Below are 72,089 nucleotides of genomic sequence, written 5' to 3'. Positions count from 1 at the left end.
AATAAGAGGTAGCGGGAAAAGATGGTTTTTCAGAAGAAATTTGAAAATGGGTTATGAGAAGAATACCAGCTGCTGAAAAGGGTTGTTTCCAGTTAGCAACTGAAGAAAGCTCATTTAGTTTTAATGTGAAAAACAGATATTGTATGTAATTATAGAACATAATTCTAGGCTGACTGTTGCATTAATATCTTGCCTAATTGGGTTAATTTGACTGACTTTAGGCTCATGACCAAGATTTGACTCAACCAGTTTGTTTAGCAAGCTTGTTTAATTTAATTCCCCCTCTTTTCTCTGCAAAGAACATGGATGGGAAAGTCATGGTAATTATTTGTAGAAGAGGGTTAATGAATGGGAGACGTGAGCACCATAAATACTTGTGTTATAACATTCAATACTATAGCCCTTTCACTTCATTTAAAGACTTCTCAGCGCTTTCAGGCCTTTGCCAGTTTTTTCTCTTAAGAGTTCATTTTCAGTAGGCTTATGCAAAAAATCTAGTATTAACATCCCACTGAGCATAGCCATGAGATTGAGTACTAAGAGACTCAATTTAGGAGTCTTTGAAAAGCTGCAGATCTTCTGGAGGAATGAACCTCCTCAGCAGGTTTGTGTGCGTGACATTACAGAATGCAACCATTGCACATTGTTTGATTGTTATGCCAAATGAAGGATATAGCTACATGCAGCTCTTAAGCAGTGGTTATCAACCCCTTCCATGCTGGGACTCATCTTCCACTTAGCAATATGGGAAGGGCAGGGTGGTTGTGATCCTTCCCCAATACCTGTTTGACTCCTGGGGAGTGGGTCATACAAACTTCAATTGCTATTCAGTTAATTTCTGGCCTACATTAATGTTTAAATATACTTGAGTGGATAACCAAGAAAGGTATGATGCTGTCAGCTTTTGCTCATAACCTTTTTCTTTAAGTTTTTGTTGCTTTGCAGGTAGGAGCTACTGACTGCTTTGTGAGCAAGTCTCCTTTGCTACACAAGACAGATGCCAATACTGTTTCCCCAGGGCTCCTGCCCTGGAGCCTCCTTGGCTAGCAAGAGTCAATCTCTGGATACTGCTTAGAAATAGGCCCTTTAAGAGGGCATGCTGGGTAGAGAGATTCTTTAGCACCCATGTTTATGAACCAGGAACATTGGCTCAACTAAGGTACCTGAACCTGAGCCAAGGAAACGTGAGAGGGGTACTAGAAGAGCCGGCTTCTTCTCCCCAGTGGTAAGGAACCATTAATGGGGCTCAGAGTTTAGTAAAATAGCAGGCAGCTTACTATAGCCTTGTCAGTCCCAGTCTCCAAATCCTAGTATCCTGGGAAGAGAGAAGAGTGACCAGAAGGATTTGCCAAAATAATTTGACTGTTAAAATTATTCCAGATTGTATCTGGAAAGATCCTGCAATCCTGTAGCCCCCATACTCCTACTCTTAGGGTTCAAAACCTTCAGCAAATTCACCTACCTCCCCAGGTGTATTTCTGATCATTCACAGTAGTTCTGAGCCTCTCACACAACCCTTATTCATGTGAGTAGTTCCACTGAAGCCAATGGAACTGTTGACACAAATGTTCCAAAAGTGGGCGTTCTAATTGCTCTCCCCTAGTCTAGGGCAGTGGTTTTCAAACTTTTTTTCTGCAACCCAGTTGAAGAAAATTGTTGATACCCGTGGAGTGTGGGAGGGGCTCAGGCTGGGGGTGAGGGCTGTGGGGTGGGACTGAGAATGAGGGGTTCAGGGTGTGGGAGGGGGCTCTGGGCTGGGGCAGGAGGTTGGGGTGTGGGAGGGGGTCAGGGGGTGCAGGCTCTGGGGTGGGGTTTGCTGGGGATGAGGGTTTTGGGTGCAGGAAGGGGCTCTGGGTTTGGGGGGCTGCTTAGGGCTGGGGCAGGGGATTGGGATGTGAGGTTGAGGTGTGGGCTTACCTTGGGTGGCTCCCGGTTAGGAACGCAGCGGGGGTTCAGAGGCAGGCTTCCCACCTGTCCTGGCACTGCAGACTGCACTGAGCCCCGGAAGTGGCCAGCAGCAGGTTTGGCTCCTAGGCGGAGGTGCGCAAGCAGCTCCATGTGGTGCTCTCTCGCAGGCACCGCCCCTCTTCCCCCCCAGCCAATGGGAGTGTGGAGCTGGTGCTCGGGGTGGGGGCAACACACGGCGCCCTATGGCCCCCCACCTAGGAGCCAGACCTGCTGCTGGCCGCTTCCGGGGCATACCGCGGTGTCAGAACAGGTAGGCACTAGCCTGCTTTAGCTGGGTAGCACCACCGCCAGGACTTTTAACGGCCTGGTTGGCGGTGCTGACCAGAGCTGCCGCAACCCAGTGACTTACATTCCGCAACCCAGTACTGGGTCATGACCCGCATTTTGAAAAGCACTGGTCTAGGGCACTTTCTAGTTATGCCTTTGATCACGAAAGCCTGCAGATAGTCTGGTCCTAGCCTTGTGTCCTATAATTATTGTACTGCACACATGGGGCATGACTTCCCTTAAGGCATCTGCTGACTTCTTAATTAGATACAATTACATTAGTGTTGGTCAGTCATGCTACCACGTGGCTGTATCTCACATGATAAAGCATAAAATTAAAACTCAGGCCTGTCCCATTTTTTGTTGAACAAAAAATTACCATAACATTTTCCTTTCTGAAATGCAGATACAGGAGATGAAGGACATTCTGAGAGACCCTACTGTCTTGCACACTTACTATTTGTCCTCCTTAGCTACTCAGATTCTTTTGCCTGTTCGTGTATGTATAATACCTTAAACTCTATATCTCATCTTAACTCAGTTCCACTTTGACAACTTAAAATTGTTCTCATATTTTTTTGCTTCCTTCTTTCTAGATACTGTGCTTTGCAAATTTATTTAGCATACTTTTGGGTCTCCGCTAAGAAGCTTTATCTTTGACCTTCTCTTGTCTTCATTACTATATCAAAGGATGAGAGAGCTAGAAGTCCATAATAGGATTACTCTACCATGGTTGGTTTGTTCCTGTTCTGCTTGCCAGCTGGGTACCGGTGTGACATCCTTTATCTGCATTAACACTTTCCTTCCATCAGTTAGCAGTATGACCATATTAATCTTATCCTGACTACTCCATTTCTGTTTGATATCATTAGTCTTATGACCTGAGCTATTGTACATTTTTCAGTTTAAAACCACAAATACCCTTTTAGTGCCACTCACTCCAGCTTTCTCCTTTTGACTCTGCCATAACCTCTACCTAGGAATGCTGTGGAGTGCTTTGCAATATGGCTGCAGGCCATAGTATAGAGCAGGCCTGCACAACATGCGGCCCGAGGGCCGCATGCGGCCCACGTGGGCTCACTGTGCGGCCCACGGGGGAGTGAGTAGGCAAGCGGCAGGTGAGGGAGGGGCGCTGAGGAGGTGAGCGGGAAGTGGCTGGGGGTGAGTAGGTGAGCTGAGGAGTGTGGGGGGCTGAGGAGGCGAGCGGGCGGCCAGTGGCCGGGGGGCAGGTGAGCCAGCAGCAGGGGAGGAGGCGGCTGAGGAGGCAAGCGGGTGGGCAGTGGCAGGGGGTGAGTAGGCAAGCTGGGGGAGGGGGGCTGAGGAGGCGAGCAGCGAGTCGGTGGCTGACCTGTTCTACTGATCTGGACTGAATTCTAAAACTGAGACTGGATAATTTTATACCCAATATTTTGTGGATATGCCAAGCTAAGATAGGGGTAATGAAACAGCATATGTAAGGTGTCAAGAGAGTCTCCTACATATGTATACCATTGCACAATTAGATTGTGCACTATATAAGAGGTTTGCCTATTTTTGGAGAATCCAGCAAAGGCCACTACTGGAGCAGGGACCCCAATTTTAATGGACCATTGTTATGATCTGGTATGGCAAATCTTATGGATCATAGAATCATAGGGTTGTAAGGGACCTCAAAGCAGGACCTAATCCTCAACTAAATCATCCCAGCCAGGGCTTTGTCAAGCCTGACCTTAAAAACCTCTAAGGAAGGAGATTCCACCACTTCCCTAGGTAACCCATTCCAGTGCTTCACCACCCTCCTAGTGAATTTTTTTTTCTAATATCCAACCTAAAGCTCCCCCACTGCAACTTGAGACCATTACTCCTTGTTCTATCATGTGGTACCGCTGAGAACAGTCTAGATCCATCCTCTTTGGAACTCCCTTTCGGGTAGTTGAAAACAGCTATCAAATCTCCCCTCATTCTTCTCTTCTGCAGACTAAACAATCCAGTTCCCTCAGCCTCTCCTCATGAGTCATGTGCTCCAGTCCCCTAATAATTTTTGTTGCCCTCCGCTGGACTCTTTCCAATTTTTCCACATCCTTCTTGTAGAGTGGGGCCCAAAACTGGACACAGTACTCCAGATGAGGCCTCACCAATGCCAAATAGAGGGGAATGATCACGTCCCTAGATCTGCTGGCAATGCTCCTACTTATACAGCCCAAAATGCCGTTAGCCTTCTTGGCAACAAGGGCTAGGGTGACCAGACGTCCCGATTTTATCGGGACTGTCCCGATATTTCCTTGTTTGTCCCGCGTCCCGACCGACGTGCGGTCGGGACACTGGACAAACAAGGAAATGCGCCGGAGCCTGGAGCCTGGAAGTGCTCGCGCCTCCCCCCCCCCTGCCCCGACCCCGCCCCCTCCTCCCCCGATTGGCTCCCTCCCCGAATCCCCGCCTCTTCCCCAGGCTCACCATTCCTCCTCCCTCCGCAAGCGCTGGAGGGAGGCCCGGGAGACTCAGGGGAAGCGAGACTCAGGGGAAGCGCGGGGCCGGGGTGAGTAAGAGTCCGGCCTGGTCCCCAGCAGGCAGGACCCAGTTGGGTGGTTGGGAGAGGAGGGGGGTGGCCCGCGGGGCCAGGCGGTGGCTGTTCTCACCCCCGGGCAGCGGGACTCGAGAGCAGCCGCTGCTGCAGCTCCCACTGCCGCGGGGGGAGGAAGCGGCCATGGCGCTTGGCGGCTGCGGCTCTGGCACCCCCGAACCCCCCGGGCCTGCTGCAGGGACCCAGCAGCGCGCACGCTGTGCCCAGCCCCTGGCCAGCGTCTGGGCTGCTGCCCAGCTGGTGATATCCCGCGGCGGCCCCGGGGTGGAGGCATCGGCAGCCCAGCCCCGTTCGTTCCCCTGCGGGACGGGGGGGCTGGGGCCTGCTGCCCCCACTCCAGGGCCGCCGCACGATAGCACCAGCTGGGCAGCAGCCCAGACGCGACTGGCCAGGGGCTGGGCTGGGCGCAGCGTGCGCGCTACTGGGTCCCCGCAGCAGGCTCCCGAGTCCCGCTGCCCGGGGGTGAGAACAGCCACCGCCTGGCCCCGCGGGCCGCCCCCCTCCTCTCCCTACCACCCAACTGAGTCCTGCCTGCTCAGGACCAGGCTGGACTCTTACTCACCCCGGCCCCGCGCTTCCCCTGAGTCTTGCTTCCCCTGAGTCTCCCGGGCCTCCCTCCAGCGCTTGCGGAGGAAGGTTTGTTTGTTTGTTTTTTTGGCCCCCCCCCCCCGCCCTGCCCCCCCCCCGCGTCACCCCTCCCCCCCCCCCGCCCGCGTCACCCCCCCGCCCCCCCCCCCCCCCCCCCCCGCGTCCTGATATTTGACTTTGGTGATCTGGTCACCCTAACAAGGGCACACTGTTGACTCATATCCAGCTTCTCGTCCACTGTAACCCCTAGGTCCTTTTCTGCAGAACTGCTGTCTAGCCACTTGGTCCCTAGTCTGTAGCAGTGCATGGGATTCTTCCTTCCTAAGTGCAGGACTCTGCACTTGTCCTTGTTGAACCTCATCAGATTTCTTTTGGCCCAATCCTCTAATTTGTCTAGGTCCCTCTGTATCCTATCCCTACCCTCCAGCATATCTACCACTCCTCCCAGTTTAGTGTCATCTGCAGACTTGCTGAGGGTGCAATCCACGCCATCCTCCAGATCATTAATAAAGATATTGAACAAAACCAGCCCCAGGACCGACCCTTGGGGCACTCCACTTGATACCGGCTGCCAACTAGACATGGAGCCATTGATCACTACCCGTAGAGACTGACGATCTAGCCAGCTTTCTATCCAGCTTATAGTCCAGTGGTTCTCAAACTTTTGTATTAGTGACCCCTTTCACATACCAAGCTTCTGATTGCGACCCCCTTTATAAATTAAAAACACTTGTTTATATATTTAACATCATTATAAATGCTGGAGGCGAAGCGGGGTTTGGGGTGGAGGCTGGCAGCTCGCGACCCCCCCCATGTAATAACCTCACAACCCCCTGAGGGGTCCTGACCCTCAGTTTGAGAACCCCTGTTATGGTCCATTCATTAAGCCCATACCTCTTTAACTTGCTGGCAAGAATACTACGGGAGTCAGAAAGAATTGGCAGAAGGGTTTTACAGAGAATTGTGATTTAGAAAAGGAGACGACCAAGAATTGCTTACTTTAAAATGGATTTTTGTAAGTAAGCTGATTGGGAAGTGAATGCATTTTCTATAGAAACACTTAACTGCTGCAGAGATTGAAGTGTTGAAAGGGACAGCTATAGCCAGCTGCAAGGGACTAAGTTCTACAGCATCAGTTGTTCGATCCTCCCACAATGCCTGTAGTTGTACCAATGGTTTGTGGGATATTCTGGGTACGTACTGCTTCAGGTGTTACTGAAGCTGTTGAGGGAACTCATGAGGGTGTAGAGAGACAGCGTCTATTTTGTAGCTACAAGCACATTGCTGGAAGAACTCTGCAATGCCTGCCCCTTTGTTCTTGAGTGTAATTCATGGAACTGCACAAATTGACTTACTGAAGGTAAGAGTCTTAAACTGTTAGCTTATACATGACTTTGTTAATGCTTAACCTCCTGTGATGGAATATAAAATTCTGTCTAGATTCTGTGTTTAGCCCTTAGCACAGGGGCGGGCAAACTTTTTGGCCTGAGGGCCACATCGGGTTTCCAAAATTGTATGGAGGACCGGTTAGGGGAGGCTGTGCTCCCTATCCAACCCCCCTGCTTCTCAGCTCCGACGGCCCCTCTGGGACTCCTGCCTCATCCACCACCCCGCTCCCTGTCCCTTGACCGCCCCCCTCTGCCCCATCCAACCCCTCCTCCCATTCCTGACTGCCCCCACAGGACCCCTGCCACCATTCAACCCCCCTATTCCCTGCCCTCTGACTGCCCCGACCCCTATCCACACCCTTGCCCCCCTGACCACCACCCCGAACACCCCTGCCCTCTATCCAACCTACCTCCCCCCCTGCTCGCTCGCTCGCTCCCTGCCTCCTTACCGCGCTGCCTGGAGCACTGGTGGCTGGCGGCACTACAGCCGCACTGCCCAGAGCACCAGGACAGGCAGCCATGCCGCCCGGCTGGAGCCAGCCACGCCACTGCGCAGCACAGAGCACCGCGTCAGGCCGCGGCTCTATAGCTGCGCTGCCTGGCAAGAGCTCGCATCCCCGCTGTCGGTGGCGCAATGAGCTGAGGCAGTGGGGGAGGGGGAACAGGAGGGAAGGGGCCAGGGGCGCTCAGGGGCTGCGCAAGAGGGTCCTGCGGGCCAGATGTGGCCTGTGGGCTGTAGTTTGCCCACCTCTGCCTTAGCGCCTCTTGTGGTTTAATGAATGCAGGTTACAATGATCAAGGTGCACGTACCCCTGCTGTGTAAGTCACAGCTGGGGTTCATTGTGCAAACACACAGGTAGATATGGTCCCTGTCCCTAAGAGCTTACATTCTAATTTAAATCAAGATGCATCAAGTGAGCATGACAGAGGAGGAAGAATGACAAAGGTAACAGAGAAGATAGTGATTCCATGGATTAAGTGTGGCACAATGTGATGGTTCCTCATTTTACTGATGGGGAAACGAGGCATGCCCAAAGTGATACAACAAATCAATAGCTGAGTTGGGAATAGAACTTAGGTCTCCCAATTCCCAGACAAGTGCCTTATCCACTGGATCACATTATTTCCTGTAATTTAAGTAAATAGTAAAAAGTAAGGGTAGTACATTTGGAAACCCTGTCTCTCTGCTGAGTTGTTACCTAGATGACTGTTTGTTAAACTCTGACATCAGCCAGTTTTGAGGAACTGCCAAACTCTTACCAGGTGGCACATGGACATCCAGGGAAAAGAGACTGGATTGTTGATTTTTTTTGTTTTTTTTCATGGATCACTTTCACGTGGATTGTTCCATTTTTGTGCAGTTCTGTTTGGTAATGAGTACTAAGTTCTGCTTTGGCTGACTCCTACATTTAGAAATAATCCAGAATGAAAAATTCCATCGCCATCCAGACACACATTCTCCAAAGTCACCATTTTCTTTCCAAATTTGTTTGTAGAGGAATCCTCCCTTGCAACTGTTTCCTTCTCCATATGTTTTGTTCAGAATGCTTGTAAATGCACCATTCTCCTTTCCCCAGAGAAGGCTCTCTCCAGTTCTTAGAAATGCTATAACTATTCTTCTTACTTACATAACTCCTATATGTTTTCAAAGTGTAAGCAAGCCATACAACACCCTTAACATGGGGATCATAACTAGCTTACCTTTTTTGTATTGTGAAATGGGAAGGGAGTCCTGAGAACCATTGCCCTATTACAGGGGGAGAGGCTTACTTTCTAGCACCATAGAAAGGGAATATTCTAGTTCTAGCATGCCCTAGAGCAGAGTTTCCCAAGCTCTGTCATAAGAAGAGTCATCTACCCCACCGGCCTCCCCCCAGAAAGAAAGGATATTGATAATGGGGAGAGAGAGTGTCTTCATTTGAGGGACAATGATGATACTGGGCAATAGCTATACTGTGGTTAGGGCATCCTATTTCTTTCTTGCTGGGTTATTTTCAGCTTGGGGCAGGTGTACAGTATCACATCTTGATTTTAGTAAGGGTTTTGACATAGACCCACATGATATTTGCATAAGCAAACTAGGGAAATGTGGTCTAGATGAAATTGCTATAAGGTGGGTGCACAACTGGCTGAAAGGCCGTACTAAAGAGTAGTTACCGATGATTTGCTGTCAAACTGGGAGGGTGTATCTATTGGGGTCCCACATGGGTCAGTCCTGGGTCTGCTACTAGTCAATATTTTCATTAATTACTTAGATAAGGGAGTGAAGAGTATGCTTATAAAATTTGCAGGTGATACCAAGCTGGAATGGGTTGCAAGCATTTTGGAGAACAGGATTAGAATTCAAAACGACCTTAACAAATTGGAGAATTGGTCTGAATTCCACAAGATGAAATTGAATAAAGACAAGTTCCAGGTACTTCACTTAGGAAGGAAAAATCAAATGGATTAACTACAAAATGGGGAATAGCTGGCTAGGTGGTATTACTTCTGAAAAGGATCTGGAAGTTACAGTGAATCACAATCCAGTGGACATAGTGTACTTAGATTTCCAGAAAGCCTTTGACAAGGCCCCTCACCAAAGGCTCTTACGTAAATTAAGTTGTCATGGGATAAAAGGGAAGATCCTTTCATGGATTGAGAACTGGTTAAAAGACAGGTAACAAAGGATAGGAATAAATGGTAAATTTTCAGAATGGAGAGGGGTAACTAGTGGTGTTCCCCAAGGGTCAGTCCTAGGACCAATCCTATTCAACTTATTCATAAATGATCTGGAGAAAGGGGTAAAAAGTGAGGGCAAAGTTTGCAGGTGATACTAAACTGCTTAAGATAGTTAAGACCAAAGCAGACTCTGAAGAACTTCAAAAAGATCTCACAAAACTAAGTGATTGGGCAACAAAATGTCAAATGAAATTTAATGTGGCTAAATGTAAAGTAATGCACATTGGAAAAAATAACCCCAACTATACATACAATATCATGGGGGCTAATTTAGCTACAACTAATCAGGAAAGAGATCTTGGAGTCATCGTGGATAGTTCTCTGAAGACGTCCATGCAGTGTGCAGCAGCAGTCAAAAAAGCAAACAGGATGTTAGGAATCATTAAAAAAGGGATAGAGAATAAGACAGAGAATATCCTATTGCCTTTATATAAATCCATGATACGCCCACAACTTGAATACTGCGTACGGATGTGGTCTCCTCATCTCAAAAAAGTTATACTGGCATTAGAAAAGGTTCAGAGAAGGGCAACTAAAATGATTAGGGATTTGGAACGGGTCCCATATGAAGAGAGATTAGAGGCTAGGACTTTTCAGCTTGGAAAAGAGGAGACTAAGGGGGGATATGATAGATAAAATCATGAGTGGTGTGGAGAAAGTGAATAAGGAAAAGTTATTTACTTGTTCCCATAATATAAGAACTAGGGGCCACCAAATGAAATTAATGGGCAGCAGATTTAAAACAAAAGGAAGTTCTTCACACAGCGCACAGTCAATCTGTGGAACTCCTTGCCTGAGGAGGTTGTGAAGGCTAGGACTATAACAGGGTTTAAAAGAGAACTAGATAAATTCATGGAGGTTAAGTCCATTAATGGCTATTAGGCAGGATGGGTAAGGAATGGTGTCCCTAGCCTCTGTTTGTCAGAGTGTGGAGATGGATGGCAGGAGAGAGATCACTTGATCATTACCTGTTAGGTTCACTCTCTCTGGGGCACCTGGCATTGGCCACTGTCGGTAGACAGGATACTGGGCTGGATGGACCTTTGGTCTGACCCAGTATGGCCATTCTTATGTTCTTACAAATTGAATGAGTCGTCAATATGCAGCTGCAAAAAAAGGCCAATACCATTTTGGAGTGCATTAACAGGAGTGTCCTATATGAGATGCAGGAGGAAATTATCCTGTTCTACTTGTCACAGGTGAGGCCTCAGATGGAGTTAATGTGTCCATGTGTGAGCATCACAGTTTAGGAAAGATGTGGACAAATTGGAGACTGTCCAAAGGAGACGGGGGGTGGAAAAAAGGATTTAGAAAAGTCTGACCCTTGAGGAAAGGTTTAAAAAAAAAAAAGGGTGGGGGGACACGTTTAGTTTTGAGAAAAGAAGGCTGAGGGAGGACCTGATAGCAATTGTCAACTATGTTAAGGACTGCTATAAAGAGGATGGTGATCAGGGCCGGCTCCAGGCACCAGCCCACCAAGCATGTGCTTGGGGTGGTGCCTGGAGGGGGGCGGCGCGGCGGGGTGCTCTGGCCTAAGAGGGGGCCGCAACTGGGCTCCCCCCTCCCTGCGGTGCTCCGGTCGCGGTGGAGAGCGGAGCCGCAGCGGGCTCGCCGCCCTTCCCCGGCGCTCCGGTCGGGGTGAGCGGAGCCGCAGCGGGCTCGCCCCTCCCCCGGCGCTCCGGCCAGTCGGGGAGAGCGGGGCCCCGCCCAGGCTCGCCGCCCTCCTCCCGGCGCTCCAGCCAGTCGGGGATTGCGGGCCCGCGGCCGGGCTCGGCGCCCTCCCCTGCCGTGCTGGAGGGGAGGGGGGGGGGGGGCAGCGGGTGGCTTTTTTGCCTAGGGCGGCAAAAAAGCCAGAGCCGGCCCTGATGGTGGTCAGGGCCGGCTTTAGCAAGAGCGGGGCCCGATTCCTGGGGGCGTGGGTTGCCGCAAGCCCCGCCCCCAGGAATCGGGCCCCGCTCCGGCCGGAGCTCCAGCCGGGGTTGTGGGGCTTGGGTCTGGCCTGGAGCCGCTCAGCCAGGGCCGGCCTGGAGCTGAGCCGGGGGGGGGGGGCCGGGCCGCGGGGGCCGGGCCGGGCCGACCCGACCCGGAGCCGAACCGCGGGGGCCGGGCTCGAGCCGCTCAGCCGGGGCGGACCCAGAGCCGCTCAGCCGGGGCCGGGCTCGAGCCGCGGGGCCCGGGCCGGACCCGGAGCCGAGCCGCGGGGGCCAGGCCCGAGCCGCTCAACCGGGGCCGGGCCGGAGCCGAGCCGAGGGGGCCGGAGCGGCGCCCCGGGGCCGGAGCGGCTTGGACGGGGCTGGACTGGGCCGCGCCGCGCCTCCCCGGAGCCCTTCTCACACCCCCCCACCGCCCCCAGCTTACCTGTTGCTGCCGCCGCCTGCCCCTGCTTCTTTTCAGACTTCCCGCGAACCTCTGATTCGCGGGAAGCAGGGGCGGGGGAGGAGCAGGGGGCGGAGCGAGTAGGGGAGGGGAGGAGGGGGAAGTGAGCTGGGGGCGGGGTGGACAGCTGCGGCACGGGGCCCCCTTGGCGCGGGGCCCAATTCAGCCGAATCGGCTGAATCGGCCTAAAGCCGGCCCTGATGGTGGTCAAATGTTCTCCATAGCCACTGAAGGTGGGACAAGAAGTAAGGAGCTTAATCTGCAGCAAGGGAAATCTAGGTTAAATATTAGGAAAACCTTTCTAACTATAAGGGTAGTTAAGGTCTGGAATAGACTCCATTGGATAGTTGTGGAATCCCCATCACTGGAAGCTTTGAAAAACAGGTGTACAAATACCTGTCAGGGATGGTCTAGGTTTACTTGCTCCTGCCATAGTGTAGGGGGTTGACTTGATGACTTCTTGAGGCTCTCTTCAGCCATACATTTCTGATTCTATTAGTTAGTTAGGTGTTAGTTCTAATTTTAGATATAAAGCAAAAATAAGTTCTCTAGAAGTTCTGATAGACTTCTGGGTTATCTTGACCTGGTTCCTGGGTTGCCAAATGTTTTATATAAAACTCAGTAAACGTCAAAATAACTGAGAACTCTTTTCTGGCCTGGTATTTCCAGATGTACGGAGCACCTATAGCTAATGCAGCGAAGTCAATGGGAGTCATTGGTGCTCAGCATGTCTGAATATTGGGCAATACTACTTGGAATATTGGGCAACACTTCTTGGAATATTGTGTGATTTGGACTTATGTGTGCTTGTTTATTGGATGAGTTAACTAGCAGACTCTGTGTTTATGGCATGTAAATGTAGACAACCGTTATTTCAGACTTTTTTTTAACCTGTGCTCTGCTTTCTTTTGCCTCTGGATTTACTGGAGTTTTCTTATGAATTATATATGACAAAATGTGAATATGCAGAGTCTAGTGAGGGAGAGGACATTGGCACTTCTGCATGTTGTTGTTTTTTATTGGAAGTAGGGACGTATCTTGACATCCCTGGCCCAATACTAAGGTGGGAGAAATTCAAGGGCACTAAACCTACCCCTACACTCCAGTCGTCAGCTGGCCTGCCCAAACTGGTGCAACAAAAAGCTTAAGGAATTCTACAATTTATGTAGAACTCTATGGAAATTATCAATGAACTATGCATAAATTGTAAACTTTAGATATACTGGAACCCAACCACCCCCATTTTCACTCCTGCACCTGTCTTAGTCCACTGCCTCCTCCCAGTCCTTCAAGTCCCCATTTCATCCCATGTCCTCTGTTCTTCTTCCATATATGACTCCTGTCTCAGCCTCTCTGTACCTGTCCAGTCAGTACCTCTTACAGCAGTCAGACTGTTCTCCTGTGCTGCTTCCCCCTGCCAGCAATTCACCACTCCTTTCCCTGGCCTCCTTTCCGCAGCTCCCTCTGTCTCCCCCACTGAAAGAGAACCTCTGTCATGCTCTCACACACATGAGAGATGAGTTTGCATCATGCATCTTGCTCTCGCATACAAAATGCTATGGCCCTTGAGATGATGGCCTCGGGCGGAGCATGTGTGCCACGGATAGTGTGATATCTGTGTATCAGAGAGACAAAGTGGGTGAGGTAATATCCTTTACTGGACTATCTTCTGTTGATGAGAGAGAGAACTTTCAAGCCACGAAGAGCTCTTCTTCAGGTCCGGGAAAGGCACTCATAGCATCACAGCAAAATGCAAGGGAACAGATTGTTTAGTTTAAATGTATTGTTTGATCCAGTGTCTCACTCCCAGGCGCAGTGTTGTGTAGCTTTTCTTTCAGGATGAGGACTGATAGGTCAGATATAGTGATCACTTTGTGAAAAGCATTCTCCCACGGGTGGTGGGGTGTTTGTCTTTTATCACTTTCCTGTCTGAGTTCATTCAAGTGATTAGTGATTGTCTTGTTACACCCACATAGTTGTTGTCGGTGCACTTAGTGCACTGGTACACCACATGTTGTGATAGGCATATGTAGATCTTGAAAGGTGTGTTGTGTAGAGTGTTGATCAACAGTAGCAGTGGCGATGTCTGTAGGTTTTGCATCTGGTGCTGCTTTGAGTTGGGTTTTTCCTCACAAAGTATTTTTTTTAAATTTCACTAGGAGTTTAAATTCATTACTCCAATAGACACTAAAAATCATGGACTGAAGAGAGAGAGACTGGATTTATGGCTTATTACAACACTCTGTAACCAGCTAAGGCCAGGTTTACAGTACAGACTTACATTGGTGTAACTATGTTGCTCAGGGGTGTGAAACATCCAACCCAATCCCCAGTGTAAACAGTGCTATGTTGGCAGGAGAGCTTCTCCCATTGTCATAGCTACTCCCTCTCCTGGAGGTAGGTTAACTATGCTGATAAAATGTTGCATAGCAGCTTCTCCTAAATTTAGTCGAGGCCTAACCTCTTCTTTTTGTCCTATGACTGCAGGGGTGGAAGCAGGCTAGTCTTCCTTGACTGGTCCCTTACAATATGTGCTTGCATGTTGCTGTGATGCTGGGAGTCCCTTTCCCTGAAGGCAGCTCCTCAGCTGCTCCACCCACTTTGTCTGGCTAATATCCTGGAACCCCCAAGGCTGCACATCCATGTGTGTCACACGGAGGGGGACCCAACCTGAGCTAGGTGCATGAAGGGACTGAGCCCCCTGGTAGCACAGCTCCCACTACCCATCAGCTCTGGGGATGGGGCGTCTCCTAACAGGATCCGCGGTGGAGCCCCCGCCCCTGTGGGCGGGGCTGCGAGCGGCGTCGAGTGAGGGAGCGGGCTAACGCAGGGGGCGGGATACAGGCCCCGCCCCTTGGCGGTGGCGTGTGCGAGGGGCGGGGCTAGGGGACCAAGCTCGTTGTGCCGGCCGCCGCCGCGGCTCTTTGGCAGGGACTGGCGGGCTGCGGGCCCGCGCGCGCTCGCGGCCATGCGTCGGGTGCTGCCGCCGCTCCGCCGCTGGCTCGGGGGGCGGCCGGCCGGGCCCACAGGACTCCGCGGGCTCTGCAGCGCCGCCGCCGGCCTCGCCGCGCCGCCCCCCGGGGAGAGCGGAGGCGGCACCAAGGTAACCGGCGAGCCGGGTGCGGGGCTCCGGGACGCCCTTGGTGCGGAGCCGGGTGAGGCGCGGGGAGCAGCCGCCTCCGCAACCCGGGGCAGAGGGCTCGTGGCGCGGGGACAGCCTGTAGCATCCCCCGGGGGAGTCGGCGTCGGCGGCGGGAGCTCTTCTAGCTCCCACCGGCTGAACGTATGGAGCCGGGCGATCCCCGCGCAGCTGTGGGGCGGCAGGGAGGGTGCATGGGCCAGCTCTGCCCCATCCCACCCCCCCCCAGCTGCGCTTTAACGTGGCTCGGAGGCGAACCGGAGTGAAACCGAAGCAGCTCGAATCCGAGCTGGGCGTGGCTTGTGTGCTTGTCCCCGCTGAGGTTCGACACCGTCCCGAGAACAAGGATGCTCGTGGGGGTGAGCAATCGTCTGGAGGGTTTCTTCTCTTTTGGCACACTGTCATGTGGATGTACAGTTCAGTCCTGTGGCTATCAGACCCTGTAATAATACATAATGGTGTTGTCAGTCATTATGTATGTTCATAAAGCTTTGGGATAGTGCCTCACCGGTATATATTGCTGGACGGTGTAATTATGTGCATAGATAGTCGACTGAAGTTAATACAAGTAGCTGTTATGCAAGAATAACGGAAATCCTATTTGCTAGTGTCTTCTTGATAGTGATGGCATCAGTTATGGATTTGCAAAGCTATTAAGCATCTATTGTCAAGTGCTGCTAAAGAAAGAATGTAATTTTCAAGCAATAGGAATATTCTAATAATCTTTGTAAACCATGAAATTGATGGATAATAACGAAATGTTTATATAGTCATTACACTAATGAAAACATTTTCTGTTGTAGTTCTCTCATGTTTTGTTGAGGTCCATAAACATCCAGGGAGTAAGAATTGCAAAGCAAAATAGTTCTGGTACTCAAAGATTCATGGAAACACTTGTAAAACTGAGAGATGTACTCCTGTTCAAACATAGATATGTGGAAGTGAAACATAAGTACTTGAGAGAGTCTTGTTTGCAAACTTTCACAGGCTGGTCTTCAAATAGATGCCAAACAATAATGTTATACTAGAGGTGATAAATAATTATATATAAACATGCTTACATGGTGGAAATCATAATTGTTCTGACAGCACAACAGTGGTCTTGGCTCTTCTCCCCCCCCCCCCCCCCGTAACTATTAGCATGGTGGTAGGTAAGTGAATAGTGTCAGATTTTGTACAAATTCATTGTGGCTGAAATGTAGTAATAAATGGAAGTTAAGTCTGGAAAAACCTACTGTGAGCTGCAGCTGAACTTTTTTTGAGTACTGAACAAAACATGTTCTTGTTCAAAATCTGAGGTAGAATACATGCTGTCTGGCTATAGTCTTCAATACATATGTTACATAATCACAGTTTCAGTAATGCAGACGTAGTTGTTACCAGTACAAATAGGCATTTAAAAAAAAACCAGACATGTTTCTTGAGCACTGGTCCAAAATTGTCCTGTTTCAAAATATTTGAAAGCTCGCTAATTAGTGCCATCTTGCAAAACTGTATACACCAAGGGTAAGAAATGGTGTGTATGGCTTTTTATTTTTGGCCAGAAGAGTAAAGTATTGGGGTTTTATTTTTTATTGTAAGAGGTAATAGGCAGGTGAGTAGACTTCTGCCTTTCATCATCTCTGGACTGTATTGTTAGTTTTTTCTGTCTCTCCTTGATGTTGATCTTGCATCTGAATGCATCTGGCGCTGTATAGGTATGTGCATGTCACTGTACCACAATACAATGCTTAGAGAATGTAAATAGTTAAAATTTTAAAAAAGCAGATGGAAAAAGAGAGAGACAAAACTGAAAAAAATGTTTTCACTCAAGATTTGAAAGTAGATGGAAAGGTGATAGGACAGAGCTACAGAAAGGTTGAAGCAACTCGGGTGTTTTGTAAAGTGTGGTTTTGAACTGACTGACAGGAAAGATTAAGGGTAGGCTGACTTTGTATTTCCACATGTACCAAGGAAACAAGGTAGGTGACAGTGGTCTGCCCAACTAAGACCCTTGCAGGTCATGAAGAAGAGACGGTCATCAAGGGAAGAGGAGATGATGTGGATGAGCACCTCAGCAGAATTTTTTTGTTTTAACATTTCCTTCAGCTTCTGGTACCTAAGCTAGAAATGTGTCCTTCCAGTGGATTTCTGTTTGTAATTATTTAATTTTTAAATTATGCCATAAGAGTATGTGTTCCTTGATAAACATTTATAGGCATTGCTTTATCACTTCCAGGGGGAAACACTGGGGAATTAAGGGGATTGGGGGCGGGGGGAGTAAGCTGTGTGCAGGAGACCCAGGGAATGAAGAGCACCTCCTCCTGCTGTCACCTTTTTCCTGATCTGGTCTCTGGTGCTGACTAGCAAAAGTAGCTCACCAGAGCCTGATGGACCACACTGAAGCTCCTATTTAAAATATTGACTTTAGACTTTAGATCAGATAACTTTTATTGTGTGTGCTAGATCTCAACAAGATTAATACAATGAACTTAGTCATCACACTCCTTTTTTCTGTCATGCTGAAAATTGGTTTAAAAAAGTCATTTTTGAATTCAAACATCTCTATTTCTGACGTATTATGATTTGGAAGTCTCCTGTTCTAATCACTTCAGATATCTCAGAGGTGGGCAAACTATGGCCCGCAGGCCACATCCGGCCTGCAGGACCGTACTGCCTGGCTCTTGAGCTCCTGGTCGGGAGGCTAGCCCCTGGCCCCTCCCCCGCAGCCTCAGCTCGCTGTGCTGCCAGTGCTCTGGGCGGTGGGGCTGCGAACTCCTGCCGGGCAGCACGGCTGCAAGAGAGCAGCCGATGTGCTACTTACAGTGTACTACTTACGGCTGCCAGTCCTGGTGCTCTGAGTGGCATGGTAAGGGGGCGGGGAGTGGGGGGGCAGGTTGGATAAGGGGCAGGGAGTCCCGGGGGACAGACAGGGAACAGGGGCAGTTGGATAGGCGTGGGGGGCCTGTCAGGGAGTGGGAGTGTGAATAGGGTTCGGGGCAGTCGGGACAGGGAGAAGGGGGGGTTGGACAGGGAGTGGGGTCCCGGGGGGGGGCGGTTGGTGTGGGGGGTCCTGGGAGAGGGCAGTCAGGGGACAAGGAACGGGGGGGGGGGGTTGGATGGGTCAGGGATTCTGAGGGGGACAGTCGGGGGCAGAAAGTGGAAGGGGTGGGGGCCAGGCTGTTTATGGAGAGACAGCCTTCCCTACTTGGGTGTAGTGTATTAAATTGCTCCCCATAGCAATGTGTAGTCCTGGTGCTCCGGAAGTAGCACATTCCTACAGGGAGCAATTTAATACACTACACCCAGCCCTCCATAAACTTTCAGAACCCCGATGTGACTCTCAGGCCAAAAAGTTTGCCCACTTCTGAGATATCTGAAGAAGAAAATCTACCTTGATCCAGCTCTCAGTTTTGATGCTGCTGTTCTTTTTTTAGTTGGTGATGGAGGGCAGCAAAATCAGGCTTATAATGGAAACTTAATTGCAACTTGTAACTGTGGAATGCTGATCTACAAGGCATCGATGTTCTGTATAATACAAGGGGTTTTCAAAATTTGACCCTACAAGTTGCCATACGTTTCAAGGCAATATCTCTGCTCTGCCTTCCAAAACATTAATTTAAATCGTTTAATATTTTTTTCCTAATTTTTCCTTCTATTTGCTTACATAAATCTTACTTTTATATCCTGTGCTTGACACAGTCACTCTTTAGCTAAAGAGAGATTGAAAGTCTTGAAGCAGTAGTGAGAGGAAATGATTCAGTGACTTACAGATAGGTGAGATGGGGAAATACAAAGTAAGTGGTTATTTCCTTTTTCAACATATTGGAGAGGAGACAGAGCAGGTCAGTCAATATGAGAAGTGGGTAGTGAGTGGTCAGGACTGCTGAGTAGTTGGATGGGGCAGAGAAATAGGGAAGAAGTAGTCTATATAGTTTAGTAAAGCTAGTAGATAGTTTTGCTATCACGGCTGTGTCTGCATGGGCATTTTTCCTGAACTCTCCCATTATTGCACTGTCAGTGCAACAGTGGGAGGTTGGGGCACTAGTGTAGTTCAGCCATTGGCATTTCTGCCACTGTCCACTGCTTCAGCTCAAAAAAGGTTTAGATAACAGCCATTTGGTGCTGTCTTTACATTAGCACTCCTGCTATTGCTTTCACTGGTGGAACTGTACTAATGTTAGCCTCATCTACCCACCACTGCACTAAGGGATCTAGAAAACGGTTAGACACAGAGGTGAAAATTGAATTGCTGTCTACTTTGCATTCACTAACTCTGTCTTTAGAGCAGTGTTTCTCAAATGCAGCCACATGTGGCCACCAGGGGCTTTTCTTGCAGCCACAGCCTCCTGGACTGTGATGGGGTGTGTGTGTGTGTGGGGGAAACAGTGACCCCTCTTCCAAAGCCACAGTGGGGGTTTGGCCCTGCCCCGCTTTGGAGACAGAAACACTGGAGGTGTAGGCAGCTGGTGAATTCCCCACTTTCCCTGGGGTGGGGGTCAGGCTTTGGCCACGGGGCTTCAGGCTCTATCCATGTGATAGGCTCTTGTTCCAGGCTCTGGTCCCAGGATCACCACCCATGCCATCATCCCTGGGCCCTGTGGCCTCCCTGCCCACCTCCCATCCAGGGCTTAATTTGTCCCAGAGCTTGCTGGGGCTGAGTAAGTCTGCTGTGAAAAGTGATATTAACAAACATACAAATCTCTCTTTTCACAGCAGCAGACTTACTATCTAGCAAGATTAAAAAACAAACAAAAACAAAAAAACAAGGGCAACCAAGAAAGCAAAAGAAACAACAACAAAAAGACAAGAACATGCAAAGCACCCTATTTGTGTTTCTATTCTGTTTAGGTCCAGTAAAGAATAGAGACCACTGTGCATTATTTTTCTTACTGAGTCTGAAAAAACCCTACATAAATAAATTACAATGATTTGGACATGTATATGTGCATATTTATTTGTTTTTCCTAAAGTTAATTAAGTATTTTAGGGGAAATTGTCAGCACGGCCACCAGCAAGAGTTGGTGGCCGCACTCTGAGGCCACCAAAAAAATTTGTTGTGCGAATCCCTGCTTTAGAGGCCCCTCAAAACAAAGCAAAAGAAACTGATGCCTCTTTGAAATTACTATCTTTAAATGAGTTCTCAGGACCATACTGCACATTTGTTGGAACTTATTAGTTGACAAGCTGAAGAAGGCATGAAGAGAAGCTATATTTGGGTGTGTAGCCAGAAGCAGCCTTCAGCCAAAAAACTATTCAGATGTCTAATCTTCAATGTTTTGGAGCAGGATTGAGATTGAGAAAGAAGTGTGTTACAGATTGAACCATTGGTGTTACCAACTCTAGCAGCTAATTTGAGTCTTCAGAGGAAACACTGGTTTTTAAATGCTGTATAAAATGGCTCAAATCAACTCCTCCGGTAACCATAACATTCAGTAGGTTGTGTTTAGTCAACTGTGCTCCTGTTGTCATCAGCTTACTCAGAGGCTGGGTCTACACTACCCGCCTGAATCGGCGGGTAGAAATCGACCTCTCGGGGATCGATTTATCGCGTCCCGACGGGACGCGACAATCGATCCCCGAATCGACGCTCTTACTCCACCAGCAGAGGTGGGAGTAAGCGCCGTCGACGGGAAGCCGCAGAGGTCGATTTTGCCGCCGTCCTCACAGCGGGGTAAGTTGGCTGCGATACGTCGAATTCAGCTACGCTATTCACGTAGCTGAATTTGCGTATCTTAAATCTACTCCCCCCTGTAGTGTAGATGTAGCCAGAGAATATCAGTGCTTCAGCTGCAATATAATTCACTTTTTAAGTATGTTCCTTAAGTCGAAAATGTAATTTGCTTTTCCCTTGCCAATTTCTGTCACATTTGGTGAGTCTTCCCAACTGAAGGAATAGCCTGAAGGAACAGCCTTTTTCATCCACGATGAGCTGCTATAGTTCTACCTGTCATAAGCCAGTGATTATCTAAAGCTTTCTAAAAAATCTATCATGAGGTTTGGCAACCAATCTAATAAATAGATTAAGGATTTGCTAATAAAGCAGGCTTCCGTGTGCCAGTCTTCTGACAATGCAGTCTATTTTTGCATAGTTCACTTGATCTTGCAAACAAAAGGAAGAAATTAAGAACTGTACTTACATTTTCTCATGTGCTGTTTGAGTATCATAGTATGCATTTCCCCTCGTTCTCATAGCACTGTTTGATGAAGTGGGCATTGTCGGGAGAGAGTTCTTGTGTTTTGTAATGAAAAATTAAACTCAAGACTGTAAAACTATAAAATGTATGAATATTCAGTACTTTTATATATGCTCTGTGTATTTAGCAGCAGGCAACTTATACAGCAAAATCTAACTTTGAATAAACTAAAATTCTTTGCTTTAAAACTGATCTTCCCCATTCTTGCCTTTCCCTTTTTAATCTTGTTCTGTAAGCGCACTTCTCAATTATTTCACTTGTGAAATGTTTGACATGTTGATGTATTAAAGATTGCAACATTACTATCTTTATCTCACACCAACACTTGTATGGTGATTGGCAAAAAAACCGTGCAAGTTAAGGCATGTTAAAGTACTTTGAGGAAGTCTACGTGTAGGATCCTGGAGAATATGCACTTTTGAAGAACACTTAGATTGTAAATTAGTACCATTTCTTGTAATTAAGGAAATAATTACTTAAGCAGGGTGCTTTTGCCAAACCAGTTTTTAAATCAAATGTTGGTATTTGCTCTGTGAAATGTTGCAGTTCTCAGTATACTGAAATTAAAGTTGGCATTTTTTCCCTCTAAGGCTGTTAGTTTTTGATAGCAGGGAATCAATTTGTGCAAACCCAGAGGACTGTACTTCATTTTCTTAGAGTCTGGTAATTACAGCAAAATCTGCACAGAGAACCTAAATCCACAAAATCTCCAGAATTCCATTGCTAGCTGTTTGCAGCTCTTGTGAAAGTTAATCCAGTTCTAGGTCTGAATTAACTTTCAATTTAATACAACAAAGTAGGTTTTGAAGTTATGGAGAGTGGATCTTTAGATCATGCAAAAAGAGAGGTGCTCATTGTTTCAGGAACTTTTTTTTTTTTTTTTTTTTTTTTTTACATAAACTCTATGCTGGCACTTAGCTTAACAATGCTTGCTTGTGCTGTGACAAGGAATTCCTTCACTTACTTGCATTTCAGTATGTAGGATAGTCTGGGAGTAGGCCTGTTGTATAATCATTCAGACTAACTGTGGGATGAAATTTAGGTGCAGTTTAGGACCATCAGGATGAGGTGTGGGGCAAGAGGTCTCCGTTCCCTGCAGAAGCAACTGCTTCAGCTTCCATTATTTCAAAATAATTTAGAAAAATAAAGAATCCCCACACCTGGTATCATTTTGGGGAAATAGTATGCCTTGGGAGAAAATTCAAGAGGAAGAGAAGGCAACACTTCAGAGATGCCAATATATTAAGACAGCCTAATCCTCCCCCACACTCTTCTGCCTTCCTGTACAAATATAGGATTATTATTACAAGATGATACAGTGTTTTGAGCCTTGTGGAGAGTGTAAGTGGCGTGACTTAGCTTCAGCCTGCAACTTTCTTTTTCCTGATTATTGAAAAAAATTTATGCTTGAGACTCTGGAAATCTTGTAATTTCATCCAGCCAATCTGAATGGTTTTTTATCTTTGCTGATGAAAGAATAATCTACTTGACAAGCAGAGTACATCTTCCAGTATGTATGGATCTGTTCTCTTGTTGTGCAGGAGCTTTAAAGTATATATCTGGCTTGCACATCAATGAAAGAATAAGCATATTCCCCATGCAAAACAGTGTGTTAAGGTTAAGAATTTAAATACAAACATGTCAAGAAATTCTCCTACACAAACCTTACTGCTTAGAGCAGTGAGGAATATCCCAATCTTCATTTAATTTCACAATGTTGACAATGTTTATCCTCAGCTTCTCATCCTTCCCCATCTCCTTTTGCCTGCATTGACATCCTTTGTCCTCTACTTTACCTGCTTTCCTAAATCCTGATGTCCTCTTTCCTGTTGCCAGTTTCAAATTGATTGTGAGAGTTAGTAATTGGTAGCAAAGGGAGGGTAAGTAGCATCGAGATTGAGAGAGATTCCTGGTAGCTGTGAGGTGGAGCAGGATAGGACTTCACTCTGTGCAAGTGTCCTGAATCCTGATCTACCTTGTAGCTCAGCTGCTTAAGGTTCTTCCTTGCTTTCTGGATTATTACCCTAAATGACCTCCTAAGCAGCCGTTTTCCAATTATCCTATACCTGGGGACCAGTAGGTTTAAGAGTTAATGTAGTGTACGTGAATAAACTGTTTCAGGCAATATAAAAACTGAAACACGCTTTTGGTTTCCCCTTAAATTGAACCAGAAATCTTTTTGCCATTCAAGGTCCATGTTCTTGAAGGCCCTAATCCTCATCTCTTACCTCAGTGGCTCTCAAACTTTTTTACCGGTGATCCTTTTCACATAGCACGCCTCTGAATGTGACCCCCTCTTATAAATTAAAACACTTTTTAAATATATTTAACACCATTATAAAGGCTGAAGGCAAAGCGAGGTTTGGTGGAGGTAGACCGCTCATGACCCCTCCCCCCGTGTAATAATCTCGCAAATCCCTGAGGGGACCCAACCCCCAGTTTGAGAACCCCTGCTGTAGCTCTTGGGGTTGGGATATAAGGCTGCCACTAAAGCTCCTTTTTAAGGCTTTTTTTTTTTTTTTTAACCAATGGTGTCCCATCGTGCACAACCTTCATGGAGAGACCCTGGTCCTGCACATTTCCAAGCCCTCCCAGATAGATGGTAACAGAACTGTGAAATATCCTCCATGGGGCGTGTAGGTGGAACACTGAGAAGTGCTGCTACTACAGGCATGAAAGAAGGCTCTCACTCGTACAAAATGCTCTATTACATAAGTGAACATACAGCGGCATGTACTGTATAGTCTAATGAAAACCAAACCACCGATTATAATACTTGGTACTGTGTAAGTGTAATGCCAAGTGCTTAACTGGATTCAAAAAAGGATTAGATACTTACCCGGCTAATGAGAACATGCATGGTTGGTTTAGATAAGATAAAAAATGAGAGGTGAACAGCGGTGGGGGAGGGATAGCTCAGTGGTTCAAGCTAAACCCAGGGTTGTGAGTTCAATCCTTAAGGAGGCCATTTAGGGATCTGGGGCAAAAATCTGTCTGGGGATTGGTCCTGCTTTGAGCAGGGAGTTGGACTAGATAACCTCCTGAGGTCCCTTCCAACCCTGATATTCTATGATAACACTCCTGCTTAACTCGACCAATGACATGGGTTAGGAAGACATTTCCCCTGGGCATTTCATAACTGTCTATTATGGAGTTTCTTGCACCTTCCTCTCAAGCCTATGTTACAGTCAGCTGTAGGAGATAATATGCTGAACTAGATGGACTGCTGCCCTCATCTTGACCAGAGGCCAATTCCAGATGCTCGGAGGAAGGTGAAGGAAACCCATAATTTCTAAGAGGAAAGGCAACAGTGTATATAGACTAGGAGGGTCCACAGGTAAGCTAGTTTTTTCTCCATCTGTGGGAGTTGACCTCACCCCTCCACCTTTGCATGTCTCTCAGGTTTTGACTCCTGATCCAGGATCAGCCCACCACCAGTTAGGGAGTGGGTGCTGTTATTCTTCAACTCTAACGTCACTGGCTTCCAGCTTTCTTCAGAAAGCAACCCAGTTCTTCCTTCCCCTGTTTGAGAATGTATAGGTTTTTAGGACTTGATGGAAACTGCTGTACCATACCTTGACCTACTTACTAGACTTCTTTTAGTCAGAGATAACTGATCTAGCATGGGACTCCTGACTGCATGGGTAGGTCTGTGAACATTTCTCTCCACGCTGTTTGCAGAGGATCAGACAACGTTCAAGGTGCTCTGTGCAACTGAAGTGGACAGAATGGAAGTTGGTTGCTCTCTTGCTTACAGTCTCTCTCAGCGATTCATCTATTGTAATGTCCCTCTGGGAAAGCCCCATAACCTTTTGTTGCTCTGCCACACTTAGCCAGTCAAGCTCTCCAATCGCCTATAGCTCTTTAGGAAATGGATGACCACTTCATCTTCTGTGGACCCCTTTCTATGCTTCTGCTGCAGGAAGAAAAGGGCTTTCTCCTCAGAGGGATGCCATAGACTTTAAGCAGAAAAAGGATCCTGAGCCAGAGGCATATTATCTGTCCCTCTCATAAGAGCTGGAGTCTCTTATCTCCTATGACTTTATCACTTTGGAGTTGAAACACCCCTAGAGGTTTGCTAAAAAGAAATGCTTTGGTCAGTGGAAGTCCTCTCATTTCTGTCATTCTGAATGTCCTCAGCCAGGAAAGGGTGCATTGATTGTGGTGGAATTTGGAAGCAGTTATCCTGTTCCATCATCAGAGGATAAACAATAGTATCTTTATTAGTAATGTGTAGGAGTCCTAGTCATGGGTTATGCTCCCATTGTGCTAGGCACATTACAAAAACATATCAGTACTGCTGAGGGAATTCTGTGCCAAAAAATAAAAAATTCTGCGCACAATATTTTAAAATTCTGCATATTTTGTGTCAAATTAGCACAATATAGTCACACCAGTTTCAATTATTTTGGTAATTTATTTCAAAATACCTGTCAGCAGTATGTCTGTAACAATACAGACCAAAAAAAAAAAGATTCAGGATTTTTTTTTTTTTTGACAAATAGATTCCTTGCTAGGCTTATTAATACAGAACTTTGAGTAATTCATTTAAACTACAGTACATACACATATTTCCCGCACCCTTTAGAAGCAGTGTAGAGGCTTGGGGGAGTCAGGGTAACGGAGGAGCTGAGGGAGAGGGAAGGAGCCTGGAAGTGAACCTGGAGTGTTGTTGTAGCAGAAGTATGGAATAAGTTTTTTTTCAGGGATGGGGGAGGGAGTGTTAGGGAGTAGGGGAGCCTCCCCCATGCAGACCCTGGCTGACCCTGAGCCTTTCCCATTCAGTGAGGCACCTCTGCCCCAGTTCCCATGTGGTCCTGCAACACTCTTCCCGTTCAGCCCCTGGCTCCATGGTGTCACCCCATTAGCTCCTGACCCCGTGCTCCAGTCTGTCCCCCTACTACCGTTCTGAACTCCAGCTCATGACCCCCTAGCAGCCCCATGTGCCCCACTCTGTCTGTCTTGACCTGGCTCGGCGGCAGGGTGCTGTGATGAATGCATTCGGCTGCTGGCTGTTCTGGTGCCACAGCAGCTTCTGGTGGGTGAAAGCTGAACTGCAGCACTTTTCAGGCAAAATGTATTTTCTGTGGGGCGGGGGAGGGAAATCTGCTCCAGACATGAATTCTGCACATGTGCAGTGGCACAGAATTCCCCCAGGAGTAATAACAGAGAGACAGTCCTTGCCCCAAAAAGCTTATCTGTTCCCAGCCTGCATCTGTTTGTCCTTTCACACACCATTTTTTTTTCTGTTCTTGCCACAGACACCATCAGCATTTTTCCCTTTCAGTTCTCAGAGAGAGGAACCTGAACCAAAAAGTCTTCTGGATGCACTATCCCCTGGATCCCATGGCATGTGGTTTACAATTCTCACTTCTGCTTCTGAGTGTTCACCTCTAAGAGTAATGGGTATGGGGGTGCATTCACTTGAGTTGGGGTGAAAGAGCTGTGATATATTTTCTCTTTGTTTCTCCTTCATTTACTAGATTCTGAAAACCAATATTGCATCGCTGCAGTCCTTTCAGCTGGCAGACATGCAATATTGGTGGTGATGAAGTGGTCGAGGCAGATGAATTTTTTTTAAATTGCTTGTTCATGGTTCTATGCCAGGTGCTATTAAACATGCTTGAAACTTCTTGGTGTCTGCATTCTTTGTCTAACAGAATGAAATGGATTTTTTACACCACAGCTAATCAGGTAACTTAAGTCTTCTAGAATCCAAGTCAGAGTCTTATTCAATGAATCTCTCAACAATCTTGTTAAAGGATGATGTGTAGATGGATTTTGGGACTTCCTTGTACCTGTGCTTGGCCAATAATCCATTAAGGGAAGATCTGCTGGTTGACCTAAATTCTTGTTTTTGTAAAGTACTTAACAGCTGTCTCCCCTCCAAAAGAGTAAAATTGGCTTTAGGGAGCTAGAGTGCATATTGAGATGAAGCAAAGGTTTCATAATTAATCTTACATAACTGAAAAAAATGTAGCTCATAACTGAAAGGATTCTAACGTGTTAGCCTTCAGTATTAAGATTGCCAGACATCAGCAATACATTCACCGGAAAAGATAAAGAACAGTCTATTAAGAAATACATCATTATTTATCAAACTACAGTATATTAGTTATTTGGTAAGGCTTGATGACTTCTTAAAAATGCGTGCAACTGTGTTCACTCAAGCTGCTCCTAGCCTTTCGCCTTAACACCTGAAACCTTTTTAGATCAAGGAATTGTGTACTGAAATGTGTATCAAATACAACAAATGCAGCATTCATGTCAAGAACAGCACTGCAATGTGCCAATATTAGTTCAAGAATTTAACATTCCCATTTTAAAAGATGACCGTATGAGAATCAGAAAGTTTTGTAATAGGATCTCCTCAACAGATGTGGTTTTCTAGGACAGCATTTCCCAAATTGTGGGTCAGAAGCCCAAGGGAAGGAGGCATGGTATTGTAGTGAATGTCTCTGGATGGAGAAATATGAATTCTTAACGCCAAGAAAATCTTTTGACTTTTTTTTTTAACAATAAACAGCTCATGCTTAGTTTAATACAATTCACAAAAGAAAAAAACCAAAACCAAAACCCACCCAATGTTAAAAGAACGTTTTTTTTTTTAAAGTCAGACCCTCAAAAGTTAGGAAATGCCTGCTTGTGTATGCATTTTGATAGTCTTGTAATTACATTGTAAACTCCTGCCTCGTTCCATGTAGAGGATGGACAGTGCTCACTTAAAGAGCAGGTATTCAATATTTTGAACAATCTTAATTGTTCAGTGTGTGGCCCTATACCTTATTTTCTGTACAATATTCACACTTTGCTTTATCTTCTCATGGGCTTTTCTGTGCTGCTTATCACTACAGTATCTGAGTGCTTCACAAATGTTAATGAATTCATTTTCACAACACCCATGTGAGAGGAAGGGGGTGTGTGGTATTATCCCCATTTTACAAATGGAGAGCTGAAGCACAGAGATGAATGTAAAAAGTTTCCACTAATTTTGTTTGCTCAATTTTCAGATGCCTAGGACCTGATTTTTTCAGTACTTGGTATTATATAGTACTTCATATATTCAGAACACAGCTCCTGTTGACTTTATCTGTGAGTGTTCATCACTTCTGCAGATCAGACCCCAGGTATCAAGTTTGGACATCCAAAAAATGAAGAATACCATTAGTGACCCCCTGTGGAAAAATTTGGTTTATGTGACTTGTCTTGGAGAACTGGATTCTAGCCCGGCCTCTGCTATAGAACATTCAGCTGCCTTAACCATGAGACCATCCTTTCTCTTCCTGCAATCCCCTGCCTCATTCACCACATATCTTCCAATTTCTGCAACAGATAAGAAAAGGATCCTACAGATAACAGCCTCCTTTGCTACACAGCTGTGGTTCATTCCCCATTCAATAGTATGATAGACTTTAATTATATGATCATAATGCATATGCACTAGAAGGAGATGAGATACACACTTAGGCTTGGTCTACACTACCCCCCTAATTCGAACTAAGGTACGCAACTTCAGCTACGTGAATAACGTAGCTGAAGTTAGAAGTACCTTAGTTCGAATTAGTTCGAACTTACCTTGGTCCACACTCGGCAGGCAGGCTCCCCCGTCGACTCCGCGGTACTCCTCTCGCCGAGCTGGAGTACCGCAGTCGACGGCGAGCACTTCCGGGTTCGACTTATCGCGTCCAGACTAGACGCGATAAGTCGAACCCAGAAGTTCGATTTCCAGCCGTCGAACTAGCGGGTAAGTGTAGCCAAGGCCTTAGTCATGGATTTCACAGAGATTTACTGACAGTAGAGGAATCTAGAGACTCAGGAATATTTGTTTCAGTCCTAATCTACTCTTTCCCCTTCCTTCTAGTCTAGGTTCTTTCCCCTTTGCATTTGAATCAGATGCTTTCTGGGTGCCAGCAGGGAGACGGTAGTGTCAGTGAGAGCACAGGATGAGACTCTCCGTGCTCTCAGTTCCAGTGCCCAGTTCCAAGCAGCCATTTCAGAAGAAGTCTGGCTTTATCCCTATAGCCCTGGGCTGGAGGGAGTGTGCACCATCACTCTGTGGGGATGATGGATGTGCAGTCTGCTCATACACAGGAGCTATGAGGGGATGGAGCATGCTCAGGGAGGATACTTTTCAGGTTTTAGCAGCTAAAACCTGAGCATGTGTGAACTGCAGTTTTACAAAAGCTTGTTACTTGGCCAAATTTGGACACATTTTCAAAGGGACAGCAAAAGGCTCATCCCTGATATAACGGCCACCCCCTGCCAAATTTCAAGTCCCTACTCAAAAGCAGGGAGGTGCTAGAGTTGTTCAAAGAGAAAGTCTTCAGAATTGATTTTAACACGAACAAAACATATTTTTCTCCAGCCTCCTTCTTGGAATGGCTGAATCGTTTGGGGTGAAATTTTCCAAAAGCTTTTGTCTGCAGCAGACACCCAGCATGAGAAACTTCAGCCCAAATGGTTAAAGGCTGGCAGAGTTATTAGCAATGGAAAACAGGGTCTTGCAATGGGAAGTGCTGGGCAACCTTAATAGGCTGTGCTATTAGTTCCTCCTACAATACAGTATTTCTTGCATTCAGGAAGGTGAGTACTTGCTGGAGTGCGGTGTGAGAAAGAGGAGCCCTACTTGTTAAGCTATAGTTCAGCAGTTTTCAAACTGGGTCAGGACCCTAAAATGGGTCTCAACCCTGTTTTAATGGGGTTGCAAGGGCTGGCTTAGACTTGCTGGAGCCCGAGGGCTTCAGCCCTGGGTGACGGGGCTTAGGTTACAAGCCCCCGTGCCTGGGGCTGAAGCCCTTAGGCTTCGGCTTTGGCCCCCTCACCCAGGGTGGTGAGGCTCAGACTTTGGTCCCCCCGTCCTGGGGCCATGTAGTAATTTTTGTTGTCAGAAGGGGGTCGTGGTGCAATGAAGTTTGAGAACCCCTGCTACAGTTGAATGTGCCTGGAAATAGAGTGATGTGAACGTCGCAAGGGAAAACTTAATATCTAAGTGTTGTGTAAAATGAACACTCTGCTGCAATTGCAGTCACAGCCCACCCACCATAACCACATTTGCTTTGTATTATGTTTATTTTGTTGGTAGTGGAAAGCACCAGTCTCCTCATTAGACGCACATACAAAATACTGATAAATATTCAGAGCAGGGAAAAAACACAACTTACACCACTCTACAGAGAACATATCTCTCTCTGGCACAAAAAACTAACTGACTCTGGAGTGCATACTTTACATCTTCTTGTGCCAGTTTTGCTGAATTTGGATCAATGTTCTGAAATATTTTGAATCTTATTCTCATTTGTAAGAATCCCTAGGGAGGTCACAATTATTTGGGCAGTAAAAAGGGCTTGTGATAGGGAAAAAATTTTGCACTGTTACTTTGGCAGTTGTGCTCCCATAACCATAAGAAATGTTGCTGTGTCTGGTTTTATCTGTGTGGCACCTATGCATGGGATGAGATGACCCATTCACAGAATTCCAGGTGGTCACACAGCTTTTCTTGGTTTGTATTTAAGCTTTATTGAATGTGTGCAGTGATGGAAATAATTACATATTTTTTCTCGTTACAGCCCAACATACCTAACTTTGGCTTCCTCTTCGACATTGACGGGGTACTGGTACGAGGAAAGACTCCAATTCCTGCTGCAAAAAAAGCCTTTCAAAAGCTAGTTAATTCTCAGGGACAATTCTTGGTGCCTGTAGTATTTGTCACCAATGCAGGAAACTGTCTTCGCCAGAAGAAAGCTGATCAGTTGTCTCATATTTTGGGAGTGCCGGTGAGTAACGTAAACTTCTTTTAAAGGTTTCAAATTTTTGTTAGAGGGAATGTAATGAAGGGAGGATCTTGCATTAAATACATTTCAGCTGTTCAGTTAACAATCTTCTGGTTTTCTTTTTGCATAAGAGAAAATCAAATATTTGTAAAGCCCTTTGAAATCTTTGGTTGGAAGGAACTATAGAAGTGCAAAGTATTATTATTACTAACTACTACTAATGGTATTTCTCAGTATCAAAGGGTACGTTACTATTTTGGTAGTAATTATCTGCCTAAGAGTTCCACACTAGTAGCTCTGTTTCCTGCTGGCATGAAATTCTGCTCATGCAAATTGATCTCCTGCAATGACATCAACATCCAAGATGATAACTTGCTCCTAGTTCCTGCCTCCCTCTTTACCTGAAAAAACTTCTGTCGTGGTATATGACACAAGGAGGACTGGGCACTGCTGCCCATAGGGTTAAAGTGCTTGTCATGAGTCAAGGGTTGAGTGTTTGAATCCTGCTAAGATAAATGTTTAAAGTTTAGAACAAGATTTTTTCACTCTCTAGTGATCCTCATTTCAATAGGTGCCATGGGCAATATATATTTACGTATAAAATAATATCCTAAAATATTAAGGTGTTAAAATGACCTGAAGTATCATCATAATCCTTAGAATTCACAGTCTTCAAAACCCTGAACCATTGATTTATTGTAACAACCTTCTGCGGAGTAATGGATTATTATCCCAATTTTTCAGATCATATAGTTGTTAGAGAAAAATTTACTTACTCAACGACTGGATATTGATACTAAGACAGAGAGGGGTGTAGTGACGTAGCATGGCCCACACAGCAATCTGGTGACAGATCCAGGATTAGAAATAAGGCATTTCTGAGACCGGAGATCCCATGTTCAGTCTATTAATGGTGTCTCAATTTGATGATTTGTGCCCATGCTGAATACAGGAATTCTGTAAGCTAAAATGGAGGCTTGCTGTGTGCATTTGTAAGCTAAGGGTACGTCCAGACTACCTGCCATTTTGGTGGGTAGCGATCGATTTATCAGGGATCGATATATTGTGTCTCGTTAAGATGCGATATATTGATCCCTGAACACGCTCCCCGTCGACTCCGAAACTCCACCGGAGCGAGCGGCGGGGGAGCCGCGGCCGTCGATCCCACGCCGTGAGGACCCAAGGTAAATAGATCTAAGATACTTGGACTTCAGCTACGCTATTCACGTAGCTGAAGTTGCGTATCTTAGATTGACACCCCCTCTCCTCCCCCCACCCCCCAGTGTAGACCAGCCCTAAGACTCAGAATGCTTTTTCTGCCATGTATCATGGACAGTATTCTGGCTAGGAAATTTGGGAACCAATTGAATGATGACTGTGGCAGAGGTGGGGGGGAGGCATATTTTCTGTAGTGACTTTTGGTTAACAAACTTAAATACAGTTTGCATCATTATTGATTAAATCTAGCAAAGATAAAGATGATTTGAAAGCAATACCAAATTCCTATTTTATCCCAAACAGATTTCACAAGACCAAGTTGTGATGTCTCATAGTCCTTTACGGATGTTCAAACGTTACCATGACAAATGCGTTCTGGTGTCGGGGCAAGGACCACTTCTTGATATTGCCAAATAGTATCCTTTTGAAAAGGACGTTTTCTGCTTTTAAGAACTTTAATTCAGCCAGTTCGGATTATCATGTAGAACAGGCAAAGGCCATCCGTCACTTGATCAAAAGTACACGGTGTATTTTAGAGGGCGAGGGAATTCTAACACAATGTTCACCTTCTACATTGAAAAGTAATGAAATTGATGTTCTGGTATAATACTCTCAAATTTTTTTCACTTACTATTATATATGTTTTAGGCCAGGATGATGAAGTATTCCTTAAACTTAAATGAGAGTGACAAATCACAGCTTAAGGGTTTTGACTGCTTCGGGGATGAGTCTTGAGATGCCATAATGCTATTTAACAGATGATGTAATATGTCTAAAACCAGTTTATAGAGCCTCTATGTACAGAGCCTAACAAATTTGCTGGGCCTCTTGTCTCAGGTTATACCAGTTCATGAATGAAATTGTTTTTGTTAACTTGAATATTTTTATTAAAAAAGCAGAAATACAGGGCTTTTTGGTGTGAAGTCTGTATTTTCAAATTTGAAACTGCCTCTATAGTTTTTCTTTTCCTGGGAACCCATAGTTAATATTTAATGTAAACTCACATGATAATGAACACTAACACTGTCTTCTAGGTCAACTAATGTCCTACTATAGTGTCTCATTAAAAATTAGTAGTGCATTTTACCTGTTATGTCATGAAGAGGTATAGTAAAACATGACTAATGCCTAACACTGTAAAGGTCAAATGTTTCTACAGATTTTGAGATGTGAAAGTTACCAATATTCAATTACTAATGGAGGGACACTGAGCATGGATGTTTGTATTCTTTTTAGTACTTAATACAAATGTTGGGAAATATGACATGTACATGAGGGATTAGTTTACTTGTCTGGATCTGGTAGAGAGAGTAGATATTAAGAAACCACGTGTGTTGGATATTGTACAAGACTGAATTTGAAAATCTATGTAATCTACAGTATAAACCCCAGGTATGATTAGATAATATCTTTACACTGGATAGGCTTACTTTAAAGTATAATTTTAACATGTGACTGAGATGATAGTTCTGAAAGAAACACATTCTGATTATTTAATTTTCAATTGTTAAATATTTTTATCACTTCTTCTGTGCTGTCACATGAATTATTATGAAAGGAAGGTCCATTTAGTATTGAGTGTAGGAACTATGTGCTGCTTTTACACAAATTAAACAGGATGTTTTTGATTTGATCCACTCTATTAACTAGGGTTGAAATTAATGGGATTTGTCTCCATTTAAGTGCATTGCAACACAAATTAAAATATTTCTTTTTCAACATAGGAGGCATTGCTCTTTTTGCTTTCTTCCTCCTTTCCATTCCTTCCTAAGAAGCAGTGAATTGCTTATTTTAAATACTTGTAGAAGGTAAATTAACTACAGAAGTAACCAAACTGTTTTTGCAAATGATTAACAATTTTAGAATACTTAGTTAGCTGGTGTTGCCTTGATTTCTGATTAACTCGTTTAAGTTTCTCTTTAAACAAAGATAAAAAAGATATAGCAAGTGTGGTGATTTCTTTCCTTACCTGTGCTATCACTGGAGGATCTGAACAACACAGGTTAACTGTTTTTACTAGGTCTGTCAATTAATCACAGTTAACTCGTGATTAACTCAAAAAAATTAATTGCGATCAAAAAACTTAATCATGATTAATCGCACAGTTAAACAATAGAACACCAATTGAAACTTATTAAATATTTTTGGATGTTCTTCTACATTTTCAAATATATTGATTTCTATTACAACACAGAATACAAAGTGTACCGTGTTCACTTTATATTATTTTTTCTTACAAATATTTGCACTGTAAAAATGATGAACAAAAGGAATAGTATTTTTCAGTTCACCTCATACAAGTACTGTAGTGCAATCTCTTTATCGTGAAAGTGCAACTTACAAATGCAGATTTTTGTTGTTGTTACATAACTCCACTCAAAAAAAAGCAATGTAAAACTTTAGAGCCTACAAGGTCACTCAGTCCCACTTCTTGTTCAGCCAATCGCCAAGACAAACAAATTTGTTTACATTTACGGGAGATAATGCTGCCTGCTTATTTACAATATCACCTGAAAGTGAGAACAGGCGTTCGCATGGCACTTTTATAGCCGGCATTGCAAGATATTTCTGTGCCAGATATGCTAAACATTTATATGCCCCTTCGTGCTTCGGCCACCGTTCCAGAGGACATGCTTCTATGCTGATGATGCTCATTTTTTAAAAAAAAAGCGTTAATTAAATTAGTGACTGAACTCCTTGGGGGAGAATTGTATGTCCCCTGTTCTGTTCTACCCGCATTCTGCCATATATTTCATGTTATAGCAGTCTCTGATGATGACCCAGTACATGTTGTTCATTTTAAGAACACTTTCACAGCAGATTTGACAAAACACAAAGAAGGTACCAAATGTGAGATTTCTAAAAATAGCTACAGCACTCAACTGTAGATTTAAGAATCTGAAGTGCCGTTTAAAATTTGAGAGGGACAAGGTGTGGAGCATGCTTTCAGAAGTCTTAAAAGAGCAACACTCCAATGCGGAAACTACAGAACCCAAATCACCGAAAAAGAAAATCAACCTTCTGCTTGTGGCATCTGACTCAGATGATGAAATTGAACATGCGTCGGTCCGCTCTGCTCTCGATTGTTATCGAGCAGAACCCGTCATCAGCATGGACGCATATCCTCTGGAATGGTAGTTGAAGCATGAAGGGACATATGACTCTTTAGTGCATCTGACACGTAAATATCTTGTGACGCCGGCTACAACAGTGCCATGTGAATGCCTGTTCTTCCTTTCAGGTGACATTTTAAACAAGAAGCGGGCAGCATTATCTCCTGCAAATTGTAACCAAACTTGTTTGTCTGAGCAATTGGCTGAAGTAGGACTGTGTGGACTTGTAGGCTCTCAAGTTTTATATTGTTTTATTTTTGAATGGAGTTATTTTTTTTTTTACATAATTCTACATTTGTAAGTTCTACTTTCATGATAAAGAGATTGCACTACAGTACTTGTATTAGGTGAATTGAAAAATACTATTTCTTTTGTTTTTTACAGTGCAAATATTTGTAATCAAAAATAAAGTGAGCACTGTACACTTTGTCTGTGTTGTAATTGGAATTAATATATTTGAAAATGCAGAAAACATCAACAATAATAGAATAGCATTTACTTAAATATTTTTGGAACAGCACGATTAATCATGATTTATTTTTTTAGTTGTGTGTTTAATTGCAATTAATTTTTTTAATCGCTTGACAGCCCTAATTTTTACCATTACTTTCAATCTGAGAATTCTCACAATATATCTGTAGGACAAAATATATGAAGTGTTTTATCTATTTCATACAAGAACAGTCAGGCTCATTGATATGTGACTTGCTTTGCCAGCATTGTAAACTTTATATGATAGAATTTATTGACTTCACACACTTTTAAAATTTGTTAAGCTATACAAATAAGTATTTTTGGATCCTTAACTGGTGCTTTCCTAGTCTGGGTTTTTGTCAACCTATTACCATTGATATACTGCGTGAGACATACCCTTTACTGGATATGGTTGACCATGACAGACGGCCTAAAGTTTTGGTGAGTGCGTTATGTTTTATGTTGAAACCTTTCTGTGTGTGTTCGTTGGCTGACATTCTACCTTTTGGAGATTTCTTCATAGTCTAAAAATCACAAAATTGGCTTTTTAGTTTATTCCATTTTTAATATGCTTTTGACTTTGACTTCATGAGTTCTACCGATGTACTTGTTTCTCTGCAACACTTAAAAAAACTATTCAGTATACTTGTCTAATAAGTCAGCTTGGCCAGTACTTTTATTGAAGTTCACATTGACTCTCCAGTATAAAGTTTAGGGCATTTTTTAATTGGTTGACTTGAAAAAAGTGTTGCATTACAGTCTTAGATCCATCTAATATTGAGGAAAACAGGTAAAACTTTGGATTTAATGCAGTTGCCTGACAAATCTGCTACTTTGGAAAGTCTACTTATCTAAGAGAGATGGAGAGGTAACTTCCCTCCCCCCCCCCTCAAAAAACAACAACAACAAGGAGTCTGGTGGCACCTTAAAGACTAACTGATTTATTTGGGCATAAGCTTTCGTGGGTAAAAAACCTGTTACACACCACACTATAGAAACACTAACCCAGGAACCAATCCCTGTAACAAACCTCGCTGACTACTCTGTCACCATATCTACTCTAGCGACACAATCAGAGGACCCAACCACATCATCCACACCATCAGCGACTCATTCACCTGCACATCTACTAATGTGATATATGCCATCATGTGCCAACAATGCCCCTCTGCCATGTACATTGGCCAAACCGGATAGTCTCTACGTAAAAGAATAAATGGACACAAATCAGACATCAGGAATGGTAACATACAAAAGCCAGTAGGAGAACACTTCAATCTTCCTGGACATTCTATAACAGATTTTAAAGTAGCCATACTTGAACAACAAAACTTCAGAAACAGACCTCAAAGAGAAACTGCAGAACTAAAATTCATTTGCAAATTTAACACCATTAATTTGGGCTTGAATAGGGACTGGGAGTGACTGGCTCACTACAAGAGCAACTTTCCCTCTCCTGGAATTGACACCTCTTCATCAATTATTGGGAGTGGACTACATCCACCCTGATTGAATTGGCCCTGTCAACACTGGCTCTCCACTTGTGAGGTAACTCCCTTCTCTTCATGTGTCAGTATAATAATGCCTGCATTTGTAATTTTCACTTCATGCATCTGAAGAAGTGGGTTTTTTACCCACGAATGCTTATGCCCAAATAAATCTGTTTGTCTTTAAGGTGCCACTGGACTCCTTGTTGTTTTTGTGGATACAGACTAACATGGCTACCCCCTGATACTTCCCGGCTCCCATAAGAGTGACAGTAGTGGCAAGTTACTACTACTAAGTTGTGGTGTTGCTTTGATTGTACATTAATGTTCTGCAAATTGTTGCATTGACTCCAAAGGAACTGTTTGCTGACCTATCCTATTAACTAAAATATATCAAAGCAGATACATAGGCATACATAACAGTGTGTTGTATTTCTGCTGAATTTCCCTTTCACGCTGAACTTCAGGCATTAGGATCCCAGGCTTGCTATATGAATTGTTTCTTCTTGTGGCTTGCCAGATCCCTAGCTGTGACTGCATGCATAGCTGCCTCAGCATAGGGATCCAGCTTTAAGTCCGTACCATTGCCCAAGATTTCTGAATTTGCTGCAATGGATTTTCTTCGTAAATTGACTTCAATATTATTGCCGTAGTACAACCTGTGAGATGGAGGCACGTTGGTAAGGAAACTTGTATGTAAATGGAGTGTTGCTTCGGTTTGCAGTACTCTCAATTCACTACCTTTCATAAGCACTCAGAAGAAATCTCTCCTCTTTTTTTAAACAATATTCTTCTTTGTAGTTTCTCAGACTAAAGAATCTTTTCAGGCTAATTCCTTAATATTTGGGGTACACTGTCTGAAATTCTTCTGTTAAATATAAATTCCTTCTCTCCTTTCTTGAAGTTTCTTGGGAGTTTCCTTGTGTAACAATGTTTCCCCTGCGCATTTGATTGTTTGAAGTGTTTCTCCTTTAAAATATATATATATTTTTAAACTCAACAATCTTACTTTAATTTTGATAGGCTGTGAATATCTAAATATTTACTTTTTTAGCAAAAATTGGAGCTATACTAACAGTTCTCCAAAATGTCCTTTTCAGGTGATTCTCCCTCAGTCTCCTCCTATTCGTTCTGCTCGATCTGTTTCCTTTAAATCTAGGTTATGACTAGTAGAACTGGTCAGGAATTTTCCAATGAAATGTATTTTGTTGGAAAACGTGGATTTGTCTAAACCAAAACTGATAGTGGCAAAAAGCATTGAAGCTGTCAAAATATCCCATTTTAACATTTTCTAAATGAAAAGTTTGTTTTTTGTCAAAACTTCTTTGTTTTGAAATTTTAATTTATACCTCTTAGTATAAATTAAAGGTCTTAATTAAAAGATCAAAACCAAAACATTTTGAAGCTATCAAAATGAAATGTTTTGATTGACCCAATCTGAAATTTTGTTTGGATTATCAGTTAATGAAAGTTTTTGAGATTTTTGCCTTTTTGTCACAGTTTGGGTCAGAAATATTTTTTGAAATATCAAATTCTTTTGAGATGGAAAAACAGTTTCCCATCCAACTCTAACAACCAGTTGCCTAACAAAATATAGTACAATATATGCTTCTTTTGAGGCAGGAGTAATACAGGCCAAACAGTTGTGCTCTGAAGTCAAAATCTTTACTAACTGAGTAGCCAGTCAGCCCTTGTTTCACTGATGCCTGGTCTGGAAATGCTTACCCCAAATCTATAGTTTCCATTGGGGAATATACAGTTGGCTGCTCAGTAGCTTCAGTCATTTTGTAAATTTCTGTCCTTGATGAATTACTATTCCAATGCAAGCTGGTAATATCTGAAAATTGATAGCGAAAACTGACATACACACACTCGAAGCCAGTTTTCTACAGCAGGTGATGTTCATGTGATATCTGACAAAACAAACAAACCAACAACCCAGGATAGCCTTTGTCTGCCCTTGGAATGGTGCCTTCACTGTATTGTTGATTTGATGTACATGTGATACTACCTTAAGTACAAATCTGCAAATATGTATTAATGAAAGTTAATTGAAGCGTTTTGTTTAACTTCTGTCTGTTAAAGGTACAGGTTGTTCGCAGTCACTCAGTATTTACTGATTACAGAATAAGTTTGAACAGTTGAGAACAGCCAACTACAGGAGCATCAGGAAATGACTGCAAGATAGAATTGCCTAAGTGTAAAAATGCACATACCTTACTTTTAGCAGCCTGTAAAGACAGAGAGAAAAATAGTGTGACTAAGCAACCCAAAAAGTTTGTACGAGCTAAATCTTACCTCTCTCTAGGAAACTACTTTGAGATATGCAACAATAATAGTAATTCTGACCCTTTCGTGACTTTATATACTTTAGATGGGAAAACAGCAACTGAATACTACATAATCTTTGACGTTACTCATAGGTATGATGTACATAATTTAAAATAGTTAACCTGAAGTATAATTTGCCATAATATGCAAATCTTCTAATGACATGGTTGGAAGCCCAAGTAGATCTGTTCCAAAGAAGTGTGCAACAAGAGTAAAATGGGAACTAAAACACACTTTTCTTAGTGATATTCTAGCAAATCCGGTTGTGTCAGCATTTTGAACATAAATCTGCTTTATTGCTACAGTTCAGAATTGTCATCAGAACTATCATGCAAGGTCTCTCAAAAAACCCACTACCACCACCAGTGCCACTAATTGATGCTCTTGTTGGCATCTCTATAGAGGCTGATTAGCTCCACATGATTAACTGTGTGGGAAAACGAACACTCACCATAGAGTTGATTCCTTTGGGTTTATTTTGTGTGTCATTGATGGAGTTAGGAAGCTTGCGCGGTGATTACCAGCTATTTGCAGAGAACTTCTAATATCAATTATTTCACGATCATTAAAATTTGCTTTAAAAATGTGCAGGAAAAATGTTTCCCCTTTTGTACTTTGCGAGATTAAAAATAAAAGCTATAAACATAAAAACATTTTAAAAATGGCCTAGGGCTTGCTGATCATAAGCAGGCCAAATATCTGCTCATACTGTGTAGAGAAATCTTGGGGGCAAAATAAACTATGAAATGGCTTCGTTTAGAGAAATGCAGATTATTGCCCAGAGGCACCCGCTTCCCCCTCCACGTTGTGTCTTCCAAACAGATATTTCATAAGCACATTGCATGTGTTTAGGAACAGTTCCAGAGGAGTCACTAACTATCTGTTTTATGAGGAAGGAATTACACAAACTTCAGCGGTTCTTTTGGATCTGGTGCAATTCTCGATTTATTTATTTATTTATTTAAATTAAGAAAATTCATTTTTAATGACGTGACAAAATATGGATTTGGGCCAAAATACAACAAATGAGTTAATGTGAATATGAAAATAGAGCTAGAATCTGGTAGGAGATGCTTTGGAAAGTAATTCAATACATTTTGCTTCTTTAGTTTAGGTATTTACATGAACCCAATTAAAGATGTACTGGAGAGATTAGAGCAGTCTTCTGTATGTTATCACCATCAATGGAACTATGCTTAGATAAAACTGAAGATTTTACACAGAACAACATAAGCCAGAATTTCCAAGTTGAGGTTCACTATGTGTAACTCAGTAATGTCACCTCTCAGCTTGCCATGCAACATGCAAAGATAAGAGTCCATGACAGTGCTAACTTGTGTGTCATCTCTGGGAAGGGTGGAGAAGGAAGTACAAATCATTACCTTCCAGATGAACCTAGTGTAGCAGTTGTTGTAAAACATCTGTTGATTTCCTTAGAAATATGAAGTATTCTCAAATATATTGTCTGCTGAGATTCTCAAAGCATTATACAAATATTAAAACCTTGCAACGACCCTGGTAGAAAGGTAAATATACCTATTTTGCAGATGAGTAAACTGAAGAACAGAAATTCTGTGACTTGCCCAAAGTCTTGCAAATAGAGCAGAGCTGTGAATGTAGAATACAAAAATTGTCAGTCCAACTTGTCCTTGCTGCTGGACCACACTTCAGTGCTTGGAAATATTAATTTTTAAGCAAAGTGACATCAAGAACTAGCTACATACGAATGTAAAGTGCATCTTCTATCAGTTTTCCAAAGAACGGTTTTGGGAGTAATGCTTTATATTTCTTTTTGTTAGTAACACCAAAGGATGTTTAACTTAGTGGAGATAACTTTACTTTTTCTTGTTGCAGCATTTGTCAGCTGTGGAACTTCCGAAAATTGAGGGTATGTCTTCCGTGTTCCTATCTTGCAACTGTCCTAGCATAGATTAAATGTCATCTCTTCTTCATTGTAAATTTTATTTACAGTTACAAATCCTTGAAACACCCCCCCCCCCCCCATTGATGGTTTGGACGGTTGGCAGAGGGAACCCTAGAATTTCTACATAAAATGTATGCAAAACATGTGTGTGCACTACAGTAACATAGTCATTGTGTGTGTGTGACGGGATCCCCAGGGTGCAGCCTGGGACCATGTGCCCCCTGAACTCTCTCCAGCCTGGGTTGTCTCTCACAGTGCCTTGCTACTGACCTGCAGCAAACCCCTCCAAGTGCTATTATTGCTCAGCACAACTGCATGTGAAGCCCTACACCCAGCTATATTACATGAATGTTCCTGGAGCCACTCATGAATCACACAGAGAAAGGCACCAATGCCAAATCCCCCCAGCACTATATCTCAGGAATATACCGTCTTGCACTGCTCAAGGTGGGCAATGCAGATTTATTAATTGGTTCACCACTTCATCAATGGAAAGTGGACATACACCAGCCTTTGCAAACCTGAGCACATTTGCTACACAATTCAGGCAAACTCACTGGTAAAGATCAACAGTAAAAGAAGTTTGACTACAAAAGATAGATTTTTTTAAGTGATATTAAGCAATATGTCAAGTCAGTTAGTTACCAAAAGAAAATGAAATATAACCACGCAGTCTAAACTCTCAACCCTATTAAACTGGGCAACATCTAGATTAAGTAGTTTTTCTGACCCTACTGGATATTGCAGTCCATAGCATACAGATTTCACCCTTGAAACCCAGTTGCCTCAGTTGGAGTCTTCAGAGTGTCCTTGTTGCTTGCAGCATAGGTGGGTGAAGGAGAAAAGCCCAGCATGGGACCACTGTGTCTGCCTCAGTCCTATGTGCTTGGGGATCAGGCATAGGTGCCGACTTCCCCTCTGCCTGGTGGGTGCTCAACCCCCTGGCCCCACCCCTGCACCACCCTCCCAGCCCCCATTGAACCCCTTCCACAAAGTCCCCAGCCCTCTTCCCCCAAGTCCCTGCCCTCGCCTTGCCCCCATACCACCCCCTTTTCCCAAGTCCCCGCCCCTTCTCCGCCTCCTCCCCCTCCCTCCGGGAAAGTCCTAAGAACCACCAAACAGCTGTTAGGCAGCGGGGGGCGGGGGTGGGAGAGAAGAGGGAAGCGCTGGGAGGGATGGGGAGGAGCGGGGATGTGGCACACTTGGGGGCGGAGGGGAGGAGGCGAGGCTGGGGTGGGGGAGCTTGGCTGCCGGTGGGTGCCAAGCACCCGCTAATTTTTCCTCGTGGGTGCTCCAGCCCCGGAGCACCCACAGAGTCAGCACCTATGGGATCAGGAGTCCAGGTATGTCTGGAGGTATTGCTGACGCTCCAGGCAAGGTTGAGCAATTCCCCTGGGGTGGCCTCATGCAGGCGAGTCATTGAATTGTAGCTCCCTAGCTGGACAGTGGTTGTTGATGGGTTGTTTGACACCCCGCCTGGGTGTTGGTTACTTTCCTTGATGTTGCCTCTGGGGTAGGGTGACTAGATCACAGGAATGAAATATCGGGCCGTGGGTGGAGGCAGAGCAAAAAAAAAAAAAAAAAGCAGTTTCGCAGGGTTCGGGGGAATTAGCAGGCCCCAGCCACGCTGCAGGATTGCACACAGCGTCCCAGCCGCGCGTGCTGCCTTCCCCGTGGAGCCTCCTGCCCTGCCCCGGGCACATGTGGCGCATGCCGCCGCCGGCGGGAAGCCCCGCACCTCTCCCGCTCAGCTGCGCTCCAGCGGCTCCTTCCGGCGGGGCGAGCCACTGGAGCGCACCCGAGCGGGGGAGGCGCGGGGCTTCCCGGCAGTGGCGGGGAAGTTTATCGGTTCGGGGGACCCCGGCCGGCTCCTTGCCCCTGTCCGCCGGCAGCCCCGCCTGGGACAAGTCTCGCCCCCGCAGCCCTTCTCCGCCGCGTATCTCCAGCGGGCGGCCCACGCTCCCGGGCCGCGCCGCCCACCCGGGCCCTGCCCACTCTGCGCTGCCCCCAGACCCACCGCGCTGCCCCGTGGGCTGCAGGGCTGGAGCAGCCTTTGCGCTGCACTGCAGCGCTCCCAGCCGCGGCTGGCCATGGCCCGTGCGCCCAGGCTGCTGCACAGGGGCATCTCCTCCCCGGGCCCGGCTCGGGATCCAATGGGGCAGTGAGGGGGCAGGGCTGGGGGGCGGGGATTTGGGGAGGGATCCAATGGAGGAAGGAGGGGGCGGAGTCGGGGAGGGGGGGCGAGAGCGGAGCGGAGGGCAAAATTGTTTGTTTGTCCAGTGTCCCGACCAAACAACAAGCAAATATTAGGACAGTCCCGATAAAATCGGGACGTCTGGTCACCCTACTCTGGGGAGCTAATATCTGGCTGATTCCCCAACTTACAGCATCCTTTAGTGACCACCATACAACACAATTCTCATAACTTCACATGCATTAATGATATACATATATGGATAGAGAAATGACTTTCAACAGGTCATAATCTTTCCCCTGATACCTTACACGGCATGCTTTATATTTAGTATCACAATTATTTACAGATGAGGAATATGGGGGGGTTACAGGGTGCTCTCCGAAGGCACAGAATGTCACAGTGTGAATGTGCAGTTTTCATCCATGGGCCTCTTAGGGGTGATTAGAAGGATGATAAGGGGCTTGTTTTCCTTTTTGCCTTCCTCTAGCAGATTGTGCTTCCTTGTTTCTGGAAAGGAGGGCTGAACTGGAATCCCATCAGAGTCAATCAATCCTGCTCCTACACTGGTCAGCAGAGTCATTTGCAAAGTTGTGGCAAGAGGCATTCCTTCCTCTTCTCACCTCCATCTGTTTGAAATGTGGGAAGTAAGAAACTGGGCTTGAGAATGAAAGAAAAAAATTATGAGCTGGATCTATCCCATGACTTATTCCAAGCAATTGGGGAAATCAGCTAGGAATATAAACATCCATACTGTATTTTGTCTAGAGACAAACAGATGGTAGTCCTGGTAGATCTGATTATTATGTACAGTGCTGTATGTTAATTCTTGGCAGTCACAATATTATAAATGTGATTAGAAGTGTCAGTGTTGTTCAGTTGTATGGGGCAATTTAGTTAATTCATCTTGTAAAACCTGTGGATTACAGTATGAGGTTTTAACAACTTCTGAAATCCTTCTGTAACGAAAGAGATTTGAAATTTAAGGTAGATTGAACCAAAATCATAATCTTATTATTTATTATTTGTATTATCATAATGCCTTGGAGTTCTACTCATAGGCCAGGTCCCCATTGTGCTAGGGGCTGTGCAAACACAGAACAAAAAGATGGTCTCTGCCCCATGTTGCACTTTGATCACTTTACTGAATTTTTAAATCTAGAAGTTTGTTCAAATTGATTTAGGATATTTCCTTTTCTTCCTTATCAAATTTTAACGTGGGTGTGATGCTGTTTGTTAAATCTTAGAAAGTTATTGCATTATATCTACCTTTCATTTTTAATATTTCACAAATGTTTTCTTGTTCTTGCAGCTGTTGTTTTGTTTGGCGAACCAGTCAGATGGGAGACTAATCTTCAACTGATAATAGATGTTCTGCTGACGGGTGGCTGTCCTGGAAAGCCACATCATCAACCCAGTTACCCACATATACCCGTGCTTGCTTGTAATATGGATCTGATGTGGATGGCTGAAGCACAGTCTCCAAGGTAGGTGCAGTTATAGCACATACACCATGTAATGTAGACAGTTTCACCATTCCGGGCTTCTCCACATTGCTAATAAAAGGGAGTAGTCAAAATTCAAGAAGAGACAGTGTTTCATACTAATTTTTCATTGAGGTAGTTGTCACCATAGCCATCAAGACCCAAGCAGAGCTGTGCAAAAGCAACACGCCTTTGGCAAAACAGGCAAAGTGCCACATTCTGTTCTTGCAGGGTTTGCAAAAATGCACTTGCACCAAATTTTTCAGTTGTAAAAGTTAGCTTTCTTAAGTGAAAACTCCATTTTCAGCCCCGAGCCATTTCTCTTCTTCCCCCAAAACACCACATGAGGTTGCTGCTCTCCTCACCCTACCCCAAATGCTTCCCAGTGAGTTAATGCAGTGTTCCATAGCATCCAACTGGCTTTAAAGCAGTGCTGAAATCTGCAAGTGGTACCAGTGTCTAGGAATTAACAGTATAGGTTTATTGTTTTAGTATCACCAAAAGTCCATGAAATTGAAACTCTATTTTTTTTCTTTGTATACTTAATGCAATTTGATTTGTAATAATCTCTTTTCTAGATTTGGGCATGGAACATTCATGGTTTGTTTGGAAAATATTTACAAGAAGATCACTGGCAAAGAACTGAAATATGAGGCCTTGATGGGCAAACCCAGTGAACTGACCTATCACTATGCAGAGTACCTGATTAGGATGCAGGCAGCACAAAGACACTGGAAGAAGCCTATTCAAACTCTTTATGCCATTGGGTAAGGGATAAGATCATCAAATATGCACGTTAGGAAATTGTTTACAACACAAGAAACAGTAAGGAAAATTCTGTGGCTCCCACTGTTTTATTCCTAGTTTGTCCTAATCTTTTGTTTAAAAAAAATTTAACTTTTTTTTATTTGAAAATCTGTTGTTTGTGTGAAAGTTATTGTTGTATTAGTCTCAAATGGGGACCTCAGAACGAACCTTCCTTTCCCCCAACATTTTCCTTCTTTTCCTTTTCAATGCATTTGGAATATAAAAAATGTAACATTGCCAGTAGAAGTTACATTTTCCGTTAAACGAAATGGCTGGCACACTATGAACAAACCTTTTTCTGTGGATCAGGGTCTTTCAGGGCACTTTCAATATTTTAGGGTAAACAGTGACATCTTTCTGAATTTTATAATTCCTCCTCTTTCCTTGTGGTTTAACTGGTGTTGCAGTTCTCAGTACAGTACAGGTAGCAACCCCCGTGCTAAGGTTGCCTAACACCATTATAAAAATTCTTCAGAACTTTTTTTTTTTTTTTTTTTTGAAAGTTTGGTACCTCCATGGTTTACAGCAGGACTTTGAAATTTGGGAGAGGGATAGTCATGGACAGAGGGAGGTGCCTTGTGCTACCACCTGTAAATCCATTCAGATTTGGCCAAATTATAAGAAGTCAAAAATCACCGTTTTTCCTCTGTTTTTCCCTCAGTGCAGCATATTTTGGCAGCTTGCCAAACCCCCTCTATTCCAATACATGGTGCATAAACCATCCTGGTGTTACTTCAGCATGCCATGTAGCACTTCCTGAAAGAGATTCAGACAAATTGGTGGCAGCAACTGCTTTCTCCTATCAAAATACCCTTGGCCTATGGGAAAGTGCAATGTGCTGGGAATGAGGAGACCATGAATCCGACACCAATTCTAATAATTAATTTTGTGCCCTTCACAACCCTTATTTATTATTTTTTTTATCATATCCCACCAAACGTCTGCGCAAGCTGGGAAAAGAACCCAGAACTCAGTTATGGCAGGCCCACATCCCAACCACTTAGCTACAGTGTGTCATTTCCAATTCTTTGTCCTTAGCTATGCTGTCTGTAAAATATGGCAACACCTGAATAATGGAACCCCCTGTTTGTGTGTTACATGTCATCTTGCAGTGTCTGGTACATGGAAGATAACAGCCTTCTGCCACCAGATGTAGTTAACAACAAGGAGTCTGGTGGCACCTTAAAGACTAACAGATTTATTTGGGCATAAGCTTTCGTGAGTAAAAACCTCACTTCTTCGGATGCAACCGAAGAAGTTGTTTTTGTAGATACAGACTAACACGGCCACCCCCTGATACTTGACAGATGTAGTTAGTTCTTTAGTTCAGTTGGTAGACGTCTGTGCCAGTGGTTTTCTAGGTGTGGACCCCTTTAGAAATCTTAGACATAGTCTTCTTACCCCCAGAGGTCCGCGGACCCCAGGTTGAAACCACTAGTCTATGCTGAAAGTTTAGGGTTCACCCTCCCGCACTGATCAGTCATCATGTGAGGGTTGTTAATTACACATAGTAAAATGTATTTTTTCTTAATCTAGGAGAATACACTTACAAATTGTTAAAAGAATCTAGCTAAGGTTGCAAGTCAAGAACTCAAGTTAGGACATTACAGAATGAAAGTGGCCCTTGCAGCCTTAGTTCTGAAGCCTTATGTGTATGTCTTAGGGTATGTCTACACTACGAAATTAGGTCAAATTAATAGAAGCCGGTTTTATAGAAATCGGTTGTATACAGCCGATTGTGTGTGTCGCCACATAAAATGCTCTAAGTGCTCTAGTCGGCGGACCGCGTCCACAGTACCGAGGCTAGCGTCGACTTCCGGAGCATTGCACTATGGGTAGCTATCCCACAGTTCCCGCAGTCTCCGCCGCCCATTGGAATTCTGGGTTGAGATCCCAATGCCCGGATGATGCACAACAGTGTCGCGGGAGGTTCTGGGTACATGTCGTCAGGCAATTATGAGCACTATGAACACCACGTGCATTGTCCTGGAGTATATGCAGAGCTAGGACATGCCAAGGCGAAACCCGGACCAGCCGAGGAGGTGATTGCAGCGCAACGAAGAGAGTGATGAGGAAATTGACATGGACATAGACCTCTCACAAGGCACAGGCCCCAGCAATGTGGAAATCATGGTGTTACTGGGGCAGGTTCATGGCGTGGAACGCCGATTCTGGGCCCGGGAAACAAGCACAGACTGGTGGGACTGCATCGTGCTGCAGGTGTGGGACGATTCCCAGTGGCTGCGAAACTTTCGCATGCGTAAGGGCACTTTCATGGAACTTTGTGACTTGCTTTCCCCTGCCCTGAAGCGCCAGAATACCAGGATGAGAGCAGCCCTCACAGTTGAGAAGCGAGTGGCGATAGCCCTGTGGAAGCTTGCAACGCCAGACAGCTACCGGTCAGTCGGGAATCAATTTGGAGTGGGCAAATCTACTGTGGGGGCTGCTGTGATCCAAGTTGCCAGGGCAATGAAAGACCTGCTGATATCAAGGGTAGTGACTCTGGGCAACGTGCAGGCAATAGTGGATGGTTTTGCTGAAATGGGATTCCCAAACTGTGGTGGGGCCATAGACGGAACCCATATCCCTATCTTGGCACCGGAGCACCAAGCCACCGAGTACATAAACCGCAAGGGGTACTTTTCAATGCTGCTGCAAGCCCCGGTGGATCACAAGGGACGTTTCACCAACATCAACGTGGGATGGCCGGGAAAGGTACATGATGCTCGTGTCTTCAGGCACTCTGGTCTGTTTCGAAAGCTGGAGGAAGGGACTTTCTTCCCGGACCAGAAAGTAACCGTTGGGGATGTTGAAATGCCTATCGTGATCCTTGGGGACCCAGCCTACCCCTTAATGCCATGGCTCATGAAGCCGTACACAGGCAGCCTGGACAGGAGTCAGGACCTGTTCAACTATATGCTGAGCAAGTGCCGAATGGTGGTGGAATGTGCATTTGGATGTTTAAAAGCGCGCTGGCGCAGATTACTGACTCGCTCAGACCTCAGCGAAAAGAATATCCCCATTGTTATTGCTGCTTGCTGTGCACTCCACAATATCTGTGAGAGTAAGGGGGAGACATTTATGGCGGGGTGGGAGGTTGAGGCAACTTGCCTGGCCGCTGATTACGCGCAGCCAGACACCAGGGCGGTTAGAGGAGCACAGCAGGGCGCGGTGCGCATCAGAGAAGCTTTGAAAACGAGTTTTATGACTGGCCAGGCTACGGTGTGAAACTTCTGTTTGTTTCTCCTTGATGAACCCTCCAACCCCCCCCCCACCCGGTTCACTCTACTTCCCTGTAAACCAACCATCCCACCCTCCCCTCCCCCCTTCGAGCACGGCTTGCAGAGGCAATAAAGTCATTGTTATTTCACATTCATGCATTCTTTATTAATTCCTCACACAAGTAGGGGGATAATTGCCAAGGTAGCCTGGGATGGGTGGGGGAGGAGGGATGGAAAAGGACACACTGCATTTTAAAACTTTAACTCTTATTGAAGGCCAGCCTTCTGATGCTTGGGCAATCATCTGGGGTGGAGTGACTGGGTGGCCGGAGGCCCCCCCACCGTGTTCTTGGGCGTCTGGGTGAGGAGGCTATGGAACTTGGGGAGGAGGGCTGTTGGTTACACAGGGGCTGTAGCGGCGGTCTCTGCTCCTGCTGCCTTTCCTGCAGCTCAACCATATGCTGGAGCATATCAGTTTGATGCTCCAGCAGACGGAGCATTGACTCTTGCCTTCTGTGTGCAAGCTGATGCCACCTATCATCTTCAGCCCGCCACTTGCTCTTTTTATCCCACCATTCAGCCCGCCACCTCTCCTCTCGTTCATATTGTGCTTTTCTCATGTCCGACATTGACTGCCTCCACGCATTCTGCTGTGCTCTATCAGCGTGGGAGGACATCTGGAGCTCCGTGAACATATCGTCCCGCGTCCTCCGTTTTCTCTTTCTAATGTTCACTAGCCTCTGCGAAGGAGAAACATTTGCAGCTGGTTAAAAAAGACACATTTTAGAGAACAATGGGTACACTCTTTTGTTACAAGGTCGCATTTTTCCTCTGTCTGCCGGTTTGGTATGAGAGATCACTCACGCAGTGCCAGGCAACAGATTTCGGCTTGCAGGCAGCCATGGTAAGCCACAGTCTTTTGGCGTTTTTAACCTTCTTAACATGTGGGAATGGTTTCAAACAGCAGCGCATTTCCCATATCAAGGATGAATTGGGTTGGCCATTTAAAATGGGTTTTCAATGTAAAAGGAGGGGCTGCGGTTTCCGGGTTAACATGCAGCACAAACCCAAGTAAACCACCCCCCCCCACACACACCCGATTCTCTGGGATGATCACTTCACCCCTTCCCCCACCGCGTGGTTAACAGCGGGGAACATTTCTGTTCAGAAGAGCAGGAACGGGCACCTCTGAATGTCCCCTTAATAAAATCACCCCATTTCAACCGTGAATGATATCACTCTCCTGAGGATAACAAAGAGAGATAAGGAATGGATGTTGTCTGCATGCCAGCAAACACCGGGACCATACGCTGCCATGCTTTGTTATGCAATGATTCCAGACTACGTGCTACTGGCCTGGCGTGCTAAAGTGTCCTACCATGGCGGACGGGATAAGGCAGCCCTCCCCAGAAACCTTTTGCAAAGGCTTTGGGAGTACATGAAGGAGAGCTTTCTGGAGATGTCCCTGGAGGATTTCCGCTCCATCCCCATACACGTTAACAGACTTTTCCAGTAGCTGTACTGGCCGCGATTGCCAGGGCAAATTAATCATTAAACATGCTTGCTTTTAAACCATGTGTAATATTTACAAAGGTACACTCACCAGAGGTCTCCTGTGTGCCCTCAGAGTCTTGGGTGAGTTCGGGGGTTACTGGTTCCAGGTCCAGGGTGACAAACATATCCTGGCTGTTGGGGAAACCGGTTTCTCCGCTTCCTTGCTGCTGTGAGCTACCTACATTACCTCCATCCTCATCTTCCTCATTCCCTGAACCCTCTTCCCTTTGTGTTTCTCCATTGACGGAGTCATAGCACATGGTTGGGGTAGTGGTGGCTGCACCCCCTAGAATGGCATGCAGCTCCGCGTAGAAGCGGCAAGTTTGCGGCTCTGCCCCGGACCTTCCATTTGCTTCTCTGGCTTTGTGGTAGGCTTGCCGTAGCTCCTTAATTTTCACGCGGCACTGCTGTGTGTCCCTGTTATGGCCTCGGTCCTTCATGGCCTTGGAGACCTTTTCTAATACTTTGCCATTTCTTTTACTGCTACGGAGTTCAGCTAGCACTGATTCATCTCCCCATATGGCGAGCAGATCCCGTACCTCCCGTTCGGTCCATGCTGGAGCTCTTTTGCGATCCTGGGACTCCATCACGGTTACCTGTGCTGATGAGCTCTGCGTGGTTACCTGTGCTCTCCACGCTGGACAAACAGGAAATGAAATTCAAACGTTCGCGGGTCTTTTCCTGTCTACCTGGTCAGTGCATCTGAGTTGAGAGTGCTGTCCAGAGTGGTCACAATGAAGCACTGTGGGATAGCTCCCGGAGGCCAATAACGTCGAATTCCGTCCACACTACCCCAATTCCGACCCGCAAAGGCCGATTTTATCGCTAATCCCCTCGTCGAAGGTGGTGTAAAGAAACCGGTTTAAAGGGCCCTTTAAGTCGAAAGAAAGGGCTTCGTCGTGTGAACATGTCCAGGCTTAATTCGATTTAACGCTGCTAAAGTCGACCTAAACCCGTAGTGTAGACCAGGCCTTAGTCTTTAATTGCATGATCACATAGTGTATTTTTTCCACTCCCTAATTCCTTAAGTGCCACAGGATGGATGCCACTGACAGAATGAACCAGGGCTGTGAAGTGAATGTGGACTCCTGTCTCTTTCACTTCCAGATGCTGGAAGATGTATGGGATGTGTGGGCAAACTTAATTCTGGCATTTCCCAACTTTAGACTGCTTGACTTTGAAAACCAATAACATTTCCTTAACTTTTTTTGTATGTAATAGTTTCTGTAGAAGAATTTGGAGTAATTTATACACAACTCCTTTTTCTCCAATGAAAAGTTTCATTTTCTGAAGTAGGCTGTGCAAGCATTTAAGGAAAAGATGTTTGATTTTTAGGTTGTTGGAATATACTATTGGCAAGGACTGCTAATAAATGCATGTTTTTTTTTTTCTGGCCCGCTGTCTGCATTAGCAAGAATTATTCATATCTATAATGTCTCATGAATAAGGCTGCATGTCTGTCACAGAAGTCATGGATTCCATGACTTTCCATGACCTCTGAGACTTCTGCAGTGGTTGGTACTGGCTGAGGGGCTGTCCAAGCCAGGCAGCCCCTGGGCCAGCACAGTTTGGGTGTGTGGGAGGGGGCTCAGGGCTGGGGCAGGGCGTTGGAGTGTGGGGCGACGCTTACCTGGAGGAGGGGCTTCCTGGATCCAATCAGCATGTCCCTGCAGTTCCTAGGCAGAGAGGCCAAGGGGCTCCGCATGTTACCCGCAGGTGCCGCCCCCCCCCCCCGCAGCTCCCATTGGCTGCAGTTCCTGGGCCATGCGCTGCCGCCCACCCCTCCCCACCCAGCACCCACAGCGCTCCGCCCCAAGTTTTAGTTAGGGGTATATAGTAAAAGTCATGGACAGGTCACGGGCCAGGAATTTTTTTTACTGCAAGTGACCTGTCCATGACTTTTACTAAAAATACCCATGACTAAAAGGTACTTTGTTCATGAATGATGAAAATAGCTATTGTTGGGCTAACTTTTTTCCCTATCTGTATAGTGATGTGAGATCGTGATCAAATGCTACACATATTTTCATGTATTTGTGTGGGGAGATGGAATTCTGTTTACCAAAACTTTGCAAAAAATATTTGATACATCTGAAATCTGCTAATTTGACTGTGCTTTGCTGATGAAACCATATTTTTGGCTTTCCAGGGACAACCTAATGACTGATATCTATGGTGCTAACCTTTATAATCGCTACCTTGAAGAGAAGAATTCCAGAAAAGGTTCCAAAGGGCGTATCCAGGCCAAAGTTGCTGCTGGGACCAGGTCTGCCACTATTTCTCAGGATGATGAAATAGACCACACTTGGCAAAATGAACTAGCACCTGCTACTGCCACCAATTGTAGGTCTGTTCTTGTTTGTACTGGGGTTTACAATCCTCACACAGAGGTGCCCTCTGACACCAGAGAGAGTATAACTGAGACTGTGTTCCATGGTCACAGAGATTTTAGATTTGATCCTGCTTTGGTAGAGCCAGACCATATTGTACCAGATGTTGATGCTGCTGTAGATCTGATCTACCAACTGGAGAATTTTGCACCTAATCAAGATACTAGAACTTTTTAAGGATTACCTAGTGTTCTTCATCCAAAAGCACATCAGGGTTTACAGCACAGTACAAAACGTTGCTTTCTAACACGTTTAACCCTTTAACCTCAATATTTTAAAATGCTTTCCTGAACTGGCCTCTCCTACGTAGCACACCAGAACTGGCCTTGTTTGTCATAATTACCTCCTGACAGTAATGTTATGAGGAAAGTAGAATTTCCATGTATTTTAAAATTTATTAATCATGTGTCTGACATTTCTTCTGTCAATTGTATTTAACTGCAAACAATGCAGTTGGTACCAGAGAGGTGCAACAGTGCAAACAATGCATAGTTTTTTACTTGAAACTTCAAACCAGTGTCGTTTCTAACCTGCCTTAGGTTTAATATGCAGCTGAGTTTGTCATGTGTCTAAGGCCTTGGCTACACTTACCCGCTAGTTCGACGGCTGGAAATCGAACTTCTGGGTTCGACTTATCGCGTCTAGTCTGGACGCGATAAGTCGAACCCGGAAGTGCTCGCCGTCGACTGCGGTACTCCAGCTCGGCGAGAGGAGTACCGCGGAGTCGACGGGGGAGCCTGCCTGCCGAGTGTGGACCAAGGTAAGTTCGAACTAATTCGAACTAAGGTACTTCGAACTTCAGCTACGTTATTCACGTAGCTGAAGTTGCGTACCTTAGTTCGAATTAGGGGGGTAGTGTAGACCAAGCCTAAGTATCATATGTTTGTTTTAACAGGTCACTAGTCCCATGGCTGTTTTGTTTTAAACAGAGATTTAATTTATTTTGTCTGTTACCATTTTTATAAAACACTTCAACTGTTTTAACACCGAGATTGTCTTCTGAAATATTATTTATAGCTTGCTCCGTTTATAACACTGTAGGTCTACTTGCAAAGCATGCTTTGCACATGTCATATGTTGCATGAGCAAAAATAGCCAAATTAACTACCAATTGTTGGACCAACGACATAGAAACATCAGTTAATTGCAGGATATGCAACTTCATATATGGAATCTTCTCTGGACTGGAAAAATTTTTATAGATGAAAATCCCAGGATCTGGAACTAACTGTGTTTTTGTTTTGTTTTCTTATACGGGTGAGACATTAGATCTGCTCTCTTTAAATAGGAACCTGACAATGTTCAGTGAAAAGACCTTCTGGCCAACTTTTCTTTTCACATCTTCATTTAAATTAGCAGCATGAAATCGAGAAAGCTGTAAAGTCATTAAGTGGTGGGGAGAGAAGATTGATGATGTCAAATCTTTTCAAGCAGTGTTTTTATTACTCCACAGACTTCTTGAGTCCCCATCATCACTGCTGATTCAGTGACTCCTAATGTTGCCATAAACAGACTCTAACAAATATTAACAGAATCTAATCTTCTAGATTTAATTACCTTGATATGAGTCGAGTGGGTTTCCTGCTCCTTCACTGAAAAAAGTACAACAGCAATAATGTGTACTTGTGGCTTGCCTTTACTGGTTCTTTCTGTTGTGACCAACCACATGTGCCTCTTTCCTTATCAGTATGCTGTGCCATCTAAGTGTACCGAACACTTATATGTTAGGGAATTTTGAAATGCCGGGATTATACTAAAGCTCTGCCACATTTTAGTACTGAAGAGTGTTGCAGAATTCTTTAACTCCTAATGCAGGAAAGTGGCCTCAACATACATCATGGAGAAAAGTGTGGAGGTTGATGAAGGACAATGGAAAATGGTCTAGTTAATATTTGTTGTGTGTGTGTGTGTGTGTGTGTGTGTGTGTGGCTTTCACATATTTAAAAAAAGCTCGCACCTACAGAAATACTTCCAGCACCTAGTCTGATGTACAGCTTATGCAAGCATAATGTATGCAGCTTGTCCAAACCAACTAAAATATTAACTCACACTTCAGCTGTTTGGAAAACATTTAGTCATATTAGAAATGTAGCAAAATACTTAGCATAATACAGTTGCTAACGAAACTTTCTTCTGCCTTTTGCAATCAATTAAGCTTTAACTGAAAGTAAGGAATTTTATTGGCATTGAAGCTCCTTAGCAGTTTACATGTCTGAGAGAGGTCTTGTTTGTTCATTTGGTTTTTAACTTAATGCACACGAAGGTGATACTCTAAGAAAAAATATAATCCTTTGACTTCTGTGGCTTTTGTTCATCTTGGGGAGGGGAGGGTGCAGAATCCAAACTAGTGTGAAAGAAGTGTTGTACAAGCAATAAATGCCACCCAAATGCTCTGACACCCTTTGCCAATTAACTACAAAATTGGGCAGTGTCTCAAGTACTGTAAATTAAACTAAAATATAGTGATCCCATGTTTGGGAACCGGATAACTAAAATCAAGATGTGGAAATCCCCAAAGGATAATCTCCAAATGGTCTTCACAGTGGAGAGAGGGCCTTAGTTTACAGGTCTGCATGATAACTACATGCATTATTCCCCTGAGGAGTCAAACTAATATCATATCAGACATAGGAAAAGACCAGGAATATGAGTTTAACCATTTATAGACACTTTCAAAGCAAGCACTGAAACTGACATTCGATAGATACTGGGGCTAACCTTTGAGAGGTGCTTTTTCCTTGTTCTGCCCCATTATCTGCCTTTTCAGTATCTTTTTCTTCCACCTGTCTCAGGTTCCTACACTGATCACACTGGAATTGGCAGTGTTTCCCACACATTTCTCCTATGGCATCTAAACCCTATATTAAGCAGGCCACTGTGCAGGTATAGTAGCATCAGCAGATTTAAAATGTAGTACTAAAACAGCTAGAAGAAGGTTAGTGTTTGAATTCCCAGAAAGTAGAATTTGCTCCTCATTTCTCTGAATGTTTTATTCTTCATCATTGTACTTTTTGAAAAATAGTGTATCCTGTACTCATTTTTACTGAAATAAAACTGACAGTATTTTTAATCCCAAATACCGTGTGCTCTTCACTTTTGTAGAATCTGTGCTTTCTTTGAATTTGGAAAATAGCTCAAAAAGAGGAATGCATCAGGATTTAAATATTTAAAACAAATATATATGAATAGTTTTTGAATGTCTCCCTGTGCACCACCAGTGAAGGCTTGGTTCATAAACTGAAAAATAAAAATTCTCAATTTGAAATCCTTGGCTAGATAAAATGATACAAAATTGATCATTCCTTTCATTGTACTGCCTACATTTGTTAAGCTAGAGTTGTGCTAGTTGTGTGAATAGCTGATACTCCTTGTCTATTCATTAAGTGAAGAATTTCTTCAGTTGTGGATAATTTGTAGTAAATTTTAATTTTTTTTAGTTAATTTTTAGATCAAGAGAACTTGAGTCTTAAGATCTACTTAGGTGAGCAAACCGGAGGTTTTTTGGGTTGTGGTTTTTTGTTTTTTAATATATTTTCTTTTCCCAGACTCCATGTTAGAAGTGTAATGAGAGATGTCCTTCAAACAAAAGCCAAGTCTTAAGTGCTGCCCATGCTGTGATATATAGTAATCTAGTCTAAGAAAATGAATTAGTTTCAGAGTGCAATCTTTTAAATTTTTCCATATTTTTAATGTATGATTTTATGGTGAGATGAAAGTATACACAACACAATCTCTCCAGTGTTAGCGTTAATGGAAACTTTTGGGAAAGAGACTGATAACCGTTCTCAGGAATCATGCCCCTTTTTCTGAAGCATTCTGGGGGGAGTACCCCTACATGCTCTGTAAGTATTACTGTAATCTAACACTTGTAAGTCTACACAATCTTTGCCGTAAAGTGGAGATATAAAACAGATCATGTAACTTCTTCTGCAAATTTTAAAAGGCTGAGTAGACAGTTTTTCTAGACTTACTCACTGCCAGACTTAGGAGCCGTCACTACAAAGAACAGAAAGTGGGGATGCAGAAAGGAATGACAAGTACAGAGCACGAAGGAGCTGATCTGACTCTATCTTAAAACCATGAGTTGGGGCTCTGCTGCTTAGGAAACAGGTGAGGGCTCAACTTGATAAACTGGGTGAGCGCACAGAGAAGTGGGTTGTAGTATTGGTGTTTAGAAAGCAGTTAATGCCCAATTGGGTGAGATTGGCAAACTGGCTAATTCCCAGAGGTGCTACTGGAAGCAGTGTGAGCATGGGGAAGGGGATGTAACAGGGCTGTTTCTTTAGAGTTCTGCTTTGCTTTTCACACACTTTCCAGCTGCAGTGCCCCCTCTTCCATTATTTGTCCAGGAAGCAGATTCGCGGTGAAAATAAAGTCAAGGAGTGAGAACAGCTGGGGGCACGAACGAACCACGGTGAAGTCCTAAATTACTCTGAATAGGAAGGTAAGGTTAGGGTAGCATGAAGTCCATGGAGGTGTGGGATGCCTGTGTGTAGGGAAGAAGAAGGAAGTTCAACCTCCTGACTCAGTGGGGAAGAAGGGCTAATAAATTTCTGATTGCTGGTTCTTGATGCCATCTTCTATCAAATTGCACAACACTGAGGGTGAATATCCTCTGCTGTAATAGGCTGAAGCTTGCTGCTGAGCATGTACCTGTGCCAAAGCTGTCACTGTTCTGTTGAAAACTGCTGGAGAGATCTCATGCAAGGCAAGAGTGTTGAAGTAATTACAGGACTCCATAGGCCTGCTTTTCTTAATGCAGTTAGCATGGGCTGGTCCCAATGAGGCCGTTGCACTTATGACTTTACCTCCTTGAACTGAATGGGAAGTTGCTGGTTAGGTAGTGCCTGGAAACTTGGGCTTATGTGCAAATTTGAATGCTGTGGAAAGCTGCTAAGGTCATGGGGGCTCTCTGGGTGGGTTTGCCCTGGCCTTGCTAACATGGAATTTGCTCTTTACCTTGATGATGCCATAGAGACATTAGCAAAGACCATCAACCAAGCTTCCAGGTGAGGTATCCGGCTGCCTGCACACGTTTTTTAGGGCTGCAAGAACACTTGACAAATGTTTTCTTTAGGGGATACAAGATGCTGTCTGCAGCTCACACCCCACTGCAGGGATTCTCGTGAGACAAGGGTATTACTACCTCGAGCTGAGTCAAATTCTCTACTAGCACCTCCCTGCACTGATGATTACAGTGAGCAGCTGACTGCTGCTGAAAAGGGAGAACAATTAAAACAAAGCAAACTCCACAGTCATGTCAGCTCTTTGCTGCTGCGAGTGGAGGGGCACTTCATGTTTTCCACCAAGAGTACAAAGAGCCTGGGGGTGGTGGTGAGGTTCTTTGAGTATGCAGTAAACTGGGGGCTCCTCCTAGTGCTGCTGCCTCTGCATTATGCAGCTGATGCAGTGATGCTGGGGAGAGGGGACCCTTCAAGTACCAATGCTATTTGGCAAGGCTCTGGCCCTCTCTTGTACCTCTCTCCCAGGCTCCCACGTGGTCCTCTGCCAACCCTCCTCTCCTTCAGCATGGTGCTGTCAATCACTCTGTCTCCTCCAACCCCTGCTGACTCCTCACAGCCTCAGATGCTGTCGATGCTCCATTCCGCAGCCCCTTTTCTCCTCTTCCACACATGGTCCTCAGCCCTTCCCCCTTTGGTGGTGCTGCTGCCTGATATGCCTAGGCACTGCACCAAGCCCTGCTTCTGTCCCTGCACAGCGGCCATGTCTCCCTGCTCCCTTACAGCGCTGTTCAGCTATCAATACCTGTTCTGACCCCCCATGTCTCCTCCGTGCCCCCCCCCACACACACACACACACCCCAGATCAATTCCTGCTGCCCACTCTGCTGAGTGAGCTGGAGAGTTACGTTCTTAAGGATGGGCTCGTTTCTCTGCCAAAGTTAGTAACTCTTTCACAAAGAAAAGATGATCGAGAATTCACTTGGCCAATGAAGGGTAAGTCTGTTGAATTTAGAGACTAAATTCAAATATTTATGTGAAAGAAAGAGATGATATTCTTGCTTTAACTGCAAATCTGAGCACAGCCTTAATTATGGCGCTACTAGGAATCTCCATCACCCAATGGCATGAAATATTTGCATAAGCTTCTTCCACTATCCTGTAGTTGTTTGGGGTCTGATAACACCTCTGCACAATTCTAAGTCAAATAATCAGTTTTGCTTATAAAAGCCTCATATTCCAGTTGTCCTGTGTCCTCATCCCAAATTTATACCACACATGATGTCATTTCCATGTGACCCAGAGCATTGGTCTTCCTATGTTCTTCCCCAGACAGTCTCATCCCAGAGAAGTTAGAATCTGTTTCTTAGCCCAGGTCTACACTAGCGGGGGGAGGGGGGGTCGACCTAAGATACGCAACTTCGCTTAGGTGAACTCGGCATATCTTAGGTCGACTTACCTGGCCGTGAGGACAGCGGCGAGTCGACTGCTGCCGCTCCCCCGTTGACTCCGCTTCCGCATCTCGCGAGCTGGAGTTCCGGAGTCGACAGGGAGTGCAATCGGGGATCGATTTTATCGCGTTTACACTAGACGCGATAAATCGACCCCCGATAGATCGATCACTATCCACCGATCTGGCGGGTAGTGAAGACCTGCTCTTAGAGATACAAAGAGTTCTGGGCCTTTATTTCCAGAAGAGAATATTTAGAAAATCCCTGAGACTATCTAGCATTTTGGGGATGAATCTAAGGGAACATCATCCACACAAAGTGTAAGTAGTGTTGTTATATGATATCAAACTTAGCTATGGGGCCAGTAACTCAGGGTCTTAAAGTTCGCTGTGGTTGGGCTACAGGAAGCTTAGATGTCTTGCCTTCAGAATGTGTCCATTTTAGAGATCTGTAGGGCTTGGAATTGTATGTGCATGCTTAGCCAGTCCTACTCTCCTGACTCCTACTCTACAGCCCATGCTCCCTTGGGGGAGGGCAGTCCTGCATGCTAATTAGGAGAAGCAAAGTGATTAAATTGGTCTTGCCGATACCAGTGCACTTGCTGAGTCGCTGGGTGAGATGATTACTGACTCAATATGCGGATCTCAGCCTGTGAAGCGTAACATTGATACCAAAGAGATGTAAATATGACAAAAAGTACATTGAAATGGGATTTACTTGGACTGGAGACAGTGAATACTATCAACTGCAGGGTGTGTGATGTGAAGTCCTGTCGAATAACAGCCTAAACCATCTCCTCTTAGGCTGACCACCTTTTCAAAGGCAAAAATGGGGCACATACAGGAACCCTGCCCCTGCCCCTCCACTTTCCCTGAGGCCCCGCCCCCTGGCCAGGCCAGAAGCTGGAGCTGGGCTGTGTTAAGAGCCACCCACGGAGCCCAGACTGCTGTGGGGAGTCCTGGACCCTCCACCTGCCCTGGGCAGGGGCTGGGGTGCCTGAGAGCAGCCCCGGCCTGTGTCCCCGCCCCCAACAGTATGCTGCCCAGGGCAGGTGATGGATCTGGGGCTCCCGATCAGGGCCGGCTCTAGCTTTTTTGCTGCCCCAAGCAGCAAAAAAAGTGCCGCCCCCCAGCCCCCCCGCCGAGCACCGCGCCGCCCCCCCCCCCAGCCGAGCGCCACGCCGCCCCCCCCCACCGACTCCCCCAGAGCGCCACCCCCCACCAAGCGCTGGAGCCCCCCTCCCCCGCCGAGCGCCGCCGGAACCCCTCCCCCCCCCCGAGCGCCGAGCCCCGCGCTGCCCCCCCCCCCGCCGAGCGCCGTGCTGCCGGAGCCCGCCCCCGCCGAGCGCCGCTGGAACCCCTTCCAGCGCCGCGCCACCCCCTCGCCGAGCCCCGCACAACCGGAGCCCGCCCCCCCCAGCGCCGCGCCACCGGAGCGCCCCCCCCCCGCGGAATGCCGCGCGGCGCTCCCCCCGCCGCCCCTTACCAGGTACCGCCCCAAGCATGTGCTTGGGTGCCTGGTGTCTGGAGCCGGCCCTGCTCCTGATAGTGGCCCAGGCTTCCTGGGCAGCTCTTACCCTGTTTCCCCGAAAATAAGACATCCTCCGAAAATAAGGCCTACTTACAGTTTTGCCTCTCGTTGTAATATAAGGCATCCCCCCGATAATAAGACCTCCCCGATAATAAGGCATCCACCGATAATAAGGCATTTTTCATTTCTGAAAAATAAGACATCCCCTGAAAATAAGACCTAGCGCATCTTTGGGAGCAAAAATTAATATAAGACACTGTCTTATTTTCGGGGAAACAGGGTAGTACTGCCCAGCCCCCGCCCTCTGGCCTGGTGAGAAGCTGGGTCTTGGTGGGGAGAGGAAGGGAGGGTGGGGCCTTGTGGTGAGGGGGGGACTAAGGCCCACCTGAGCCCCTCCTCCCCCCACTGGGAAGAGGCTGGCGCTGCCTTTGGGTCTCGGGCAGGTGTGAAGCGGCGCCACAGGAAATCCGTGACAAATGCTTCCCAGAGTCATTTAGCTTGAGACCGGGATTTGAACTCTGCATTTTGGGACTTTCTCCCTCATTTTGGGTCAGGTGGCCACCCTATCTCTTCTACACAGACACTTGGAAACAAAACACAAACAACACAAGGATAAACCACCAGAATTTTTAAAGCGGATGTTGGCACAGCTAATGGTGAGCACAAAAGTTTTGCCCTCTGCTGCTGACAACAATATTAAGGCCCTTGAAGTATCCTACTTAGTGAATTACAGAGTTGCAAAGTCAGGGAAACCTCACACCATAGCAGAGGAACTAATACTACCTGTGGCTGCAGACGTGGTAAGCACCATGCTTGGAAAGAAGGTGCAAAAATTAATGCAGTTAGTGCCATTATCAAACAACACGGTGTCACATTGAATTGATGACATGGCCAATGATGTCCTAACTCAATTAGTTAAACGTCAGTAGCCGCCAGTACTTTGCTCTGTAGCTGGACAAATCCACAGACATGGCAGGCTTAGCTCAACTTCTGGTATATGTGCAGTATATTTTTGAAGGTGCACTACAGGAGGACATTTTGTATTGCCAGTTGCTGCCTACCAGAACAATAGCTGAGGAGATTTTGTGGTTGCTTGACAGCTTCATAAATCAACATATCATCTGGTCATGAGGTATTGGCATCTGCACCGACAGAGCAAAGCCAATGACTGGTAGGCACAGTGGGATAGTGACACGTATCAGAGCAGTCGCTCCCAATATGATGTGGTGCATTGCAGCATACATAGGGAAGCACTAGCTGCTAATAGCATGCCAACCATCTGTGAAGATGGTAAACTTTTATAAAAGCTCGACCCTTAAATTCCAGAATCTTTTCTGCTCTATGTAATGAGATGGGAAGTGATCACATCAATCTATTGCTCCACACCGAGGTTTGATGGCTGTCCCAGGGCAAAAAGTCTTGGCACATTTATTTGAACTTCACTCTGCGATCAAGGTATTCTTTACAGACCACCCATTCCCACTCTTTTGCTGTCTGCATGACATGGCCTGGCTCTCATGACTGGGCTACTTGTCAGATACATTCTCTTGCCCGAATGAGCTAAATCTAGGATTTCAAGGGCTGAATGCAACCATCGTCAATGTCCAGAACAAAACTGAGTCAGTAACAAAAGAGCTGGAATTCTGGGCTCGCTGCATGGAAGAAAATAACACTGAAATTTTCCCAAACATGCATGAATTCCTGACAACGAATGAACTACAGTTGCAGGATAGCGTTACTGAACTGGTGAGACAATTACGTGAGTACTTTCCCTCAATGGGAAATACAAACAGATGGGTCCGCTACCCTTTCACAATTTTTTCTGTAGCGCCCATGCCACAAGAATTGTCAGTAAAAGAACAAGTGAATCTTCTGGACATCTCAACTAATGCTGGACTTAAAAGTGAGTTTGAACAAAAGCAGTTGGCTGAGTTTTGGATCCAAATGCAAGCAGAGTTCCCCGAATTATCAGACAGGGCTCTCCAGGTTTTGATGCCGTTTATTACAACTTACCTGTGTGAAAGTGGTTTTTCATCACTCACTGGAATGAAATCAAAGTATCGTCATCACCTTTGTGTAGAAAACAATTTATGTCTCAAACTATCACCTGTCACTCCAAACATTATATGTCTGTGCTTGAACAAACCAGTTCAGCCATCACATTAATGGTGAGTAGTACTAGTAAGCCATTTTTAAATTGGTCAAAAGTAAGCGTACATTAAAACTAAAACCATATGTATTATGATTATAGTCCTATATATATTGTGTTTATGTGTATTATAATTTGTATGTTTTGTACAATGCTTGGGCATTAAAAGGGTTAAAATATGAAACCTGTATTCTGCTAGGGGTATGCGGGCAGCTGGTAGATCTGGAAGTGGATATGCAATATGAAAAGTTTGGGAACCTAGATGATTACTTCTGTGTTCACACCAGTTGCCTTCTTTCCCAGAGATCTAGCAGAAGGAAGTGAAATGGCTGGAACAAATGGTCTGACTTTTTTGTGACCTCAGCTCTGACTGTTTAATACCGTGAGAAGATCCTTGTGTGGCTGCAAAGGGCACTCCTTTCTAGAATATTCCATAAACTTAGCAACACTGGCCTCCATGAGCGTGACATAGATTACTGGGGAGTTACCTTTCTTTTTTAAAGCACAATACTGATAGTCAGAATTGCAGAGATTAAGCTAACCTTTGTCAATAACTTGATGAGTTTAGAAACATATGACAAGTGTCGCTAAAGCTGAGTACATCACATATTGTTGCCTAGGCAAGCTACCTCTCACTGGGCCAGATGGTTTATTTAGTGTCTGTTTTGTATGGCGCCAGATTCACTATCCACTGGGGGCAATAGAGGAAAGCTATTATCAAGCCGTCCAGTGTGCTATTCTAGTGCTTTTTCTGGCTGCCTTGACTTGCAGAGGCATGGTTGGTTTGGCTTTTACAGTAGGATAATATGCAGTAGTGGATTTGTTGTCTTTTTTTTGTTCCAGTAGTAGAATATAGAAGGAGAATATGAGCATCATGCTGGCTTGTGGGATAGTGAATAGAGAGCCAGATTTTGAGTGCAACAGATAGTGAGAATTTGTTTTTGTAATTAAAAAAAGGGCAGCGGACAAGGGAGAGTGAATAAAAGTAGGAAAAAGGGAAATAAGACAGACTTAAAGGTAAAGGAGCTACATACAGAAAAGAAAATGGTCTTGCTTATCCTTAGAAAATGATTGGGGTTTTATTTGAACAAGCCTCTGGACTTTAATTCATTATGGAGTCACTCTAGAAGCTTTGTAGTGAAGATTGCATTTTTCATTTAAAATAGGGTCCTCTTAATTAAACATGAAAATGCCCCATCATTGTCAAACACTGACTATTTCAATATGAAAGGGTGAGGAGCTTCTGGCCGTAGCTGGGTATTAGCGTAGGCAGGTGCAAGGCATGTGGGATTGATGTGGATGTTAATTTTGCTTTAACTGGTAATTTTCTTGAATTTATAGCATTTCGTTAATAGGAAATGCGCTTGAGCAACCTTATTTCTAAAGGTAACAAACTTTTTTGTGTGGATAGATGAAAGATCATTCACTATTAAATTCTGCAGCTTTTTAGAATAATTTCTATAGTACCCTTTTGGTTTAATCTCTGTGAAATTCATAAGCCCTTTAAGAAAACCAACCTGTTTTTTTTTTACCTTCTCCAGAACTAACCCAGAATGACTGCACTCAGAGCTAGACCCGCTTCTGATGCAATCTTAAATTTGACGATCTTCCCCCTAATTAACATAATCCCACTCATGGGAAGGACCATTTTTAGAAAAGGTCTGTCCTCCATTTTGTATTTGCTTCAGACAAACTTAGGGTACGTCTTCACTACCCGCCGTATAGGCGGGCAGCAATCAATTTATCCAGGATCGATATATCACGTTTTGTTAAGATGTGATACATTGATCCCCGAACGCGCTCACCGTCGACTCCAGAACTCCACCAGAGCGAGCGGCGGTAGCGCAGTCGATGGGGGAGCCGCGGCCATCGATCCCGCGCCATGTGGACCCCAGGTAATTCGATCCAAGATACTTCGACTTCAGCTATGCTATTCGCATAGTTAGTGCTTGAGAGAGAGAATGGCTGGTAGGAGGTAGATGTTAAACAAAATGAGAGAGTGAACAGGGAAAAAGAAGTGAAAATGCTGTGATACAGAAGGCACATGTTTGCTCACTCTCTGATTGGATGGCACAAGTATTAATATGCAAAATTTATACTCCATGCAGTTTGTGGTAGACAGCACTTCACACTTCTCTGCCTCAATGGGTTAAAGTTCCAACCCTGGTAAATAATGTTAAGGATTAAAAAAACCCAGAAAAATCAAAATATTGTTTAAAAAGGGTAATGGGGCTTCAGATACTATTTTTAGTCTCCTCTCTAAATGTCCCATCTTTTCTTGGTTGGAATCCAAATAATGTTAAGTACCTGGTAGCACCTGGGAGTTTGTGGTTTGAATTTCTTTGTATTCTCGCTGATAGACTTTTGTTTTTTAAGGAATGAGAAAACTTGCATTCAAGTACATGAGAGCTGAGCCAAAATGTTAATGGCTGTTTGAAGCCATTGCAGAATGTTAAGTAAATACACAGACGTTTAGATGTGTTTACTTCCCACTTTTGAACTGGTTTGCTGTAGTTTGGGATAGATACATCTAGATGATGTCTGCTTAGTGCGTGATAGCTATTTAAAATAAAAAAAGGCCGAGAGTTGTTCAGGCTTGATGTGTCCTGAAAAATGAGCAGCTAGGGAATGGAAATAATACTAGGAATGCTGCTGCTGTGCAGCGTGGAAGGGACATGCTCTTGAAAAACCCTTATGCCTTTTTTTCACCAGTCAAATGATCTGCAAAGAGTCTAAAAGTGAGCTATACAATTATGTCTTCCATAATGGATTTTTGGATGTATTATAAGTGATGCTGTTTTGCTTCTGAAAACTTGTGTTTCAAAGTGACACACGGTCTCTGGAAAATGAAAAACAATCATTCATAAAGGTGCTCTATTTAAATGAGACTTTAGTCTCATAATGTAAATCCAAATCTTGTTCCACAAAGACTAGCTGTACAGATGAGTTATTTAAAAAAAGGAACCAAGGACTGTAGTGTACCAACTCCAGTAGTAGTATGTTTATATACAATGACTTCACAGACCAAACTTGTAGTAGCTAGCTTCTCTCTTGTGCATGCAAAAGTGCATGAGTTTTTATTTCTGTTGCATGTGCAAATGATGTTTAAATTATAGTAATTAGACAGCAAATAAGGCACACACTTGTGGACAGAGTTTTGGCTCATGTGTAAGCTTGACCCTCCATTCACCCTGTTACTGGAAAGGGTTAATTAAGTTAGTGTTGACTCTCTGCTGTGGCTGGCTCCTTAACCCACCTGGTTTAAAGGAAGTGGAAGGCTTTGGGCAGACGGAGCTGGACTATGTGAGGAGTTAGAGCTGGGGTTAATATAGAACTGTTTGGTCTGGAGGGCCCCAGAGCAGGACTAGCCTGGGGGAGGCCTGTCTGAAGTGTTTCCTGTGGAGATGTGTGCTGAGAGTAGCCAAGCACCCTGAGGGGGTGTGACTTTGTTTGTGGGAAGTCACTTGGTGATCAGATCAGAACTGGTGTAGGGAGGGGTTGGCTGTGTTTGAGACTCTGGTATTTTGTGTGAATAAACAGACACCAGCCGGAGTGACTTTGGTTAAGACATGAAGAACCTGAAGGTGGGCTTGGAGTGAGTGGGTATATGATGGGGTGTCCACCCCACACAGGCAGAGCAGATTAAATCAGGCCAATTAACCTGATAGGCTGCATCTGGGGGACAGCCAAGGACTGAAAGGCTAGTGGATGATGAAACCCAGCTGGGTAGGAGCAGGTTGAGCTTGTATAAAGCCAGCAAGCTGAGAACAGGAGAGGGCCACAGGGGAAGTAGTCTGCAGTTTCCCCCTATGAGAAAGGCCTTTGGGCTGGTAAACCCGGGGCAGAACAGAAGATAGAACAGAGAGGTAGGAAGGAGTCCAGAGAAATAACAACAGGGTCTGGACGCATGCAGACCATAGTTGCTAGACATAGGGCGCCTGGACTGGAACCCAGAGTAGTGAGTAGGCCTGGGTTCCCCTACCATCCATTGGGAAAGTGGCATAGGACCTGGCCTTGGATTGGAAGACTTGTCTGGAGCAGTATGAGGACAACTGATCCAGTGGGACTTTGATGTCCTCAAGGAGGAGGATTACATAGTGACCTGGATGGAGGGCTGAGTCACGAAGAGGGAGAACTGTAAGTCCTGGAGAGTGAGAGGGGGCGTGATGTGAGCAACGGGTAGAAGGCAGGCATCAGACTTGAGTGGAGCTAATCCCCAGACATGGCCACAAGGAGGCGCCCCAGTGGTGAGTGAACCCTGTGACAGTGGGAAATGGGGCCTTAGTTACCCCATGTACCAATGTCTTGTACCTGCAGTATTTAATTAAAAATACAATAGAACCCCATTTATCCTGTCTAATTGGGACCAGGGCCAGATCGGAGTTTTGATTATCTGGATAAACCGGAGAATGGGGAAATGAGCTGCTGCAGCACTATCTAGTGACCACAAGAGGGATCACCCACTTCAGGCTCTGGAGTCCTGATTGTTCGGTAAATGTGGAGAACTGATTAAGTGAGGGTTGGAAAAACTGGGTTCTACTGTACAATGAACAGCATGAATATAGCCTCCTAGTGTTATTGGTCTTTACCTGATTCTTTAGCGAAATGGCTGAGACTTACAATAGAGGGTTACACTTTCCATTTCATGTTCCTCAATGTAGAGCTCAAAAGAGAGGGCAGAAGAAAAACTAGGCTGGCTGAATTACAGGAAACATTAGGAAACTGGAAAAGTGATCTCCCCAGGGAAGTAGGGGAAGCCTAAGTGCTTGAGGAATTTTGAACTTTAGGTGAAATCTAGACAGTATCTGGAGTATGGTGGGGGGAGTGGAGTGAGAATGGGCAAGAAAATCTGCCAGACTCTCTCATTTCTATGTGGGGGGAAGCAAAGGAAGGCCATAAAGTTCTCTAAAGCCAATGATTAATCTATAAAAGGAGCTTTTTGGCTCATGTTCATGAAAGCCTCCTGTGGAAACAGCTACCATTGCTCATCGTCAGAGAGAGAACTGATTGGGGGACAAAGCTCAGGGTGGCTGAATTCCCCAAAGTTACAAGAACACAAACTTTCATAGTTAGGTTCTGCTCTGGGGCTGCTGGTTGATAGAGCACAGGACATGTGAAATCTGATATTTTGCTTGCTAAATAAATGATCCAAGACAACATTACGGTCAGAGCTAAAGAAAATGAAACACTGAGACAGCTTTAGAGGTTTCAGCTCTGGCACTTACCAACCACAAAAGCTGTTTAGTGCAGTTGTGTTCCCTGGCGCCACCCTTACCCATAAAACAAGGGGTCTGCCACCATTGAGACTTTCCAGGAAGGCTGAGATGGATGAACAGTGATTTGGAGCTTTGAGAAGAGAGAACTGATCAAGAGCCGGTCTCTAACATGAATAACAAAAAGGAGGGATTTAGGAGCCAGGATGTCTGTGCCAGAACTACTTATGTAGGCAGTGTTGGTGTGGATAACTTAATTAAAATATGTAATAAATGGCATGTTTCACTAATGTTTTTAGATGCTTTACTGATAGGCACTACAGATGAAATACTTTTACAGTGAAGGCGATGTGGCAAGACTCTACTGTTGACTGTTGGTGGTATGGTTAGGCAAACTATTGAGGGATATAATTGAGATACTGTATCAGTTTAGACTCCAGCCTATCAATGTACCTGAGGGGGAGGTCAGATCTGTGCACATTTCTCATGAATGGTATGGTACTGCACCCCCCACCCCCAGTGCCTGATCTTTTGCCTTTGCACCATCATCTTCTTCTGTAAGCAGTTTTGGAAATTCTAAACTTGTTAGTGTCTTGGGAAAACCTACATGCCATGTGGTTGCTGCAGGAGAGGTGTAAGTCTTTTATTGCTTGCAATGTTGTTATAAACAACATGCATTTGAAGAGTTCTTTCTTTTTAATCCTAAATTACACTTGTACAATTTCAATAGGTCGCCTTATTCAAGTTACAGTCTCATGCAATGTGGACGCAATGGATAAACACTGTATGTGTGTGTGTGTGTGTGTGTGTATATATATAGAGCAGGGGTCAGCAACCTATGGCACATGTGCCAAAGACTGCACGCGAGCCAATTTTTAATGGCACGCTGCTGCCTGCCAGGGTCCCGCTCAGCCCGCTGCCGAACCCCGGTGTTTTACCCTTTATGGCCTCATATTACAGCTGTGGACTTCACAAGTTGTTGTTGATCATATATATACACTCTGATATTTATTTTGATTCTCTTAGACATTTGCAGATACTATCTTGTAGGCTTGTAATCACAATATCTTAAAACTTGATCAAATCTCTCGAAGGTTTGAAACACTTCACTGCTGTGTGCCATGGTTATGTTACAGTTGTGTGTGGTACCAAAAAATTCTCCAGGGCATCATGCACACTAATGGCAAAGTATAAATAATTGCATCCAAAACACTATGTTTAAAAAAAAGGGTATGGTTGCTAAGTCAAGATGTCAATTATAAGGAAGGAAGTCTGTTAAAGAAGCATTTGAAAGTGGGAGTTTGGCATCCATATTAAGGGTGGAAAACTAGAATGTGTTCAGACTTGGTTTCCTATCCCTAGGGGAAGTTCCGATGGTCTCCTTATAGTGCCCAGAAGGGGAGTGTTGACATCGTAACTGTGGTCTTGATCCTGAGAGATGCTCATCACCATGCTGAAAAAAGAAAATTATGAGTGTATTTTACAATAGTCTCCAATCCTGCAGCAGTAGCACTAGAGCAGAGACATTTTACTGTCGGATAATTGCCGTGCTCTCTTAAAAGGGCATGTGCTACTCCCACTGAAGTGATAGTGAAGTGATTGTGCTAGGTACCTCCCAATATTAGCCTCCTAGTTTGAAAAGGTGGTATCAGTTGTTAAAACTGCTTTAGCTTTCTCCTAGTGCCAGTTGTGCTAAAATGTGCATCTGAGTCAGAGTGGGGGAAGGGACTTGCTTCAATTAATTTAATTAGCGGACTGAGCTGAGATCAGATTCTGTGTGGTGTCTGCCCCCTCCCCCTCCCGAAAGTCCCCTTGTGGAGAAAGTAAACTCCCAACTATGAACTTCAAAGTTCCAGCTAGCTAAGAGTATCAGTGCATTAACTGTAAACCTCAGAGAGGCACTCTACAAAGTACAAACTTCCAGTATGTAAGTGTCCACCTAAGTTTCTCATCTTGAGCCTCCAGGGATAATGATGATCAGTAGGAACCCTCCATCTTCACTTGAATTCAGACAGAAGCACAAAAGAGTGTAGGGATGCAGTTAATACTTTCATGTGAAGTGTATGCAAATTCCATTCCTGCACAAATGGAAGACCATACACAGCGTCAGCAAACAAGTGAAGGATAGTGTACATATTTTCTTAAATTACTGGATTTAAGCTTCCAACAATTGTTAAATTCGTGGTGGGGTGTGTATTAAATGACAACAAAAATACTAATTCCCAAATGCATATTTTAATGAAATTTGTTTAACAATACACAGTGCCATGTATCCACCATAGGAATTTACCAAAAAAAGCAGGTTTCATATTTTTAAAAATAAACTTATTTTTATTATAAATTCATAAATAGATGAATGTAAAATATTAAAAATCACTATCGTATGCAAGCTTGCTCCCTTGTCTCCACATTCCAAACAATCCGGTCAATATCATAAGAAAGTTTAAATGCAAAATGGATACCAGTGATCGAAATGTGAGGCTTGCATCTCTTCATGGAACCATGGACAATTAGCAAGCGATCTGTCGTAATAAATGAAGACTACTTTGTAACACTGGAGTTCTCCAAACCTTTCAGTAATTTTGGAATGCAGTGAGTGAATTCAATATGAATTAGAGCTTTTTGCCCCCAACCAAATGTGTAAGCCAGACTCTCTTGAATGCTGTGGATCCCTGGGCTACTGGATTTTCTAACCATCAGTCATCAAGTGAGGCACTATTACAAAAGAGGGAAAAAGCACTGAGCACAATTAGGATCTCAAAAGTCTCAGCATTTATCAGTGTGGCTTTACAAAATAACAAGCTTCCTCTTCTTCAAATATTACAAATAAGAAATCCACCTTTTCTTCATTATAGGCTGAATTCCCAACTTTGCTCCACCTCACCCATAAAATATGACAAGTGGGCCAGAGTCTGATCTCAGTTGCTGGAGTTATACTTGGGATTTATGTTGGTGTAATCACGATCCATACAGGGCTTTGAATTGGCACATTTGTCATTCAAAATGGGATTTTCACTCTATTTCTCTGATAATTTAATGAGCAGTTATGATGTTCAATCCTCTAGGAAGGGGATCTTAAACAACTGATGTTGTTTTATCAGCATTATTCTCCTCCATGTATCAGTCCTTGCTGTTAAAGCAACAAATATTATTTTATCAAGTATGAATGGCCTCCCATATTTAAAATATCTTTCTCATTTTTTAAAATATGCATTTACTTAGTAAAAAATGCTTATTTATACACAAGGGGTTGAAATAAATATGGGCTGGAAATGAATAATACAAAATACCAGATACCCTTGTCTTCTGAGCTCTGCTTTTCATCTTAAGATGCGCAGTGTCTTTTAATAGAATCATGTTCTGTTAGTGCAAAACCTTTCCTAACAAATCATTTTGTACTGTACTCTTAGGTCCAGACTTTTAAATGTAGATAGACACCTAGTGGAATTTTCAAAAGTGCATAACAGTCTGAGTCCCATTGAAAATCCCACTACACTCTTACTTCATTTTTAGGCATCAACACACCTTAAAAAGAAAACTGGCCTTTATAGCCTTATTTTTTTTTTTTTTAAATTGGCTTCAAATTGCAAATACAAGTTTGCATGCCCATGTTTTTAATGCACAATTTTTCACAC

General features: G+C 44.6%; 1 protein-coding gene across 2 annotated transcripts; it reads left to right on the top strand.

Annotated features, from left to right (window-relative positions):
* Positions 1 to 14,721: 14,721 nt before the first annotated feature.
* LOC101936505 (haloacid dehalogenase-like hydrolase domain-containing 5) lies at positions 14,722 to 56,227 on the top strand. Of its 2 annotated transcripts, none has more exons than XM_008165310.4 (9): positions 14,722 to 14,971; positions 30,750 to 30,956; positions 32,475 to 32,587; positions 36,106 to 36,199; positions 41,431 to 41,464; positions 45,007 to 45,181; positions 45,757 to 45,945; positions 52,910 to 53,724; positions 54,024 to 56,227. In XM_008165310.4, the coding sequence occupies exons 1-8, from the start codon at positions 14,837 to 14,839 to the stop codon at positions 53,325 to 53,327; spliced, it is 1,365 nt and encodes a 454-aa protein (XP_008163532.3). In that variant the 5' UTR covers positions 14,722 to 14,836; the 3' UTR covers positions 53,328 to 53,724; positions 54,024 to 56,227. The 2 variants fall into 2 exon arrangements, with proteins under 2 accessions (XP_008163532.3, XP_042705520.2); XM_042849586.2 differs by lacking the exon at positions 14,722 to 14,971 and adding an exon at positions 15,120 to 15,366.
* Positions 56,228 to 72,089: the final 15,862 nt, after the last annotated feature.

Source organism: Chrysemys picta, chromosome 7 (genome assembly GCF_011386835.1).
Source record: "Chrysemys picta bellii isolate R12L10 chromosome 7, ASM1138683v2, whole genome shotgun sequence".
Taxonomy (NCBI): domain Eukaryota; kingdom Metazoa; phylum Chordata; order Testudines; family Emydidae; genus Chrysemys; species Chrysemys picta.
This window is presented reverse-complemented; position numbering and strand designations above follow the sequence as displayed.

What these genes read in the sequence shown, in the direction of transcription:
- LOC101936505 (XM_008165310.4), top strand. Translation starts at nt 14,837, where the DNA reads ATGCGTCGGGTGCTGCCGCCGCTCCGCCGCTGGCTCGGGGGGCGGCCG. An exon ending in ACAGACGGCCTAAAGTTTTG is followed by an intron (nt 36,200 to 41,430) that starts GTGAGTGCGTTA and finishes TTCTTGTTGCAG; the next exon opens with CATTTGTCAGCTGTGGAACT. An exon ending in GGAACTTCCGAAAATTGAGG is followed by an intron (nt 41,465 to 45,006) that starts GTATGTCTTCCG and finishes TTGTTCTTGCAG; the next exon opens with CTGTTGTTTTGTTTGGCGAA.